The following is a 72,089-nucleotide window of genomic DNA, read 5'->3' on the forward strand; positions in this document are numbered from 1 at the left end:
AGGAAGACCGAGAAACCATACAAGCAATACCCGACTGGGTTTCGAAATATCTAACCTCACGAACCGATTGGCCAAGACCTGAATATCAACTACAAGAGGTCTATCCCCAACTGGAATGTATGCTAAACTCCCCATACTCACTACCTTTCGGCTCAAAGCATCGACCACCACATTGGCCTTCCCCCCATGATACCATATGGTGATATCATAATCCTTTAAGCAACTCCAGCCATCTCCGCTGCCTCAAATTAAGATCCTTTTGCTTGAACAAATGTTGAAGACTGCGATGATCAGTGAACCCCTCACAAGATATGCCATACAGATAATGCCTCCAAATCTTCAATGCGTGAACTATGGCAGCCAACTCCAAATCATGAACGGGGTAGTTCTTCTCATGGGGCTTCAACTGATGAAAAACATAAGTAATAACTCTACCCTCCTACATCAACACACACCCAATCCCAACTCTCGAAGCATCACAATACACAGTATGTGAACCTGAAGCTGATGGCAAAACTAACACTGGAGCTATGGTCAAGGCTGTCTTGAGCTTCTGAAAGCTCTCCTCACATTTGCTCGACCACACAAATGAAGCACCCTTCTGAGTCAAATTGGTAAAGGGCAATGCGATAGATGAGAATACCTGAACAAACCGGCAATAATAGTCTGCCAAACCAAGAAAGTTGCGAATCTCTGTGGCCGAGGACGGTCTGGGCCAACTCTGAACCGCCTCTATCTTCTTCGGATCAACCTGAATACCCTCGCTGGACACCACGTGCCCCAAGAAAGCCACTGAACTGAGCCAAAACTCACACTTGGAGAATTTTGCATAAAGCTTCTCCTCCCTCAATCTCTGCAACACAACTCTCAAATGCTCTGCGTGCTCCTCCTGACTACGCGAATACACTAGAATATCATCAATGAAGACTATGACAAACGAGTCAATATAAGGCCGTAACACGCTGTTCATCAAATGTATGAACGTTGATGGGGAATTGGTTAGCCCAAAAGACATCACCAAGAACTCATAATGACCATATCGGATCCTGAAAGCCGTCTTAAGAATATCTGAATCCTTGATCTTCAAATGGTGATAACCTGAACGGAGATCAATCTTGGAGAACACCCTCGCTCCTTGAAGCTGGTCGAATAAGTCATCAATGCGAGGCAAAGGATACTTGTTCTTAATTGTTACATTGTTCAACTTCCTATAATCAATGCACATCCTCATTCTGCCATCCTTATTCTTCACAAATAGAACCGGCGCACCCCAAGGTGACACACTAGGCCGAATGAACCCCTTATCCAAGAGTTCCTGAAGCTACTCCTTTAACTCCTTCAACTCTGTTGGTTCCATACGATACGGCGGAATAGAAATGGGCTGAGTGCCCGGCACCAAGTCAATACCAAAATCAATATCCCTATCTAGTGGCATGCCCGACAGGTCTACAGGAAACACATCTAAAAATCCCTTACAACTGGAACAGAATCAATACTGGGAGTCTCAACTCCGACATCCCTCAAAATGGCTAGATATGAAAGACAACCCTTCCCAACCATATGATGGGTCTTAAAGAAAGAGATCACTCTACTAGGAACATAATCAGTCACACCTCGCCTCTCAATCCGTGGCACACCCGGCATAGCCAATGTGACTGTCTTAGCATGTCAGTCCAGAATAGCACAACACGGAGATAACCAACCCATTCCCAAAATGACATCGAAATCCACCATGCTCAATAATAACTGATCTACTCGGGTCTCCAGACCCCCAATAGTCACCACACAAGACAGGTACATACGTCTACAACAACAGTATCACCCACCGGGGTAGATACATGAATAAGTAAAGCAAGAAACTCTCGGGGCGTACCCAAATAACAAGCATAGTATGATGACACATAAGAAAAGGTGGAACCGGGATCAAATAATACAGAGGCATCTCTATGGAAGACTGAAACAATATCTGTAATGACAGCATCTGAAGCAATGGCATCGGGTCTGCCTGGGAGTGCATAGAAACGGGCCTGACCGCCCCCTGATCGACCTCCCCCTCTGGGGTGACCCCTGGCTGATTGAACCCCACCCCTAGCTGGTTGATCAGATGGTGGTGAAGAAATGCGCTGAAGCTGATGACTGACCTCTCTACTAAGATGAACTAGCAAAACAACGAGGACACTGCCTCCATATGTGACCCATCTCGCCACACTCATAACAACTCACAAGTGCTGGAAAAGGGGACTGAAAGGAGCCCCTCGCATCGGAGTGACTAGCAGATGCACTCGGCATAGAAGAGCCCTGAACTGATGGAGAACTAAGTGATGACTGGCCCTGCTGAGAACTGTGATGACCATGACCCGAAGATGCCCCACGATAACCTGGGCGAGCAGGTTGAGCATGCCTAAATGGACCGCCTCTACCTTGCTAAAACTGACCCCTCGAAGGAGCACCACTATAACTGCTAGATCCTCGAGGCCTCTTGGCCTCCCTCTCCTCTCACTCCTGGCGACGAACAGACTCAATCTCACGGGCAATATCCACAACCTCCTCGAAAGTAGCACCAAATACCCTCTATCTGGTCATGAGAATACGAAGTTGATAAGTAAGACTATCAACAAACCTCCTGATCCTCTCTAGATCTGTCGGAACCAACCATATGGCATGACGAGCCAACTCAGAGAACCTCAACTCATACTGCGACACGGTCATCTCCCCGTGATGTAACCACTCAAACTGCCTACGCAACTCCTTTCTGTGAGACTGTGGTACATACTTCTCCAGAAAGAGAACGGAGAACTGCTTCCAGGTAAGAGGTGTTGCACTAACAGGCCTACGCCTCTCAAAATCCTCCCACCAAGTGAAAGCAGCTCCTGAAAATTGATAGGTGGTAAAAGCGACCCCGCTGGTCTCCAGAATACCCGTTGTACGAAGCATCCTCTAACACTTGTCCAAAAAACCCTGGGCATCCTCACCCTCTGTACCGCTGAAGGTCGGAGGCTGCATTCTACCTAACCTCTCCAACCTACACTGCCCATCCTCCGGCACGATAGGAACTACATAGTCCTGAGCAGCTGCAACCGGTTGGGATGGATGCGCCCCTGGCGTCTGAAGTCCCTGCACGACCTGCTCAGGTGTGCAAGCGGCGAGAGTCTGATTGCCTTCCCCTGCCTGAGAAGTAGTTGCGGCTGTAGTAACTGAAACTGCCTGAGTCAGGCCAGTGTAAACTGATAAGATCTGAGCCAAGGCCTCTTGAAGACCCAGAATCATAATGGGCACAGCTGGTTCCTGAGCTGGCGCTATTGGAGCATCCATAGCTGGAACCTGGTCCTAAACTGGGGCAGCTGGTGGATCTGCAGGTGCTGCCCTAGCCGCCCTACCTCTACCACAACCACGACCGCGTCCTCAGCCTCTGGTGGCCGCAGCTGGTGGCACTGGTGGTCGTCCACCCTATCCAGTAGCGCGCGTCCTCACCATCTGTGAGAGAATAGAATAACAAAAGTGTAGTATTCGGATCAATAAGTTCGCACGACAAGAATTTCAAGAATGTGAAGTTTTTCCTAAAGGTTCTGCAGCCTCTCGAGGATAAATACAGACGTCTTCGTATTGATCTGCGAGACTCTACTAAACCTGCTCATGACTCGTGAGACCTATGTAACCTAGGCTCTAATACCAACTTGTCACGACCCTAAAACCGGACCCGGTCGTGATGGCGCCTCTCGTGAAGACAAGGCCATCCAACACTTCCCATTTTCCAATTTTTAACAATTAAGCATTAGGAATAGTCTAAACATAATAAAATAAATCAGAAATAATAGATGATAACATAAATATGCCGAAGAACACCCATACATAGCCCTAACCGGGGTGTCACTAGTCATGAGCATTTATAAGTCATAATACAAATCCACTAAGTCTATAAACTAGTATAACTGTCTGAAATGAGATAGAACTGATAAAGGAGTAGAGACACGGGGCTGCGGACGCCAACAGCTACCTTGTGAACTCCGAATGTCCGCCTGAATCTGGAGGAATCAGCACTCGGGAGCAGAACCAGCTACGCCTGAATCTGCACACAGGGTGCAGGGAGTAAAGTGAGTACTCCAACTCAGTGAGTAACAAATGTAAATAACGACTGAAAGTAAGAAAACACATAAGGCACAAAGCATTCTATAATAAAGCAGTAAAACCAATTAAAACAGTAAATCAGTGAAAGATAGGTAGAATTCTTTAACTCAAATATAGTTTCATGAAAAAGCCTTTTTAAATGTTTAAGCAGGTAATTGACAGTCAAATTATGAAAAGTAAACACATAAAGGCTCTCCCCTCGGGCACAGTATCAACAAATCCGCTCCTCGAGCAACATCTCAGAACAGTACTAGCCCCTCGAGCAATCACATAGAACACTACCAGCCCCTAGAGCTTAATCTCATATCACAATGGGTACCCGCACTCACTGGGGGTGTGCAGACTCCTGTAGGGGCCCCTTACGGCCCAGGCGCAATATCAAGTCATCTCGTGGCATCAAAACTAGACTCTTGGCCTTATATCAATCAAGCCACCTCGTGGCGTACATATCTCAGGGCCTAGGCCCAAATATGTCACTAGGCATGAAGGGTTCAAATAGTTGGCACTAGGCCCAAATATGGCATTCAGCCCAAATAATGATGGTAGCAAATAAATTTCAATCAAACACGCGATAAAATCATCAATCGGGACGGACCAAGTCACAATCCCAAATAGTGCATGACCTCACGCTCGTCATCAAGCATGTGCCTCACCTCAATATAGCACTACGATGTGCAAATCCGGGGTTTCAAACCCTCAGAACATCATTTACAATCATTACTTACCTCGAACCGGCTAAATCTCTAGCTCGCGACACCTTTGCCCCTCGAATCGGCCTCCACTCGCATCGAATCTAACCAAAATCAAAACAAGGGCATCAAAATATGCTAAGGGAACGAATCCCAAGCGAAAACAATCAATAAATGACACAAATCCCGAAATTACCAAAACCCGACCCTCGGGCCCACGTCTTGAAATTCAGAAATTTTTATACCATTAGATTCCTTATCTTCCCACGAGTTCATACATATCAAAATTTCTCAAATCCGACCCCAAATGGTCCATCAAATCCTCAATCATAGGTCTCCAATACTAAACCCCAGGTTCAAAAATCCCTCCGTTCTCATTCTCTCTAGGAAGAAGGGTGAATAGTAATTCCGTCACTATTCATGCGCCTCAACTCCGACATCCGGTGGTGGATCTTCGCAAAGTTGGTGTCAAAAGAAGCATCTAGTCTTTGCGCACAAACCCCATTTGTTTTCATCCTCAAATCCATAGCCATTTGTAAGAGATCTTGAATATTAGTTCGCGGTTACTGTAGCAGGCAACTCTTTTTCCAGATTTTTCAATATTTTATCGTTAATTTTTGCTCTTCACGTCAATGATATGGTCACGTCTTGAGCAGCCATGGATGTTGTCGTCTCTCCTCAGCTCCAAGCTATGGGAGAGCCATATAAAATCATCCCTCCAATCCTTAATAACTCCATAAACAACAAACCCAATTCATATGCAGCAAGTTTGATCCATAAACAAACAACTGGACAAGTTACAAAAACAATCTTGAAGCCAAACGAAGTAGTTCATGGAATCCCAACGTTACAGTTTACAATGGAGGAATGGGAAGACTTTGCAAGGGAGGAAGGTTTACATCAAGCCATTGTAGTGAAGGTTTCACCTAATGCTCCACAATTGCAAGAATTGCATACAATCCTTCCAAAATAGTTTGGCGTCAAAGGCCACTATTTGATCGGACTTTTTGCGCAAAGACAGATTCTCGTTCGTCTGGATCAATATGAAGACTTTGTAATTTGTCTTGCAAGGTCAGTTAGTTATTTTTTTAACAAAGGAAAAGAACATCAGGTTAGAGTGTTTCCATGGACGATTGGATACAATCCAAAAGAAGAGACATCTATGGCAGCGGTATGGATTTCGTTTCAAAGTTTACCCCCTGAGTTGTTTGCTAGGCGTGCCTTAATGTCTATTACAGCAGCTGTTGGAAAGCCTATTGCTATTGATAAGGCTACTCAACTTAGATCTAGACCTAGTACAGCCAGGGTCAAGGTGATTCTGAATATTTTGGACAAACATCCAGAACAAATAAGGCTCAAATATGTTGGTGGAGGAACTGGAAAGATTGTGGAACAGCTTCAACAAGTTACGTATGATAATTTACCTTTGTATTGTAACCAATGCATCAAGAACATGATGAATATACATGTCGCATCCTTTTAGGAAAAAAACCAGTAACACATGATGAACAGGTGGAGGATGAAATGGATGCAACAGGTGTGATGGAGAAGCTACAGGGTGATGCACGGGACTATTTAAATTCAAAAAGAGCTAGCCAACTGTTGATTGAAGGACCTAGAAAAATACAATTTTTGGGCAGCAAAATAATTTGAAGGCCACTGTGAATGATGGTAGTAAAGAGGTGGTTGTGAACAAGACAATTGAGGACATACAGGTCCAACAAGTGCAATATCAAGCTGGGAAAAAGGTTGAGGGTATAGTTGTGAACCAGTTGATTTTGCATCCCAATGGAGGACAACAAAGTGTTAATGTTAATGAAAAGGCTAATGGCTATTTGGTTTTGGCTAATGCTGGACAAAAGGGGGATGGTAAAGGAATTCATGCTGGTAAACAAGGGATAGCAGTAGGTGATGCATCATCTCCTATGAAAGCCAAACCTCCAGCTGACATCCCTACTGCAATAGTTTTTGAACGAATGAATGCAGCAACAGCTGGTGCTTTGAAGGCTGCTAGTTATTCAGCTGTTACTTTATCTGGACAGAATCGTCAAGGGGCAGGAGATGTTGAAAAAGATGTAAAAGTTCCTAATACTATAGGGTCAAATATGGAGATTGATGTTGCACTGAATACAACAGTGGATAGAGCTGCATTTACCTTTGTTAATATAGATACTGTAGCACCTGTGGAACGTGTAGAAAAATCTCCAAATCCTAAGAAGGTGGATCAGGACGCTGATACACTAAATGCAGCTGGAAAATCTGAAGAGCAGGGATTCACTACTGATGCTCGAAATATGGATGATGCAAGGGTTAATGCAATAGAAAGATCTGGGCAGATTCTGCAGATTACTGATGATAATGCATTAGCTTCAGCTTTTCTGAACAATGCAACAGTAGCAGGTACACAATTTAGTTCATCTGCTAATGTTGAATCAGCTGCACAAGCAGCTTGTTTAGATACTGCTTCTGTTGTGGGATCAGGTGTTAAAGCAAAGTATCGACATGGGCAACAATCACAGAATATGGGTTGGTCAGTTGTGCATCGATCACCTAGCAAGAAGGAGGCTTCAGATATTAAAATACTGGAAAGGGCAGCAGAAACTTTCAAGTGTTCTAACTCTTTTGATGCTTTTCTCAATGTCCATGAGCAAGGTGAGAAGGAAGCTAGGAATATATTGTAACTGGTGCAGGGTGACACAGGTTTAAATGATCGACTTGGGATTGCAACAGATAAAAATCACATTGTTGAGGCAAGTCAAGTACATGATGATCCTACAACAACAATGCACATTTCCAATACCGAGCTAGCTAAAATGGTAGAGAATGCCCAAGTAGCTATGATGATGAACACAACTCCAAAAAATGGGCAACCACAACCTTTACGCAGTAACACGCAGCAGCAAAATTCCAAGAACATAGGTGATCGTCTCACTATTTCGAAGGACATTTTTCGTGTTGATAAGCAAAAGGCAGAGGCACACGGTTCAAATGCACCTACAATGCATTTTTCCAACCCTCAAGCAGAACAAATCATCAAAGATGCTCAGAATGAAATGATGAAAAATTCTACTGTTGTGAAACAACCTGTGGTCACTTTGAATACCTCCATATATGATATCCCTTCTCAATCTGCGGAGTCGTTTGGTGAATTAGAAGGTGAATCTAGGCAGTTTATGTTGTCAACGGGGAATAACAACGAGGTTATACAAACAAATGTGAGGCTTAAGTCTATTACATCCAAACTGTGGCATGATCAACGAGACGAAGATGAAGAGGAGGACTGGGGCGATGGTTTTGCAGGATACTCAGCTGAAGAAGGTGACGAGGAGGTGGATCAGGAGAGTGCAGGTGAGGAGCTTGACTCTCTAGTTAAGTCAAAGTCTCATGGGAAAATTGCAGCAGTCCCCACGAGCAAATTAAACCTCCATGCTCCTGCATTTGTTCCCAGAATGTCTCCTAGTGCTGCAATTCAAAATGCCCCAGCTGGAATTTTGCCTCAACATGTAGCAACTTCTTCCAAGCAGCTTACTATAGGTTCTAAGAGTTGTTCCCCAAATACAAGTCCAAGTCAAGCTGCAACAGCAGGTACAAGGCAGACTGTTAAAGCTGCACATCCTACAGTTGAACGGGCAAAAACTGGGCAGCAGCAACTGGTCACCACTAAACCAGTTATTTCAGAGGAGGAGAGATATCTTTTGGAAGCTATGGTAAGTTCCATACCTGTAAATCCTATTACATCTAGCACGGGTCCTGTAGGTAGGAATAACAACAAATTACAACACATTGGACAACAACAAAGTAAGGCAATGGTGGCAACTGGAGAATCTGCCTTGGTGTCACTAGATATGATTCAAAATGAACCACAACCTGTGAATTTAGGGAGAGAGTTTTTTGAACAAGGAGAAGAAGATGCAATGTTACAACAGTGTAGAGAAGAGGCGGCAAGAAAAGGGGATTTATCACCAATGCATAGTGGAAAAATTTGCAAATCTCATACAAGGAAGAATAGTTGGGATGACAAGGTTAGTGATTTTTTAAATGTTAGGCGACCTCCAATGAGAGTTGCCAAACAAAATAAGGCTGCCCCAACTACATCAACAAAGTCCAATCGTTCAAAAAAGAAATCATGAATTTTGAATACATCTTGAAGAATTGGGATTGTGATGAAAAAGAGTTACAAATTGAAGAAATTACAAGTTCGGACAAGAAGGGACAACATTTTAATTCCTTCATCATTTTATTCTACCATTATGTTAGTATACTCATTTGTAATATCATCACAGAGTATGTTATAAACTCTGTGATGATCATTAAATATTTGGTTCTTTCCAGTTCTTTCTTTTTACATGCTTGTTAGTAAGCGAGGCTTTTTATTTGCCTCAATAGGATTAGTAAGGTAAGGTTTAGCCCGATTTGTGTTGCCTTGGTCCTATGCCTTTGGAAAATATCCACACGGTTATGAGATTATATGCCCTCGTGAGACGTTGCCGACAGCTACACCATGAATCCTCTACATGAGGCTATCATCATAAGACAGTGTGAGGCGCAGAGGAGTGATTATATAGCCAAGGCATATGGGTAACAAAACCGGTGCTATTGTCCCCCTTATTTGTACTTTTCCTATTTGTTGTATTTTTCTGTTCTTTTATTAATAAAAAACTTAGCCCTAGGCGCTTGCCTAGCGGATTGCCAAAAAAAAACCCAGGTTCCCCAAATTTCACCCTTAATTTCCTTAATTTCTAAATCTAATCCATGAAATAATAGCATATGAATGAGTTTCAAGTCCAAATTCCTTACCTCAACGAAGTTCCCTTGAAATCCCTCTTTCATATCGCCCAAAAAGCTCCAAGCCGAAGTCCAAAAATGGTGAAATAACCCAAAATTCACGAAAGACTCTTTTTAATTCTTCTGCCCAGTTGTTCTGCATCTGTGGCACCATTGCCGCTTCTGGAGTACCGCATATGCAGTCTATCCTCCGCTTCTGCGGAAATCACTTAACGGACCAATTCCGCATCTGCGGTCCACGCTCCGCACCTGCGACTCCGCAGGTACGTCAAAATGCCGCATCTGCGGTTCCTAACTCTTCCTCCCAAATCCACTTTTCCGGCTCCCCCTTCCGCACGTACGGTGCCACACCTGCGGTCCCCAAACCGCAAGTGCGAAAACACCAGAAGCAGCAAATTTCAGCAGCTGCAATAACATCTCAACTCCTTCGTCAACCATCCGAAATCACCCTGAGGCCCCCGGGACCTCAACCAAAAGCACAAACATGTCCTAATACCTTATTCGAACTTGCTCCAATCATCAAAATAACTCAAACAACATCAAATCACCCAAACACCTCGGAATCAAGCCAAACTTTCTAAAATCTTCCAAATTACGCTTCCGATCACAAACCCAACCAAACCACATCCGAATGACCTGAATTTTTGCACACACATCTCAAATGATACAACAGAACTACTGCAACTCTCAGAATTCCATTCTGACCCCTATATCAAAATCTCGCCTACCAACCGGAAATTGCCAAAATATCAACTTCGTCAATTCAAGCCTAAATCTACTCCAAACCTCCAAAACCCATTCCGATCACGCTCCTAAGTCATAAATTACCTCCCGAAGCTAACCAAACCATCGGAACTTACATCCAAGCCCTCTAACACATAGGTCAACATCCGATTGACTTTTCTAACTTAAACTTCCTTAAAGAGACTAAGTGTCTCAAATCTTACCAAAAATCATTCTGGATTCGATCCGACCGACCCGATACCACAAAACACGAATAACGAAGCATGAAGAAGCAGAAATGGGAAAAACGGAGCGGTAACTCATGAGACGATTGGTCGGGTCATCACACCTTGCCAATTATGATCATTAGCAGTAAAGTTGTTTAGCAAAAGTTGTATTTCACTATATGGTCTCGCCATGCAGCTACCTCCACAAGTTGAATCAAGATTCATCATTGAAGTCTCATCTAATCCATCAACAAAAGTATGGCCCAATACCTCATCAGTCTGACAATGATGTGAACAGTCTCGGAGTAGTTTCTTGTATCTTTCCCAAGCTTGGCGAAGAGTCTCACCATCCCATTGTTGAAACCCAAGAATCTGGTTCCGCAAAGACTTTGTCTTTTTATTGGGGAAAAACTTGATTAAGAATTTCTTTGCTAAATCATCCCAAGTATGGATTGAATTAGCAGGCTCCTTTTGCAACCATTCTTTAGCTTCCCCTCAACAATGAAAAAGGAAACAAGGTCAGTCTGACATAGTCCTTGGAAACATTTGGATAGTTGTAAGTATCCGTGATTTCCAAAAAATTCTGAATGTGCCTCTGCGGGTCTTCATGAGATAGACTTACATATTGCCTAGTGGACTGAATCAGTTGTACCATGTACTGTTTAAGCTCAAAGTGACCAGTGATATCAGGCTTCACAATAGCCTGAGTCATATTAGCAAGATTTGGCCTTGCAGCTTCTATCACCGGACGCCCTCCATTACCTGCCATCGTTGTTGGCTGTGGTTGAACTAAAATGTCCAACTCTCTTTCTGTTTTGTATCTAACTTCCAACTCCTTCCTCGCTCTATGAAGTGTTCTTTCAATTTCAGGATCAAGAGGGAAGAGATTGCTTGTGCTTCTACTCCTCCGCATTCAAGAGAAGAGCATGCGTGACACAAACAAAGTGAACTAAAAATTGATGCTTAAACAAATAGCTAATAAAAGCTTAACTCAGTCAAGTAGCTAATTTCTAATTCCCCGGCAACGGCGTCAAAAACTTGTTGCGACCAAAACACTCACGCAAGTGTGCGCGATCGTCAAGTAATATAGTAATAAGTAAAGTTTTGTTCCCATGAGGAATTATGATCAACTTATCGACTGATGCAAACTCAAACAATTATCAATTCAAGCTCATTCATCACAAAATACATAAATAATCAACTTACAATTTAAATAGTAATAAAACAATAATACAACGCAAAGTTTACTACACTACTTATACAATTTTCTTTTAACAATTAATAAAAGAGATATTCTATAGTCATGGGCTTGCTAGAGATCATGCTACGCTTTTAGCTTAAGAATGATTTATTGAATTATCTGGGTTATTGATTATAGGGCTAATAATACCCATAAGAATCTGACGAATTCTTATGCGCCTATTTAAGTTAAATTAATACCTATATTTCTATGGCATTAATATTAACTCAAATGCATTTACAATTCCTATTTTTCAACCAAACAAGGCAATTAAGTATATTTCTATCTTAATCGTTAATCTTTCACCGGATGCCGAGGATTAAGATCTTGTTCTATTAGATTCTATATGCAATCAAGAATTTCCTTTTTCAAGTTTAACTCAAGATTCATAAATAGTATTTCACTGTTAGCTACGCAGTAAAATAATTAACAGCATAATCAAATAAACAACCCATAACGATAAATTCAAGATCATTAATTTAAGCTTCAAACAATATAATCATCTAACACTCATGATCCCAGAATGTTTGGGTTTTTAGCCACTCATATTCATACAAACATCAACAATATAACTCTTAAACATCAAATAAATAGATACTAGAAGAAAGTTTAGAAAATCTCTTTTAATCCTTGCTCCAAAGTGTTGTTCCTCTTGATTTTGATACTTGAAGATGAATCTCCTCTTCTTCTTCTCTCTAAAATCAGGTTTGATCCGTCAATAATGGCTACTTTACCCATTTTAATCGTGTAAGAATGGATTTTGATAATTATGCCCTTTTAAGACAGAAATAGAATAGTTCTGTAATTTTTACACGTCCGCGGCGCCCTGTGCGACGCGTATATGGATTGGTCAGAGGCAGAATACAATTTAGCGGAGCAGAAAATTTTTTTTGCTGGAAATGCACTGTCGCGGCGCGACAGTGTAATTTTCTGCGCTGCTTTGTTTTTTCTTTTGTTTTTCTCTTCGGGCTTGCTATGCGACCCCCGAACACGATCCCGACATGACTTATTTAGCTTTTAATTAGACTTTAAAGCCCCAAATTAATCAAATTCATCCCAAATTTAATTCTTAAGTCGGAATCTCTTCCTGCAAGGCATAAAGCATGAATTTAGTATAATTCATTAATATTTAAGCTCAAACCTTTGTAAAAATACAATAATTAAAGTGTTGTTACAACGACTAAAATACGAGTTTTTAGCATATGATCAGGAACCAGTAACCTTCTCTGAAGCCATAAAAGACGGTCGTTGGAGGGCGGCAATGACACAGGAAATACAAGCATTAAAAAAAATAAGGGCAAATACCTTAAATCACCCCTAAACTTGGCTAAGATTATTAGTATCCTCCCCGAACTATGTCCGGTCTTAATTATCCCCCTCAACTTGGCCTTTTGAGAGCCATTACCTCCCTAGACGCTAATGTGGCAAAAAGTATTGGTGCACTCACCTACCACGTGGATTTTTCTGTCTATATGACATTTTTTGAAAAATAAAATAGTTTTTTACCTTTTTAAGAATATTACTTTTTAGATAATTTTTTTCGAATACAATTTATAATAAAATTTGGATATAACTACATTATTTAGGCTAAATATTTTTATTTGGCCAAAAATAATAAAGTTTTAGTTAATCTTTTTTTGAATTTGACCTGAAAATAAAGATTTATACAATTGAAATAAATAGTCAAGGCATCTAAAAACTTATAAAAAATACATAGTTTGAAATTAATTATTTTAGCTCTAAATTACGGTGCTCTAAAAAAAATTAAAACAGATGTTACCTAAAAAAGTAAAAATAAATAGTCATTGCATCAAAAGAAGAAATAAAAAGAGTGTACAATTGTAAGAAATTACAAGTGCAATTGTACGCTCTTTTCATTTCTTCTTTTGATGCAATGACTATTTATTTCAACTATGTATTTTTTATAACTTTTTAGATGTCTTGTCTATTTATTTCAATTGTATAAATCTTTATTTTCAGGTCAAATTCAAAAAAAGATTAACTAAAACTTTATTATTTTTGGCCAAATAAAAATATTTAGCTTAAATAATGTAGTTATATCTAAGTTTTATTATAAAAAATTTTCGAAAAAAATTATCTAAAAAAGTAATATTCTTAAAAAGGTAAAAAAAATATTTTATTTTTCAAAAAATGCCACATAGACAGAAAAACCCACGTGGCAGGCGAGTGCACCCACACTTTTTGCCACATTGGCGTCTAGGGCCCTCAAAAGGCCAAATTGAGGGAGGTAATTAAGACCGGGCATAGTTCGGGGAGGATGCCAATAATCTGAACCAAGTTTAGGGGTGGTTTTTTTAGGGGTGGTTCAAGGTATTTTGCCAAAAAATAAGACATGGGTGTTAATTGATTTGCCTTTCGGGAAAAAAGCTCTGGGTTGCAGGTGGGTCTACAAGGTAAAATACAACTCCGACGGTACAGTAAAATGCTATAAAGCCCATCTGGTCATATTCGGAAATCATCATATAGAAGGAATCAATTACCAAAAAAAGAAGAAGGAATCGATTACACATATACATTTGCGCAGGTGGCCAAGATGGTGACCATGCGGGTTTTCTTAGCAGTGGCAGCAGCGAAGAACTGGAAATTGCATCAAATGGACATGCATAATGCTTTCTTACACGGGAACCTTCGAGAATATATATATATATATATATATATTGCTTCCTGGATTTTAGGTTATGAGTCCGTCAAAGGTTTGTCGACTTCGAAAATCACTTTATATTCAATTATACATGGTTAGACACATATTATACATATATTATATAGTTATTGGCTATTTTTAGTTTTTAATATTTGGATGAACGATTAAGTCTTCTATGTTACAATAAAGTTCTCTGTTGGCCTAAGTTCCAACACATACAAGGCCAAACTAATAATCTCTCACACGGTGAGTAACTTCTACCCTAAAATAATATATTTTGACCCAGTGTTGGGTGGTTTCTCCGATTTCATTCTATTTGAGCTATATATCTTAATTCTAAGTCCTTAACTTTGGCGGAAAAGACTAATAGGTCTCAAATCTAACACAGATCTTTTCTAGTACATGTTATTTCAACTAGGATTTGAATCCTAATTTCCTACTTGGATGTATATGCATCAATATAGATGTTTTCTATATGCTCCACCTTAGCAGCCTCAAGTTGGAAGATGCAGAACCACATTCTTCAAACCTCAAGTAATCCTATCTGAGCTCTGTTTAGACAACATGAAAATAGGACAAAGTATGGCCTTTGGTAAAAACTTATCCGACCAGGTGTCTATATCGGAGCAAGAAATTACTTAACCATGATTAAGTGATAAATGTGTATATAAACGGCATATATCTTACATTTATTGATTTGGTATAAACATTGAATAGAAATAAAAATTTACCTGTGATGTTTTAGGAATCAAAATGTTGGGGTTAAAAAAAACAGAACAAATTCATCTTTTTTCCCCCTTTAAATCCAAAAGTTCAGACACCAAAAAGTATTAGAAGAGATAACCAACTTCCCGATATTTCAAATTAAACATACATGATTGAGATGGAACTTGTACATTACGCTTGAAAGAATCCTCATAATTAGCTATGTGGCATAAACTCCAAATAGTTAAGGTGAAATACATGAACGCTGTTAATTTGGCAACGATTTATATTTAGCTGCCTCAACGGCGGCTTGTACTTAACAGATACTTCAACCTTACTCAATTCCTTTCTTATTTTATCTTTTTAAAAAAAAACCTCCCTCCCAATATCTTCTTTCCCTCTTTTTTGTTCTGTTTCAGAACACAGTGATATGGTGGTTTCTGAAAATGATATAAAAATAAGAAAAATATGTGATGGTGGCCAAACTTTTCTGTGATGGTGTGTTGAGTTGAGAAGAAGAGGACTAAGAGGTGTTGGCCACCGCAAACGAGAAGAAGGTTAGGGAGGAGGTGGTAGCTGAATTCGTTATGGTGGCTGATTTCTTTGTGGCGGCGGCAGTTTTGGGGGGGTTAATGGCGGTAGGGTGATATTTGAAATGTTTTTTTTAATGGGGTTCTTGAATTTCTCACGCACCTAAGAGAAGAACCAGTTTGTTTGACATGTCAGCTTTTTGTGTTTAATAGGCACACATTAAGTGAGATTGGAGTATCTAATAGGTACAAGCCTCAGGTGAGGTGGCTCGGTGAAAATTGTTGCAGGATCGTTTATGTATTTCGCCAATAGTTAATGTTCAAAATTTGAACCTTCATTGAGACAGTGTATACATACATACATACCTCTAATAAGCTGAACAGAATGAAATAGGATTTCAATTTTACAGAATAAGTTACAGTTGTTACCGTGAATAGCAAAAGAAAAGTTGGTAATCAGCATCTGTAAGATGACATTTTTATTAGTGATGCTACTAAGAATATTACAATAGGATTGCTGCTTCTGTGCTCTTTTTTCCAGTCAGCTTCTCCTTTATGGCTTCCCAGAATGTGGGTATTGCAACCTCATCTGGAACTTCCTTAAATGATGGAAGGTAATTTACATCAACGATGACATGGTCACCAGTGCCTTCCTGGATCTGAAATTTCATTGAAAAGTTATATCACGAAGTGTGCTGCTCGAGCAATATTCTCTTTAGACTATCACTCCCTTCCGTTTTAGTTATTTGGGGTAAAATCCTCAGCTTGGACCAAGGATTAGGAGCTGAGATTTTGGAACTTCTAGTTCAGAGTGAAACAATTTCATCCCTACATCCCAAAGACTAATATGCAACTACAAAACTAATCATGAAAGGGGAAACATAGGCAGAGAAGAGGGCCTGCTGATAGAGTTAAGTCTGTTTCTAGTATTTATTTATTTGTTTATTTTAACACTACATTGCTGATTGAAAAGCACAAAGGCCCTCTCTTCACTGTGGACAAAACGCAGAATGACAACACTACAGAAGGGAGAGTCGAGGAAGAATTCATTTGTTATGGAGAGATCTTTCTCTATCTAGAGGTTGTTACTACTAAGAGCTTTGGCAAAACGATAGGGATAAATTATACGCATTATGTGCTTATCCACAATCACAGGGTCAACCTGGCTTATTTGACATCTTGCCAATGCAGCTCTGGCAAGATCATTGGACAATTCAGTCTTACCACAAGTAAAAGCATTTTAGAGGGATGTTTTATAGAGCATAAATTTAAGCAATGAATTTTATCATTAACAGCTACCGATGGAGGATCTTTTATATATTTATCTTCTTAGAAAATAAATGAAAAAAAAATAATCAACTAGAATATAGGTTGTAAGGGGTGAGGAATATGAAAGTACTCACCACAACATCAAAGCCAAAGATGGTAAGGTCAAGCACCCTTCTCAACCAATTTGCAGCATCAGTGACTAGCTCCTGATCAATTCGATTATTATCGTCATGTTGGCTTTTTTGCTGATTGTCTTTGTCAACAGGTAGAGATTTTAAGCTGCAAAAATAGGTCTTCTTAAGGCATAGAAAGGGCTTATTACTATAGCAGACTGGGGAATTTAAGGTGGTAAAATACCTATCAAAAAGTAATGGCTTCAGCTCCTTTTCTTCAGCTAACTTTATCAAGATATCTGCATTAGGTGTAGACTTCTTAATTGCGAAGAAAATCTTCTTCCCTACAACGTAAAACTTGAACATAGTGGATGAATGATCCACATATTCCTGCAGTTACACTTGAGTTCATATTTAACTCGAAGGAGAAAGCTAACATTAGCAGGAAATAATTCATCTAGATGACAAATATGGAGATCCTTTCAACAATCAACAAAGATGCAAACCAAAATGGACATGCAAATTAACTGTCCTTTGCACAACATTATGTGCTTCTGAAACACTCTCGCTAATCTAATCAGTATCTGATACAATCAAGCTGCCTACCCATTGCCATTTGCATATAATGAAAGTGTCCTACATATCAATGAGAAAATATGCAATACCTTTCACAAACGCACTAATGTAGAATGTTCAAGTTAAACCAGTTCTACCATTCAAGTTGCTGATTAAAAGATAATGAGATATAGCCCTTTGCTTACCTGCACAATAGCTGGAAGAGGGACATTGAGGTCTTTGTAGCTGTCTGCCTTAAAGACAATAGCCTGTCCATTAAGAATTCAAGATAAGACTGCCATAATAGACAAATCACTTATCAAATAAAAAGTTGCAAAATCAGTCGACAATTCACATGACAAATGAAAAAGAAAGGAAGATATATAAAGGCAAAGCTTAGAGCTGAAGCATAGACAGTCCATACAAGATTAAAATTTTCTATAACATCAAACAGAGGAATGCATAATGCCAAATTAAACCTTCTACAGAGTAAGACGTTTAAAATATAAATGTAGAGAAGAAAGAGGGGAGACCAAGAATATTATTCATGCTGGATTGAGAACTCAGCATTACCATGCTGTGAGCATCAGCAACTCCACAAGCAACTTGGGGTTTTACAATGTTTGGAAGTGACAGTTTTGCATCGGCTATCCTGTCTTCCAATTTGGGCTCACGAAAATCGAGAACCTGCACAAAGAAGCACATGTTACATCAAATATCTACCAAGTAGAGAAAAGTAATTTTCACATACCCACAGTTTTATATGATAAATGATGAGATGAGTAGTGGACTACTATGAGCTTGTGTTCCAGCATTTCCTTTTATGTTTGGGTTCAAAGTTTGGTTTTAGAGCATTAGATCATGAGGCAAAAGGAGCTTCACATTAACAACTGCATAAGAAGATCCTAATCTTGAAGCTATATAGGGATATAGATAAAATCTTGAAATTTTTGTGTGTAATTAGATTTTTCAACTTTAAATTTAACCTACCCGAGCTAAGCAGTGATAAGAACAGAACAAAATGACTAACTTTATAGAAAAACAGTAAAAGGCAAACTCTTGAATGCAGTGTTCCAAACCTAATGATGACAGAAAAGAACGTTGTCCCCTTAAACTGTGCAGACAGCACAAACAACCCAAGATAACATATAGATGAATTATATTTCTTAGATTGCACCAAAATGCATCAGGGTAAATTTCAACTAGAAAGAAATTGGTCATAATGAAGAAACAACAAAAACCTGAAAACGATGCATAAACAACTACATACCATATAGTTGAATATCAAACAAATGAGAGCCATGGGATGATAAAACCCGTGGCATACAATTCAATTAAAATGATTCTTCGTAGAATAACGTTTCCTTCCTATTGTACTGGTTTTATTGTCAGGTAAGGCCCTATGATAACCATATCAACTACTGCATTGTCTGGTCAAATTCCATTGTAAAAGCAATTTTATCCCAACAAAGCAAGATCGATTTAGATTGGGCTTTCTTTTACAAGCCAAAAAGCTGACTGATCTTTCTCACATAAAGTGGGAAAAGCCTTAAACTGACTCCTGGACTAACCACACTGATCCACTAATGTTATCTCCATTTAAAGACTCCATCACCTCAGATTCCAGAAACTCTATATCACTTGATCCCACTCAAAACACATTGTTATAATAAGATCTGATAATTTTAAATTATGACCCCTGGTCTGTGGTCATATACTTTGTGGGAATTGAGACCCCAAAATAAGGCCTTGCTTAACATAGCTTCTGGAAAGTGGGCTGCTGAATGAAGAAAATAAGAAACAGATGAAGCAATTATGAAAGATCAATAAGGAAAAGATTAGGGATTGAAGTCTCAAAGATTTCACAGGTTTTTCTAAAGATAATATAAGCATAACATGTGTTACATTTAGCAAAAAGGACCTTTAGAAAATGGGGACCCCTGATTTTACTGCAGCTTTTGGTGTTAAGATTTTCCAAACCACCTAGAATCTGCTGTATTTTCAACCTATCAAGAACAGGATAAATGTTGCTGAATGGGTCAATCACACAACAGTCAGGATGGCATCTGATGTACCTGAGCAGAAAATAATTGCAGGAGTTTTAGTGAAATTTAAACCAACTCTCTGGCATGAAACTCAAACAGAGTTTCTAAAAAGTTCACAAACTTACATCCAATTTACAGAAATTATTTCAACCATCATCACCAGTTCAAGCTGAAAAAATGTGGTGCAATGCATGTTTCAGATATAGAGACAGATGCCATAAACAATCAGACAAAAAAAGAACATGCAAAAATATTAAAGATGTCATTTGGCTGCTTCGGAAGAAAGTTATTTCCATCAAGAAAGTACAAGGATCTACGAACAGCATCCACATTTTGTTATCAACAAATGAATCAATATCAAAGAGGCTATGAGAGAATGAATGAAAGCATTAAATTTTTTTGATTGCTCCAGGTCATCATGACCCTTGCAGAGCAGTTCTAAGGTAAAGTGAGAAAAAAATTTCAACTGAAAGGGCATATAGCTCTCTGATCTAAACATGGACTAGGGGCACATAGTTAGAGCTAGCTAAAACTTTCTTAGCGTCTGCTTCTTCTTATTAATAATATTTATCTTTAGGCTTTTTAGTTCTAGCTCAAACAATAGGGTTTCTTTGCACTCATAGCAGTCCTCTGTAGGCTCCATTGATTTCCTTGAACAACTTAAAGCTTCGACATGTTGATTAAAGATGAGCTTAGTTGGGTAGACTTCCAATGTCTGGTATATAACTATGAAATTTATCTCGTTCAGTTGTCAAAACAGATGATGCTAAGGCGATTCACAGAAAGAAATGACAAAAATCATCGAGATTCTAATCAGGTAGTTGCAACAGAAATTTTAAGGTGATTAAAGGAGAGATACTAAGGAATGTTCACCCTTTTTTGTATTCTGCAGTAAATTATTAACCGATAATAAGTTAATAGCAGGAAGTCACCTTTGTAACTGTTCCATGCCCTCTGTATAAGCAACTTTGTTTTCAAAATCTGAAGAGCTGCTCATTTCAACAGCAATGATGTCATCGGTTGATTTATGTAGAACGCCGTCAACTTCTTTTAACTGCCATGATATAGGGAGCTCGTAGTTAAGGGCCACAAAAGTTAACCCGTTTGGTGTAGGATTTAAGGGGAATGCACCTCTCTGCAAAGCATAAAGAACATGTCAATTTCCAAGTATAACATAGGGTGAAAAAGCTTCACATTAGGATCCTTCCTTAGTCAAGTACAAAGCACTAGTAATATTCCATCATTTACACCAGCTTAAAAATCCTACTTTAAATATTTGAAGCCGGGTCATGGAGAAGACATATACAAGGCATCGATTATTTGAGAAGATGCGAGAAGTTTGGACGGTGACGACCATTTATGTGTAATAAGTAAATTCTTAACTCATTTTGCCACCAGAACTGACCTTGGCAAAATCTTCTTCACGAGAAGGCTTCATCAAGTAACCAACTGTCTTGACTTCCTTGCCCATTGCCTGCTTCTTCCAACAGCATAAAATAAAGAAACCGTTAGAACATTAATCATCACTCTGTCAAACAATTCCTAAAGGATACAAGTCCTTTTCTCCTGTATTTATCTATGACTTACGAGTTTAGTATGGTTTAGATGAAATTAAAATGGCTCTAGAGTGCCTGCCAGTGAACAAATAAATAAAAGGAAATCTGTTCCCCGAATATGTTTCTTATGCATCAGTAATGGCATTTTAATAAGCTGCAATTTCCCAATAAAGATTCTTGGTTACTTGAAACCTTTAGAAGAAGAATATTCACTCTGTCAAAATTCAAGATTAGTATTACTCTATCAGTAAGTAAAAATTTCTCTCTCTACTTTCAAGCTCTCAGGCACACTCCCCGAGGAGCCTGGGAACAAGGAATCTTAGGTTTCCATGAACACCATTAGAAAGCCCTCAAAATTCCGACCACTCCACTGAAATTTTTCCGACGAAGAAGCTGCCACGCAACGCCACGCGCGGCACTTTCCGGTGACCTAGTCGCCACACGCCGGGCGCGTGAGCCCTTTTCCGGCAGCTTTTCAAAAAAAAAATTTTGGACAGCTTCCTCTACTGATAATTCCGACCAGATCTGTACAATTTTTTCAGATTTCTGACGACTTTTATTTTTTCCGGGGAGCGGGGAACCTCTGTTTAGTCCAGATTTCAGTTTCTTTTACCTCAACAGCTCAACTGTGATAACCATCAAACACTCCTTATAATTTCCATAACCTGAGCAGCTGGGTAGTACAATATGGGAGACAACCGGATTTATTTCAACGCAGGATTCAAATCTTTTGACATCACCAGATGGAATTCCAACAAAGATGTATGGTTCGAATGGGTGAAGAGAAGCCGCAGCATGATGAGACGTTCATCCATGGGCAGAAAGGCAATGGAATGGATTTGTTTTGTACTTAAAGAAGCGTCGACAGATCAAATGAATTTAGTGAAGCGATGGAAGTACAAGGAACATATGACAGAACATTTCTGTACCAGGAAATTCAACGTTCATGGAAGATATATGAGCATTCTGTCACTGAAGGGAGAAGGGAGGTCTGTTATTATAATTCCAGAGTTAGCTTTGAATGCAGGTTGGAAAGACATAGCAGTTAAGATAGAAAGATTCACACATCAGATCCCCAAAATGAATCCCACAGTCCCACCTAGAATCACTGTGGACAATTATCCTTATGTCAAAGCAATCAAGGAGAGTAAATGGCAATCCAATACCCTTCGTGAGGCAAAGGTCGGCATAAACAATGGAGATATCTCTGTTGTGGAACCGACAGGTAGCGAGGATTCTGGTTTACTAAAAAGATGCATTGTCGGGTTTTTTGGGAAAGAAATCAACGAGAGACCCACTTTAGCAGACATAAGGCGATGGGCTAGTGCTTCATGGAACAAAGCATATGGAGTAAACATGTATGAAATGACAGGCAACATATTTCTATTTGAATTTCCAAACAGATTCATGGCAGAGCAGATTTTGCAAGGAGACTGGAGATGGAAAAAGTTCAAGCTTCACAATTCCAAACTCACAAATTGCGGAAACATGCTGGATTAGAGCCATGGGGATTCCTTTACATCTATGGTCACAAAAGATCTTCAAAGAAATAGGAGATCTCTGTGGGGGATGGATAGCTACTGAAGAAGAAACTGATCTCAAAAATCATCTTAAGTGGGCAAGAATTAAAATTGTTGGTGATGGCAGAAAGATTCCCAATGAGGTTGGGATTGAAAGAGACGGTATCAAATTTTTCATCCCAATCTGGGCCGAAAGAAAGGCAAGATTTGAGCTGGGGTTGCCCAGTAAGCTTAGAAGTTTTGGCCAGAGTTGTTCACACGCTCGAAACGCAAACCAAGGTGGAGATTGAAAATGTTGGTTTATGTTTAGTTAACAATGGCATGCTGAAAATGTTGGTTTATGTTTAGTCAACAATGGCATGCCAATTGGAAGAGTTGGTGGAAAGAGTTGGTGTGGATGCTAGGAGGAAGCTTCCTCCTTTGATGTCACCCATGACATCAAGAGGAGGTAGTTTGATGTCAGCAATGACATCAAGAGGAGGTCTTTACCTCTATAAATAGATGCACTCCTTCACTTGTAGAAATCATCCCAAAATAATACAATACATTGTAGTGAGTAGAGAGTTAAGAGAGAAATTCTCTTAAGTGTAATTGGGAAATCTCCCCTTCCTTTGTTAATATTAAAAGGACAATTGTTCTCTGGTGGACGTAGGATTATTTTGATCCGAACCACGTTAAATCTTGTGTTCTTTCTTTTACGTTTCCGCTAACAATTGGTATCAGAGCGACAGGATCCTTTAACGATCCAAGGAGAAAGAACAAGCAAATATGAGTTCCATGAAGTTTGAAATTGATAGATTCAATGGACGCAACAACTTCAATATCTGGAAGATCCAGATGATGGCGTTACTGCGGAGGGAAGGTTCAATCCATGCTATTGACAGAAAGTATCCTACGGATATATCAGCTCCCGACAAGGAGAAGATTGAAGGGGATGCATTGAGTGCAATCCAACTATCCCTTGCACCTAACGTGCTTTGTGAAGTGAGTACGGGTACCGAAGAGACGGCCAAACAGTTGTGGGAAAAGCTAGAAGGGCTATACCAAGACCGATCAGTGACAACAAGAATGTTGTTACAACGGCGTCTTCACACATTTAAGATGGGGCCAGGTACTTCGTTACAAGATCATTTAGATGCGTTTAATAAACTTGTCATGGACTTACAGATTGCAGGAATTAAAAGGGAGGAGGAGACGCTTGCATGTGCTTTGCTATTTTCATTGACTTCAGGATATCGTGATATTGAGAATTCAATGATGTATAGCAAGGAGCCTATCAAGCTTGAGCAAGTGCGGCAGGCACTTAACTCTAGTGATGTGCGGAGGCACATTGAAGGAGATAGAGATGACCAGGCAAGTGGCCTCTTTGTAAGAGGCCGGACTAGCCAACAGGGAAAGACCAAATCAAAGCACAGATCAAAGTCTCGTGTGAACAAGAAGAATACAGAGTGTTGGGGTTGTGGCAAGAAGGGGCACTTTGAACGAGATTGCCCAATGTCAAAGTCCAAGGAAAAGGCGAGTGCATCTACAGTTGAACAGGTACATAATTTTGATAATGATTATGTACTAACAACATCGTGTAATAATAATAGTAGTTATGAAAACAAATGGGTGTTAGACTCTGCTTGTACTCTGCATATGACGTTCCGAAAAGACTGGTTTAGCAGCTACGAGAAAAGTGGAGGAACCGTAGTAATGGGCAATAATGCAACTTGTGCAATAGTTGGCATTGGCTCAGTTCGGGTTCGCTGCCATGATGGAATCGTGAGGACTATTACACAAGTCCGTCATGTTCCTGATCTGAAGAAGAATTTGATCTCCTTGGGTACTCTGGATGAACAAGGCTACAGGTACATGAGCGAAGCAGGAACTATGAAGGTGACTAAAGGTTCTTTAGTCATGCTGAAAGGCAAGCTGGAGAATGGCCTTTACACATTGGCCGGAAGCACCATTGTTGGCTCTGCAAATGCATCTACAGTGCAGTTATCTAATGATGACAAGGCAAGACTATGGCACATGAGACTGGGTCATATGAGCGCACGTGGACTGGAGATGTTGAGCAATCGTAAACTTTTGGAAGGTGAGAAGATCAGCACGCTTGACTTCTGTGAGCACTGCGTTCTAGGGAAGCAGAAGAAGGTCAGCTTCAGCACTGGCAAACACAAGACAAGAGGAGTGCTAGACTACATCCATTCAGATTTATGGGGTCCTTCTAAACTTCCATCGAAGGGCGGAAAGAGGTATCTTCTCATTTTTATTGATGATTTCTCACGAAAGGTTTGGGTGTATTTTTTGAAGGCAAAAAGTGATGCTTTTGAAGCATTTAAAGAGTGGAAGATTTTGATTGAAAATCAAATGGAGCGGAAAATCAAGTATCTTCGCACAGACAATGGCTTGGAGTTTTGCAATGAAGAGTATAATGAATTCTGCAAGGTTCATGGGATCTCAAGACATAGGACTGTCAGGCATACCCCACAGCAGAATGGAGTTGCCGAGAGAATGAACAGAACTCTTCTTGAAAAGGCTCGTTGTATGCTCCTACAAGCCAAAATGTCCAAAGTATTTTGGGCTGAAGCAGTTCACACTGCTGCTCATATTGTCAATCGATCTCCAGCATCGGCAATTGACTTTAAGACTCCGAATGAGGTATGGTCAGGTGAACCCTCTAACTATTCATACTTACGAGTATTTGGGTGTCCAGCTTATTATCACGTTAATGAAGGAAAGCTTGAACCAAGGGCTAAGAAGGCCATATTCGTAGGGTATGTGGATGGAGTAAAAGGGTACAAACTTTGGTGTTTGTCTTTACTCAAATTTATAGTTAGTAGAGATGTCACCTTCGATGAATCCTCTATACTTGATCCCCGTAAAGTTTCCGTGGAGTTTTCAGGAAACAAGAACAACGAGCAGGTGGAGCTTCCGGTGGAGCTTGCCAAGGAAAAGGATCAAGAGACTCAGGTTAAAGATGAGTCAGAAGATGTAGGCGTTGAAGAACTTGCTGTCAATGAACCATACACAATTGCGAAGGGGAGGGAGAAGAGGCAGACACGAGAACCGGAACGCCTTATAAATCAAGCAAACTTGATTGCATATGCGTTCGTAGCTGCACAAGAAGAGATTAAAGATCTGGAGCCCTCCTCGTATATTGAAGCAACTTCTTGCAAGGATGCCGCACAATGGCGGTTAGCCATGACTGAAGAGATGGAGTCTCTTCACAAGAATCAGACATGGGTCTTAGTGAAAAGACAAAAGGGGAAGAGGACAGTTGGATGCAAGTGGGTCTACCGAAAGAAAGAGGGAATTTCTGAAGTGGAAGATGTTAGGTTCAAGGCGAGATTGGTTGCAAAAGGTTTCAGCCAAAAGGAGGGAATTGACTACAATGAGATTTTCTCTCCGGTCGTGAAGCATAGCTCAATTCGCGTGCTACTAGCATTGGTTGCACAATTTGACTTGGAGCTTCAACAGCTTGATGTCAAAACTGCTTTCTTACACGGTGATCTAGAAGAGACAATCTATATGGATCAACCTGAAGGTTTCCTAGCTGAGGGAAAAGAAGATCACGTATGCCAACTAAAGAAGTCTTTGTATGGTTTGAAGCAATCCCCTAGACAGTGGTACAAGAGGTTTGATGCATTCATGACTACACATGAATTCTCAAGGAGTGCATTTGATAGTTGTGTGTATCACAAGAAGATGTCTGGTAACTCAATGATTTATTTACTGTTGTATGTTGATGATATGCTTATTGCTGCTAACAACATTACAGAGATAAATGCTTTGAAGAAACTATTGAGTAAGGAATTTGACATGAAGGATTTAGGAGCTGCAAAGAAAATCCTTGGTATGGAGATTTCAAGAGAAGACGATGTTGTACATCTTTCTCAGAAGAGGTATATTGAAAGGGTTCTCGAGAGATTCAATATGCAAACGTGCAAGCCTGTAAGTACACCATTAGCTCCTCATTTTAAACTTTCAGAGTCACAAATGCCTCAGTCCGAGGATGAGGTGGAGCATATGTCAAAGATTCCTTATGCCAGTGCAGTTGGTAGTATTATGTATGCTATGGTATGCACACGTCCAGATATTGCTCAATCTGTAAGTGTGGTAAGTAGATACATGTCCAACCCAGGAAAGAGGCATTGGGAAGCTGTCAAGTGGATATTGAGATATTTCAAAGGAGCTTCTGGTGTTGGTCTTACCTTTCGAAAAAGTGGTACAGGTATTTCAATTCTCGGTTATGTGGATTCTGACTATGCAGGAGATCTTGACAGAAGAAGGTCCACAACTGGATACATCTTTACCCTCGTTGGCAGTGCCGTCAGTTGGAAGTCGACTTTGCAGTCGATTGTCGCTTTGTCTACGACAGAAGCAGAATACATGGCAGCAGCGGAGGCGGTAAAGGAAGCTATCTGGTTGAAAAGTTTAGTAGCGGAATTGAGTTTGGTTCAGCTGGAATCAACTCTTAGATGTGATAGTCAGAGTGCTATTCATCTAATGAAAAATCAGAGATTTCATGAGCGCACTAAACACATTGATGTCAGATTTCATTTTATTCGAGATGTTATTGATGAGGGAACTATCAAGGTCGTGAAGGTTATCACAGATGATAATGCTGCAGACATGTTGACCAAGATAGTCCCGCTCGCTAAGTTTGCACACTGCAAGGACTTGGCGGGGGTGTGCATCAACTGATGCAACTCCGAAGAGAACAGTTGCTAGGTGGAGGTGGTATGTTCAACAATGGTTTGATTCTTCTTGTTTCTTACAACGGGGTTGCCCAGTAAGCTTAGAAGTTTTGGCCAGAGTTGTTCACACGCTCGAAACGCAAACCAAGGTGGAGATTGAAAATGTTGGTTTATGTTTAGTTAACAATGGCATGCTGAAAATGTTGGTTTATGTTTAGTCAACAATGGCATGCCAATTGGAAGAGTTGGTGGAAAGAGTTGGTGTGGATGCTAGGAGGAAGCTTCCTCCTTTGATGTCACCCATGACATCAAGAGGAGGTAGTTTGATGTCAGCAATGACATCAAGAGGAGGTCTTTACCTCTATAAATAGATGCACTCCTTCACTTGTAGAAATCATCCCAAAATAATACAATACATTGTAGTGAGTAGAGAGTTAAGAGAGAAATTCTCTTAAGTGTAATTGGGAAATCTCCCCTTCCTTTGTTAATATTAAAAGGACAATTGTTCTCTGGTGGACGTAGGATTATTTTGATCCGAACCACGTTAAATCTTGTGTTCTTTCTTTTACGTTTCCGCTAACAACACTGATAAAGGAAAGGCAAGTGTTCAACTTACACATGGTTCGAGTTCGATAAATCGGAGCAGTAAAGTGACAAACAACGAGCTGAAATCCTATGACTCCGATTTGGCTGCACAAGTCATTTTTAATGATCTCTCGTGTGAGTTTTCTGATGATATTAGGCTGAAGCCTTATATTGAGGAAATGGGAGGACCTTCGTACTTGGAGGCAAAAGAGTCCAGTCCAAGGGATCCAATCTCCAATGCAAACCTTGAAAGTATGCCAAAGGCAACACTTAACAGTTGCAGTCAGCCAAAAGAGATAGCAAGACTGGAACAGAAGGCAGGGGAGCAGATCATAAACACAAAAATGGGGGAAGATCAAGCTGGAAGTGCTTTGGAACAACTAAAACACTTTAGCTCTATCCAAGATTGGGAAATCGAGGAGGTGACTCCTATAGCAGTTCAGCAACACAACCCATTAATGGATAAAGACATGAATGCAACACTATGGGTCCATCAAAATATGATCAAATTGGGGAAAATGTTTAGAGTAGATTTTCAAGGCCATGAAAAAGAAGCATTGGAGTTGTTAATGCAAATTGACAGTTGCAGACAGGTTAGAAGGGTGGAGACAGAGTTGGAGGTGAAGAAACAAAGGTTCAAAGGATTATTGGAATTAAAAGGATTAACTTCGTTTGATGTCAAATTCAAGAGTGACGGGAAAAGGAGTAGGGGAAGAGATCTATCAATCATTTCAATATGAAGATCAAAGTAATTTCCTGGAATGTAAGGGGATTAAACGACAAGAAGAAAAGGGAAATCATAAAAAGTCAAGTGCAGAACTGGAGGACAGACATATGCATGCAAGAGACAAAAGTGGAGGGGGATATCAAGGAAATAGTCAATCAAATATGGGGTGGTAGATGGGTGAAGTATGCAAGTTTAGAAGCTAGCGACACGAGAGGGGGGATTTTGTTATTATGGGATTGCAGAGTATGGAATGGGGAGGTGTTACAGACTGGTGCATACACTTTGACTTGCAAGTTCGAGGCTCTTTTACAGAATTTTCAATGTCACATAACAGGAGTGTATGCCCCAAATTGTAGAATGGAAAGGAAAATAGTATGGAGAGAAATTGGTGCAGTGAGAGGATTGATGGAATGTCCTTGGGCGGTTTGTGGTGATTTTAACGTTACAAGGTACCCTTCTGAACGGGAATGTTCAAGGAGGTCCAGAGCGATGGTGGAATTCTCGGATTTTATAGAAGATATGGAGTTGATAGATCTTCGACTTGAAGGAGGTTGCTATACTTGGTTCAAAAGGGACAATCATACAACCGCTTCAAGAATTGATAGATTTCTCATTTTAGAAGAATGGGATGAAAGCTTCAGAAACATCAAGCAAACTATCCAACAAAGGCTGATTTCTGACCACACCTGTGGCTCTATACTGTGGTGCTTGGGAACAAGCTAAATCATACTTTAAGTTTGAAAATTGGTGGCTGAATGTGGAAGGTTTTGATGACAGAATTAGAGACTGGTGGACATCTTTTGAATTCTCAGGAAGACCAGATTACATTTTAGCTTGCAAGTTAAAAGCTCTCAAGGGCAAGCTAAAAGAATGGAGCAGAAGTTGTGAAGGTAATTTGGGATTGAAAAAATCAAAATTGTTGAGTCAACTCGCAGGTTTTGAGGCAACACAACAACTAAGAGCGCTGACAGAGGAGGAATCAGTGAGGAAAGCAGTTACTCTAATGGAGATTGAGGAACAACTCAAGAATGAAGAAAGTGCATGGAGACAGAAATCAAGAGCTCTGTGGCTCAAAGAAGGGGACAGGAATACAAAATTTTTCCATCGTACTGCCAATGCACACAAGAGAAACAACAACATTGATCAACTATCGATTCGGCATGAAGTAGTCAAGGATCCAACCAGAATAGAGAACGAGATTATTGAATTCTACAAGGGGTTATACACAGAACCTGAAGAGTGGAGACCAATGGTCAATTTCGAAAATAGCCCAAGAATTTCTGAATCAGAGAGGGAGTCTTTACAGAGTACCTTTGAGGAACAAGAAGTTTTGAGCTGTCTGAAGATGTGTGCAAGTGACAAGGCCCCAGGTCCGGATGGATACACAATGGGTTTTTTCATAAAGTGTTGGGACATTTTGAAAGAAGACATCATGGAGGCCTTCAACAACTTCCATTCTCAGGAGATGTTTGAGAAAAGCTTCAATGCAACATATATAGCTTTGATTCCAAAGAAGACAGGTGCGAAAGAATTGAGAAATTTCAGACCGATCAGTCTGATAGGGAGCTTCTACAAACTGCTCTCAAAAGTCTTGACTGAAAGACTTAAGAGGGTGGTAGGGAAAATTGTCGATGCTCAACAAATGGCTTTCATCAAAGGAAGACAAATAATAGATGCAGTGTTGATTGCCAACGAAGCTGTGGATTCAAGAATAAAAAAAAAAAGAACCTGGAATCTTATGCAAATTAGATATTGAGAAGGCCTATGATCATGTAAATTGGAGCTTCCTACTCAGAATGCTAGAACTAATGGGTTTTGGGCAGAAATGGAATAGATGGATGAAATTTTGCATATCTACTGTAACATTCTCCATTCTCATAAATGGATCTCCTAAAGGTTTTTTCCATTCACACAGAGGTCTAAGACAAGGTGATCCTTTATCTCCCTTTCTATTCATTATAGCCATGGAAGGATTGAACAACATGATCAAAACGGCTAAAGTCAGTGGATGGGTTAAAGGATTTGAGGTAAACAGGAGTGGGGCAAACAATCTAGAGATCACACATCTCCAATATGCTGATGATACTCTAGTCTTTTGTGACGCTGAAAAGGAACAACTTAGATTCCTAATGATCATTTTGGTCTTATTTGAGGGAGTCTCAGGATTACACATCAACTGGAGAAAGAGCAATATTTTCCCAATTAATGAAGTTAACAACATGGAGCAACTGACACAGATATTGGGAGGAGAAGTTGGGTCCCTACCAACTGTTTACCTTGGGATGCCTCTTGGTGCAAGATCCAAATCAAAAGAGATCTGGAATTCAGTCATAGAAAAGTGTGAGAAGAAGTTGTCAAAATGGAAATCGCAATACCTATCATTGGGGGGCAGGCTAGTTCTAATCAACTTAGTATTAGACTCACTTCCTACTTATATAATGTCTTTGTTCCCAATTCCAGCCGGCATTTTACAGAGATTGGATAAACCACGAAGATCATTCCTTTGGCAAAGTAATAAGGAGAAAAAAGTCTTCCATTTAGTTAAATGGAAGACACTCACAATGGCTAAAAAACAAGGTGGTTTAGGAATAAGGAATTTGAAGAATCAAAGCAAGGCTCTTAGAATGAAATGGTTATGGAAGTACTCTCAAGAACCCCAATCTTTATGGGGCAAAGTGATCAAAGCTAAGTATGGTGAGGAAAATAACTGGGTGTCAAAAAAAGTCAGAACATCATATGGAGTAAGTGTGTGGAAATCCATCAGAGAACTTTGGCCTATAATGAAGAACCACTCCTCCATAAGAGTGAACAACGGAAGGAACACATCATTCTGGAATGATAACTGGTTAGGACACGGAAGCTTAAAGGAAAGATACCCCGATATGTTTGGTTTAGCACAAAACCAGCATAGGACAGTAGCTGGTATGAGGAGTCATCAAGGATGGGAAATCGCTCTCAGAAGACAGTTGAATGACTGGGAGATAACAAGATTAGCTGACCTTTACAAAGAGCTAGAAGCATTTAAAGGATTACAGGAAGGGTTTGATTCACTTTGGTGTCAGATACACAACAGAGGGGTTTACCGGGTGAAGGATGCATATAAGATTTTGAATCATAATCATCAACAGGTAGACTCATGGCCTTGGAAACATATATGGAAAACAAAGATTTCATACAAGGTAGCATGCTTCACTTGGCTACTAGCAAAGGAGGCGGTATTAACCCAGGATAATCTCATAAAAAGGGGAATTTCTCTGTGTTCAAGATGTTTTTTATGTGGGGAAAATGCTGAAACTGTCACCCATTTATTTCTACATTGCAAGATTACAGACCAACTATGGAAAATCTTTATTAGTCTTAGGGGTATTTCATGGTCAATGCCATACAGGGTTAAAGATGTTCTTTATAGCTGGGAAGAAGCTGGAGCTGAAGCAACTAGTAGAGATAGATGGAGGACTGTCCCGGCTTGTAACTAGTGGACAGTTTGGAGGGAAAGGAATGCTAGATGTTTTGAAGATAGAAGTAATCCAGTGCAGAAGATCAAACTCAATTGTATTCTTCTTTTTTGTTTTTGGTGTAAACAGATTTACACAGAAGATACATTGACAATCATAGACGTACTAGGATCTTGCTAGGTCTCAAATCAGAACATCTACTAATCCTCTTCATGTAAATTTGGTTTTCAGTGCAACCTATGTACTGATGTTTTTAATATATACAATAGTTACCAATTAAAAAAAAAATATTCACTCTGTCAAACAATTCCTAAGGGATACAAATTTATTTCTCCAGTATTTAACTGTAATTTAAGAGTTCAGTATGGTTTAGATGGAATTAAAATGGCTCTAGCGTGCCTGCCCGTGAATAAATAAATAAAAAGAATCTGTTCACGAAATATGTTTCTTATGCATCAGTAACAGCATTTTAATCGGCTGCGATTTCCCACTAAAGATTATTTTTTTATGCTTGCTTTGGATAGGATTCATCCAGCTGCAGCAGAATCTATGTTAACAACTTTTAGAAATCAAACTCTTCCACATATCTGGACATAGCCTCTTCCTCCAATTTGCATTCTTTCTACTCTAGACTAACCATATACGAGGATCATACCAGGAATCAAAAGCCTCAGCAAAATCTGAAGCCATCTTAAAAAAGCCCCTCAAGAATTGATTGGATGCCATAATGATCAGCAGTTAAGCCAATCATGAGCAACTAATTCATATGGAATTTAAGAGAACTGCAAAAGTAATGAATGGTGGTGATTTTTAGCAAATCTTGTGTTTATCCAAAGACATGCACCACCATTCCATAAATGCATCAAAAATTGGAGGGTCGTGGTCATCATGTACCCATGCGAATGAACCTACCAGCTCACCATAAACACTAAATAATCACCATAGCCCAACCATCCAACCCAAAAAGATTAAAAGAAAAAACTAAAACTGACACTAAAGTAATCAGCAACAAAATACATTGATCAAGTTAGACGTCCTTTCCAGTCCAATAAACCACTGCATAACCCTCATTGACCACAGTGAAAAGGAGAGAGAGGTAAGAAATTCATGCACTATAGCTGCAGATATTGGGAAAAAGTGGAGATAGAAAGTAAAAGGATGGCCTGTTCGTCATGGTGGCAGAATCTGGCTCATATGTACACATAGTAGCACCAACTTTCTGAAAACAATGGTGGATCAAATGGTCTAGCAAATGACATAGTAGTATACTCCATGCTGAGAGCCAAGAGGGAAATACAACAGAGATTTGGCAACAAGGTGCAGCCTTTCAGAGAAAAGTAACTGTAGCTAGTACGATCTCCAAGAGGGAGGGTGAAGGACCGACATCATCATATCGCCATATGAGTGAGGATTATAGAGAAATATTATGGGGAAGGGGGTGGGGGTGTTTAGTAACGACATCATTTAAAGCAACAACAACAACAACAACAAACCCAGTTTGATCCCAACAAGTGGAGTCTGGGGAGGGTAGTTTGTACGCAGACCTTACCCCAACCTAATGCAGGTAGAGAGGTTGTTTCCAATAGACCCTCGGCGACATCATTTAAAGCATGAATTGGATATAACATAAGTTTGACTTTTTGTAAGCATACTTGGAGTAGTAACGACACCCTCAGTCATGTCCTTCCGACAATCTTTAGCAAATTGAGCTAGAAAGCTATTGCAATCACTCTGGTACATCGGACACAAAACAGTGGAACTTCTTTTGTTTTTATAATCGCGGTGTCTGGGCTAGCTTGCGCGCACCTCGACTAATTCTACGGGATACCTGCTACCTCCCACTAGCAACAGGTACCAGGTAACTCTGTCTAACAAGGCTTGAATAGATGGGAAGATATCACATAGTGCTTTTGCCTCCGCTGGGATTTGGACCCGAGACCTCATGGTTCTTAACTCATTTCATTGACCACTAGGCCACATCCTTGGGTGATAGACAGTGGAACTTTTCGAATTTAAGATTCTAGAGAAACTTATAGGATAGGGAGAGTTACAAATGTCATGGAACTACTATACAAGCAAAGCATTACATGCAGACCAGGATGCCTAGAAATGAAATGGGAGGGGAAGCGAAATTAGTTTGATGAGGTCCTTCTTCCACCAACTATTAAGGACAAAAGATACAATGTTTCCACACCCATCCATGTAGATTCCCAGCACCGAAGAAGGGAAAATCTTTCACTTGGCCAATAACAAGGGTTCTGCAAGGGCAACCATCTATACAACCCCCACCCCCCACCCCCCAAAAAAAAAAATCACTTAAAGGATGCTGGTTAATTACGAAAGAAATTCTTTCTTAATCTAGGGAGTTCCTTTTCGTTAAGCGCATTGAACCAGGAGTGGACATTATCATCATCTGCAGAAAAATCCAGATCCTCTTTCATCATTAGCTAAAGTGGAATAGTATGACTGGCTTTCCAGAAAATAAGACGAAACCCGCTTTATCGATATGATAAACATGTGCTCAAAAAGACCTCCTAAACCCCCCGCCAAGCGATCGAGTTTAGTCTGATTTTGCTGTAGAAGTAGCTCCTACTCCAGACCGACTTCAAGCAAAGAAAGGATTGGGCAATTCCGCAGGTTCTTACGCTTACCTTATTATTAAGGGGAAAGGGCTTTTTTATAGATGTTGAGGGGGCATTCTTACATCTGAATACGAGGAAAAGAAAGATAACATATCTTAGCTGGTGATACATGGGGTGTTACATTGTAAACGCTCGGGAGAAGACATCGACCACTAGTTGTTAAACTACCAGGTTTCTAGTCATTTATGGTGGATGGTACTGAATCTGTTCGGAATACAGTAGGCAATGTCGGTTATAACCAAGGATGTGATGTTCATGTAGGTTTTTTAGAAGAAGGAAAGAAGACATAGATGTAACCCCTTTCACCATCATGTCAGTACTTCGGAAGTGAAAACTAAAAAATTAAAAGTGTGAAAATTGATATTTCTACAAATGAGGAACTGTCTTTTGTTTCTTGTCAATTTTTGGTACAACATGAGCTTCATGTTAGTATAGATGATCCAGGGTTAGTTGTATAGAACCAAACATCCGTGATACAACATGAGGTTCAAATTAGTATAGATGATTAGGGGTTATTTGTATAGAACCATACATCCACACCTCCATGTAGGCTCTGTACTTTCGTATGCCACTTGTATAGCGGGATTCTCCTGCTACATTAATAAAATTATTACTTTACTAATAAAAGTAAAAAAGTTCCTGTTGAAAGCTAGAGGATGCCATGGAAGCTGGGCCTGGAGAAAATTTCATGATACAAACTAACAGTACCTTCAGCAAGGAATGAATGCCCAAATGTTTCAGAGAAGCCATTATGGTGAAGTGATTATGCAGTTTCCCAGCAAATCTTTGTTTAAGCAGTTTAAGGATGCCAAATGCAAATGAGTACACAGTATTTCTTCTCACCTTCTTATTCAAACTGCAGATAGTCAGAGGCAATTCTTCAAGTTTGTTAATGAAAATCTTCCCTGGATTTTCAGTTCCAGGACTATATTCAACATCTGACATGAATGTAGAAATTTTAAGATTCAGAAGAAGATAACAATTTTACCACTTGAGAGAAGTCAACAAATTTCCTCAATATGGCATTGCAACAGAAATTCACAAGCTAGAATGAAAGAGTTCCCTAGAGAATGAGAAGGAAAATCCCTTAATATGCTTGAAACTAATTGTCTGAAGGGAAGATAGTTGTGAGCTTATACCTGACGGTTTTCCCGGAGATCCTGCAAAAATAGGTCAGGTGATGAGATGTTTGCAAGCACAGTACGTGAAAGAATGAGAACAAACTTTCCACCCACAGTTACTACAGATATCAAACCTTCTGTCAATAATTATCATACCCACTCACCTCAATCAAAAAAATCATGCATATGTTGGTAAAGATTAAAGAATTTAGTTCGGTAACGTAAGGGATTTTAACTTCTTTGAGATAAGTGCAGCCTTTGAGAGTTTTGGAACCTTTTCATGGAGAACAAATTTGAAATCCAATCTGAGCTTCAAAAGGAACATTTTAAGTGCTAGGGTTTGGAGGGAAATACATTTGAAAGTAGGTTGCTTAAAAGCTAAAAACTATCAATCATTTAGTAACAATTATAGGAAACATCTTAAACTTTTTTCTCAGAAAACTTCATGTAATTTCTTCTTAATTCTCTTTTCCTTTTTCTTTAAGTTATCAGTGCGTAGGTGGCTTATCAAAAAGAAAAAAGCACAAACTTTTCATTGCATTGGAACTCACGAAGAACGGTGAACAGCCAGTCAGAACTTATCAATGGGGAAATCTCCTCGTCCATGTAACTGGAAACTACATGCATATAACTTCCAGAATGGTCGCCCCATGCTAGTGAAACCTCACTTACAAAGTTGTCTATGGCTGTTGACTGGAAGACAAAACAATTGTAGGAATATAATCTTGCTTTTTCTTGGAGCAGGCGCACCTATAACAAACAGTTGCAACTGTTTGAGTTTCAATATCTCTGAAAAACAGTGCACATCATTACACTAGTGCCACTTTATAAGGTGAACAAAATTGGGATTTGAGAAGTTAAAGAAAATATAGCAAGGACCAAATTTTGGAGTAAAATGTAGAAATAGAAAGAAAAGGATATAAAAGCTATTGATGAGGACATTTCAAACCGCTTCGATAGGCAGGGAAAGTATGAGACAGTAGGCGCAAAGTGCAAACATTTCTTTGCACAAAGCCATCTCAGTTAAAGAATATTGCACCAAAAAATACAAAAGAAAGCAATACAAAAACAAAAAGGCCATCACCTTATAAGCAGAAAGATCAGGTTCATAAGATATACCCTGCATAAATTGAAATATATAACATTTCAGTCATATAATCAAACAATTCCTTCACTACCACAAATAATTAAAGGGAGAAAAACAACTCTCACAACCCACAAATCTAATTATTTCAGCAATGCAACATTTTTCCATAAAAGAATCAACTTTACCCAATTCAGAATAACACAAAAAAACCAATATGACATAATTAGATAGAACAGTAATTAGTATCAAGCTATTGTAAAGAAAGCACTCAGAAGGCATACAACCACAAAGAAGACAAATGAAAGTCTCCTTTTGGGCATGTAACTTCTGAGTTCTGACAACTCTCACCCTCCACCCTCCACCCTCACCCTCACCCTCATCCCCACCTACCCACAAAAGAATCAACTTTACTCAATTCAGAATAACACAAAAGAACCAATATGACATAATTAGATAGAACAGTAATTAGTATCAAGCTATTGTAAAGAAAGCACTCAGAAGGCATACAACCACAAAGAAAACAAATGAAAGTCTCCTTTTGGGCATGTAACTTCTGAGTTCTGACAACTCTCACCCTCCACCCTCACCCTCACCCTCACCCTCACCCTCATCCCCACCTACCCACAAAAGAATCAACTTTACCCAATTCAGAATAACACAAAAGAACCAATATGAGAACAGTAATTAGTATCAAGCTATTGTAAAGAAAGCACTCAGAAGGCATACAACCACAAAGAAGACAAATGAAAGTCTCCTTTTGGGCATGTAACTTCTGAGTTCTGACAACTTATGTCTATGTGAGTTACAAACCTAGATAAGGAATGAGGGGTGGAAGAGACAACCCGATAAAGCAAAATGAATACATATGATTCATATAGTATTTGAGATTGAGACTTAGAGTGTGTTTGGTGTGGACGAGTCCAATTTTCCCATGTTTGGTTGTAATGTTTTGGAAAATATTTTCCTTAAGAATACATTTTCCTCTAATTTCTAATTTCTCAAAAATGACAAGAAACTCTCTCATGCCATATCCATCTGTTGGTTCCCACCCTCCTACTGCCACTGCCACCTTGCTCAACCCACCGCGTCCCACTCTCACTCTCCACCCTCACCCTCATCCCCACCTACCCACACCCTACCCCCATACCCACCCCCACTCCAACCTCCAAAAGTTAGTTAATTTGTCACCAGAAAATTATTTTCTGCTTACTTCCTTAGTACCAAACACACCCTTAGTTGATTAATTGATCGATTGAATGATTGCATGTGATCGCACCAATCAAAAAATGTAGTCCAACTATAATAACTGAGCTGAATAGAGCAAAATGCATACAGAAAATTCATAACACACCTAAATTTGTTATTACAAAATGATTAATCATGATTTGTGACTTCGGGCCAATCAAGAATGAATTTTGGGAATTCCACAATATATTGCAAGAATTTAAAAGAGAACAATAAATGCAAAAAAAAATTATATAGAGGAGTGTTTACATACAGTGAGGATTTTGGAGTAACGAAGCTGGCGAAGAATATAATCAGCTCCAGGCCCAAGAGAGACACTTCCATTTTCATCATCATTTTTATCGGCTGCCAACAGAACTGAAGCGTCCAGCACTATACCTTTCACCCCACACATTCTTCTCTTTCTCTCTCTCTCACACACACACACACACTGTGTTTCTCTTCTGTTTTCTGCAAAGTTTGCTTTTGCATAGAACTGCGTGAGTTTAGCGTTCATCCAGCATAAAAGTGGAACTTTTCGGAGTTTTCTGTAAGTTGCAAATGTTTGGCTAGGTCCCTAACTCTTTTTATCATGTCTATTACATCCTCGGCTTTTTGTTCGTTTTAAAATGATCCCTACTCATTGTACAAAGGAGGCGCTTTTAATAAATTAGTTAGCGATGCAAGTGTATCTCGTGTCAGTCAATATAAAAAATTTTAAGCAACATAAATATTAGTATAATCAAAAATTTGAAGCTTCAAAAGTGCAAGGTCAATTAGCAAGATGTGTGACCAAGTTAAATCTCATCATAGTTGATCCATTTGACACTGTCCAAAGAACAATAGGCAAAAAGAAATTTAAAACTCCTCCATCATGCATTACAGTTCAAGTTGTTGTTTGCTATAAAATTTACAGTCTTAAAATATCTGTTTATTGTCAAACAAATATGCTATGCAAATCCAAAATTTGATTTCATTTTCACATAAACTTTTTCAAATCGGTTCCCCTGCCAGTGAGAATTCTCACTAAGAAAATGGTAAACTTCTCATGTCAACTATTATAGGCATCCTATACTATATATCGGGTGAAAAGGACAAAAAAATTATTTATAATAAAATTGAGCCCGAGAACAAACCAAAACTATAAAAGCTATATAAATTTATATAGATCTTTTACCCCTCAAACAGAATCTTCGCTCCTAAATCCAACTCTATTGATGTTAAATTAGCATACATTATGTAGCAAAATCCTCGTTTTCATGACTGCCGTCATATAAGCCGGAGCAACATATGTGCAATCAATTTTTTCTTAGATATTATAGACCTTTAGCTTTTTCTAGTAGCTCCTAATTGAATTACATAAATGATATATCAACATAATGTCTCTTTATTTGCTCTAACGTTTAGGTTATTTGAAGTTTATGTGTAATTATTCTATTATGCATATTTTTAGAAGAAAATGAAAATAGCAAGAAGTGAAAGAAATTCAATTGTCTTTCCGTAAACCTATCAATTTTAGTTTATCGGAAACTTTCTTTTTGAATCAGTATTCACAATACTGCTTCTTTTAACAATAACATATTAATTTTAAAAGTTCGGATTGATTAATACAGCTTTTAAACAATATTGGCAATTCCCTATAGCTTTTATGCTAAGTCCACCAAAATTTAGACTCAAAAATATCAGTTTGATCAGTTTGTACTCCTAGCATAGAGGGAGGACATTTGCTGAAATTTATGAAGTCTATAATTGAAACAAAGATAGTTCCTTGAAAGGATAGAATCAAATAGCTATTTGAAATAAGAAGCAAATAAAACTATGATTCTCACTATAAATTCACATAAGAAAAATATCAAATGTTTTAGCATCGATAATTGCACAACACATCTGCCATGAGAAACACCTACCAACCCAAAAATCGATGAACTGAATTATAGATATTTGACATAAACTACAACCTGCATGACTCAACAAAAATTGTAGGGCATTCATTACACAATGGTATGATATAACATAAATACTAAGTACTATCTAGATAAACATAATATACAACTGTATGAAAATCTCTAGGTTATGAAATATATAGATAAGCCAAAGAACGAATAATCTCAAGGTTTTTATTTGTATGAAAATGATGCAATTATAACATACCTAATGAATAAAAAGACACACTGCAAAGATATATTGTTAAATCGCCACTTTCCTCAACATAACTCCCCTTTTGAGATATTTATATTTTTATCCACCATTAAATAGCAATTAAGCGTGACACACAGAAAAACTTTTCAGTGTGTAATGGATCTAACCTATAATTTCTATTGAATTCGTTACGACTTATCGAATTCTTTTCTTCAAGTTTCAAGAGTAACAAATAGAAGTTCTTATTTCTAATTTAACTTTTTTTAATCTTTATTTTAATGTATAATTACAGCTTTGTACAAAGATGTTATAGGAATACATAGCTCTTTATTGAAGGGCATAAATGTCGTTCACCTTTATTTGGATATTTGAGTCTTTTAACATCACACTAAGAACTTCACATTTATAATATAATATATATATATATATGACTAGTCTTACGGTACGTGTTTTTGCGCCCCTGTCACTCCCACTTTTTCAATAAATAAGCCTGGGCCCCCCTCTATGATAAGGAAGTAAAAGAAATAATTTCAATTTTACGACAAATCCGGTCCAGACCTCTCTGAATCCCAAGAAGAGAATTTACGGTCAACGCTACCTCAAAGAGCATGACCCCGTTGACGAATAGAATATCTAAACTGCGGCCTGTTGCCATATTAATGAATATAATTTTTTTAAAATTATTTAAATATAACTAAATAATGTATATTTAACGTGCAATTGTCGTGCCATTACAAAAGTATTTCTAGAATTTAATGTTGTCTTTAAGATTATAATGATGGTAGTACCGAAAATTTATATATAATATAGAATAATTTAATGTATTATTTAATATTTTTGTACATAAATTCTATATATAGAAGGTGTATTTGATTTAAAGGGTAAAGGAAAAACTATTGTATCCCTATATAATCAAATTAATATAATGTTCCGCAAAATGATAACCGCAACAATAAGACAATATTACTTCGAAATGGGACACCATTTATACATTCTTTCGAGCTTGTATTTTAATCATTTTGACTCTTAATTTTATAGTATAAGTGGCTATGCAAAATTTATGATTTCTTTTACCATACTGCCATTCGTTTAAAAATAAATTTGTATATCTTGAGAGTTGTGTTAACTTAAAAATGATTTTACCCGTATGATGAATTTAGAAAACCTGAATCAGATTCTTTGGCTAATTAGTTAATTTAAGTTCTTAATAGTTTATTCTTAATACTAAAAAAGTTAAGTTATTTTGTTGATTCAAGTTCTTAATTAAGGGCGATCATAAAACCCGAAAACCAAATCAAACCAAATCGAGCAAAAAGATCGATACTTTTTTTTTGTTTGGTTTGATTTTGATTTTGAATTTTAAAAATCGATCAAATTTGGTTTGGTTTTGGTTTTAATTAAATAACCGAAAAAAATCAAACCAAACCAACTATAGAAGTAGCTATTTAAAATTTATTATTATACCTATATATGTAATTTTTTAATATAAAGTTTCAAAAATTGTATGGTACATGTTAATCGTTTGTACTTTTAGTCTAGTACTTTGCTATTATGATAATCTAATTCTTTACTTTTCTTTTGCTAAGCGAATCTATTTTATTTTACAAAAAATTGAATCCTTAAATTATTCATCACTGTTTGATTCAATTGTTATCAATATATCTTGGTAAAATAGCAATTGGGTTGATAGTGTTATGTTGAGAACATAGTCACCCGAATATGTGTTTGTCTCATATTTAAGAAAAAATTGATAAATAATTGAAAAAACCATAAAAACCGACATAAACCGAATTGATAAAAAAACTGACTTAATTAGTTTGCTTTGATTTAAATATTTAAAAAACCGACCTACTTAGTTTGGTTTTTTTATAGAAAAAAACCGATCCAAACCGAATCATGAACACCCCCATTTTTAATATTAGTCCATCAAATTTTTTAAATATTTAAGCATAATTACAATTTTGTCCAATAAAAAATTTTATTTTCAAAGGGTAAAATATTAAGCAACATTTCAGTTTCGAATCGTTTAGTAGGATAGTTAACCTTTGCCAATCATCTCTCTTGTTGTTAAATATTTTTTCTGTTATCTATTGTAAGTGTTAGAATCTATTTTTTAAAATATTATATAAAAAATTAATAAATGTAACGACCTGGGCTCACACTGTGCATATATTGTCCATTTTGGTCCCACCCCCACGATTTTGTTCTCCCCCAATTCCACTAGGGAAAAGGCCTATGCACATGTAAGTCTCAGTCTTACTAATATAGCCTAGGACTCTCCCTCTCCTTTCCGTTGTGGGATTCCTGTGAGCTATAGTCCCACTGCACTCACCCCACCAATAAGGAACAACGTCGTCGTTGTGGGTACCCACCCATCATACTGGTCGAGAGTCGGCTCTGATACGAACTGTAACGACCTAGGCCCACATTGTGCATATATTATCCGTTTTGGGTCCCACCCGCACGGTTTTATTCTCCCCCAATCCCATTGGGGAAAAGGCCTATGCACATGTAAGTCCCAGTCTTGCTAATATAGTCCAGGACTCTCCCTCTCCTTTCCAATGTGGGATTCCTGTGAGCTACTGTCTTACTACACCAATGTAACGACCCGACTGGTCGTTTTATTTTCTAGAACCATGTTCCCCTAAATAAGACTCTCCATACTTGCTTTAACTGATTTATGACTTGTGGGGATAGTTGTTTGGGTTGAAATTGGAACACTTGGTTCCTTAAGGTTGGCCTAAAAGGCCAAGTTTGACTTCGATCAACATTTGAGTAAACGACCTCAGAATTGGGATTTGATGACTCCAATAGGTTCGTATGATAATTTCGGACTTGGGCGTATGTTCGGATCGGGTTTTGGATGACCTTGGAGCGTTTTAGCGCATAATAGTAAAAGTTGGTTCTTGGAAGCTTTAGAAGTTCTATAAATTTGGTTTGGAACGCGTTTTGGTGATATCGAGGTCCAAATGGAATTTTGAATCGGAAATAGTTTTGTAATGTCATTTAAGACTTGCATGCAAAATTTGGTGTCAATCCGAGTAGTATAAGCATTGAAAGTAAATTGAAGAACTTGAAGTTCTTAAATTTGATTCATTGGTTTTGGGTGACAATTCTTAGTTTTTGATGTTATTTTGGTGTTTCGATCGCGCGAGCAAGTTTGTATAATGTTGTTAGACTTGTGTAAGTATTTAGTGTGGAGCCCCGAGGGCGCGTGTGAGTTTCGAACGTGTGTTAGGAGTGAAAACACTCCAATTTTCTGGTATTTCTGGGCAGTTGTTGCATGTCTCGCAAATGCGAGAATTTTTTCACATTTGCGAGGAAGTCTTCGCAATTGCGAATAAGCCTGAGCTGGGCAGTCGTTGCATTTGCCACATTTGTTCGGATTTGCGAACACAACAGGGACCGCAATTGCGACCCAACGTCGCATTTGCGGCCCTTGCAGAGTGAGCCCAGGTTCGCATTTACGATGCTTTTGTCGCAATTGCAACCTTCGCATTTGCGAACCAGGGGTTGCAAATGCGACATCTGAGGCATGTGCACAACATTTAAAAATGGGACTTAGACCATTTATTTCATTTCACCTCTACACTTAGGCGATTTTCAGAGCTTTTGGAAGGGGGGTTTCACCTAGCACTTTGAGGTAAGTTATTTCTACTTAATGTGAGTTTAATACTTGATTTTTGGGTAGATTAACACACAAAGATTAGTGAAAATCATGGGATTAGAATAAAACGTAGGGTTTTGATAAAAATAAGATTTAACAACGAAATTCGTTATGGAATAAAGTAAAACTCACATATTCTTGATCCTTAGGTTATGGGTAACAACTTTCTTCAAACGTTTCCAGAATTCGGGCATGTGGGCCCGGGGGTAAATTTTAGGAATCTTGTCTTTGGGGTTGGATAATCACTTCAATAGCTGGAATATGGACTTGTAAGCCTATAATGATTGATTTTTACACTATTTGAATAGTTTCGGATTGTGCGGCTCCGGTTTGAGAATTTGAACGCATTCTTGAGTTGGAAGTAGGCTCGAAATCAGTCAAGTCTCTTTTCTAACCTTGTAAAGGGGAAATTTCCCCATAGGTGAACTTAATTAATATGTGATTAATTGTGGGGGCTATGTACACACGAAGTGACGAGAGTCAGTACATAACTACTATTTACGTTATTGTCCGGGTAGTTCTAGGTCTATACCATGCTTTGTGGACACTACTATTTGATTATATGTGTAAATTTTAAGAAAGTAATTAAGTTGAAGAAAATCTAAGGATTTAAAGGTTTCAAGAGAATTGTCTTCATTTTTGAGAAAAATCAAAGAAGTGTTGTGTCTTAAATGATAAAAATTATGTTTGACCAAGTCGCACAGATGATTCGCGAGCGGGGTTATGCTTTTACCGTGTCGCATGTATGATTCGCGAGCGGGGTAAATAGATGCATCTATGGTTCATGCCGTTCGACCCTCGACAGTGTATATTTTACTTTTATGTTGGATCGAACCGAACGTCCTCGGTGGTATTTGTGTGTGATAATAGAACCGGAACCCTTATAATTCATATGACTTATTGCTGGAATGGTCACTAATTTAAATGAGGAAAGTGCCTAGTTTTATTAATTGGATGAAAGGATTTCAATAATTATTCTTGTTTGAGCTTGTTGTTATCTACATACACTGTGAATTAAATATATTGAACTTTACATTATTATATTTGTTGGCCCTAGTAAGTATCGGAGTCGACTCCTCGTCACTACTTCTACGAGGTTAGGCAAGATACTTACTAGGTACATATTCTTATATACTCATGCTATACTTCTGTACTTGATTGTACAGGCTTTGAGGTAGGTGCATCTGGCCATTAGTCCGGCACATAGAGTGGACTCCTCAGCTCGAGACTTTTCGGTGAGCTGCCCTTTTGAGCCGACTTGCAGCAGTTGGAGTCTCTCATTTGTCTCTATGTTCCCGTCTATTCCTTTTTCGGACAGTAGGATAGTATGATTTTGTATATTCTACTAGATTTCCCACAGACTTGTAACACCAGGTCTTGATACACACATTAGTAGAATTATGATGTTTTGGCTTGTCTTCATGATTGTGAGTCACATTTATTTTTTTCATTTAAAAATGCTTAAGTCCTTAAAACTATAAATTTCTTAAATCTATAATGGAAGTTATCACGTGTCAACTACATAAATGAGGATTTGCTATTTGATTAGTGTTGGCTTGCCTAACAACGGTATTGGGCGTCATCACGGCCTAATATGGAATTTGGGTCATGACAACATGGTATCAGAGCATTAGGTTCACGTAGGTCTCACAAGTTATGGGCAAACCTGGTAGAGCCTTGTGGATCAGTACGGAGACGTCTGTACTTATCCTCGAGAGGCTATAGGGTGTTTGGAAACTACTCTTTATTCATTTTCTATTGTGCAGTTGATGATGTACTAAATTTCCTTATTCTATTCTCTCATAGATGGTGAGGATGCGTACGGAGAATGTTCCAAACCCGGGAGAAGCTGCTACTCCCATTGCTAGAGGCCGAGGCAGAGGCTGGGGGAGGGCACTGACCCGAGGTAGGGGACGAGGGCGTCCCAGAGCTGCCCCAGTTGCACCATCTGTAGACTAGGGGGATCCCATTATCGAGAAGCAGGGCGAGGTGCCCGCAGCAGAGCCTGCCCTGGCAGATTTCATGATAACACCGGGCTTCCAGGAGGTCATGGGCCATATGCTGCGGTTCATGGACTTGATAACTCAGTCTGGCTTATTTCCAGCAAACCCATCCACATCTCAGGCAGGAGGGGGAGCACATGCCCCTACTGCTCAGGCTCCTGGGCACGTAGTTGCCGTATATCAGACTTCGGGTACATTACCTGTGGGCAGTGCCCAACCAGTTGCAGTAGTGGCACCTGAGCCCAGACCAGGTGCGGACGGTGATTCACAGAAGTTAATGGATAAATGGACTAGGCTACACCCTCCTATCTTCGGAGGTGAGTGTCATGAGGATGCCCAAGATTTTATTGACAGGTGCAGGGATAGACTGCACACCATGAGGATATTGGAGTCCCATGGAATGGATTTCACCGCCTTCCAATTAGAGGGCAGGGCCCGTAAATGGTGGCAGTCTTACCTTCTTATCGGACCAGCAAGTTCTCCTCCCATGACTTGGGATCCATTTATGTGGCTTCTATTAGATAAGTATATTCCACCCTCTCAGAGGGAAGAGTTGCGATATTAGCTTGAGCAGCTCGAGCAGGGTCAGATGTTTGTGACCGACTATGAGGCGAGATTCTCTGAGTTGTCTCGCCATGCACTCATGATACTTCCTATAGACGCAAAGAGAGTTTAGAGATTTGTTGCGGGGTTACACCCCGGTATTTGAGCTAGCATGGCCCGAAAGGTTGAGATGGGGATTGAGTATCAGCTAATGGTAGAGATTGCACGGAGGATTAAAGGTTACCGTCAGAGGAGCAGAGAGCAGTTGCAGTAGGACAAGAGGGCCCGATTCTCTGGAGAGTTTAGAGGTACCCCAGCTAGGGGCAGAGGTCAGTTTGGGAGAGGTTATTCATCACCACTACCACTTCCTCGAGGTGCTCCAGTGAGGCCTTATTTCAGTGCGATACCGGAGAGTTCTTACTGCCCACCAGCTATTCCGGGTTCCTCCGGCAGGTATTCTGGACATCAAGGTTCTTCTAGTGGATATTCTAGCCATTAGGGTAAGGCTTCAGGACATTAGTCTATGGCACCGCGGGGTTGTTACGAATGTGGAGATCCGGGTCACATAAAGAGGACCTACCCCAGGCTTCGGGGCAAGGCAGTACAACAGGGTCATCAGCCTATGATTGCAGCACCAGCCGTCCGGCCGCCTAGAGGTGGGGGATAGGTTGGTAGGGGCCGTCCTAGAGGTAGATACTAGGTAGGGGGAGTTCAGCCAGCTACTGTTCAGCCAACCGGCGTTCCATCTAGATTCTATGCTTTTTCAGCTAGACCAAATGCAATGGCCTCAGATACTGTGATCACATGTATTATTTCTATATGTGATAGGGATGCTTCGGTATTGTTCGATCCAGGGTCTACATATTTATATGTGTCATCTCTGTTTGCTCATTTCCTGGATATCCCTCGTGAGTCTTTGGGTACTCCTGTTTATATGTCCACTCCTATGGGCGATTTTGTGGTCGTGGAGCGGATCTACCGGTCTTGTGTGGTTATATTCTGTGGTTTCGAGACTAGAGCAGACCTTCTATTACTTGATATGATCGACTTTAAGGTCATCCTAGGCATGGATTGGTTATCTCCATATCATGCCATTCTTGATTGTCATGCCAAGACTGTTACTTTAGCGATGCTAGAGTTTTCAAGATTGGAGTGGAATGGTTCCTTCATTAGTTCATCTAGTCGGGTTATCTCTTTTCTGAAGTCTCGACATCTGGTCGAGAAGGGTTGTTTTGCATAGTCTGGGAGTTCTCTAATGTGTTTCCTTTTGACCTTCCAGGCATGCCGCCAAATTGTGACATTAATTTCTACATTGATTTGGCTCCAGGTACCCAGCCTATATCTATCCCACCGCACCATATGGCTCTGAAGGAGTTGAAGGAGTAGCTTGAGGAGTTGTTAGCAAAGGGGTTCGTGAGACCCAGTGTATCACCTTAGGGTGCACCAGTGTTATTTGTGAAGAAGAAGGATGGAACCATATGGATGTGCATTGATTACCGCCAGTTGCACAAGGTCACCATCAAGAACAATTACCCATTGTCGCGCATTGACAATTTGTTCGACCAGTTGTAGGGTGCTAGGGTGTTTTCTAAGATCAACCTGAGATCAGGGTATCATCAGCTGGAGATTTGGGACTCAGATGTCCCGAAGTCTGCCTTCCATACTAGATATGGCTGAGTTCCTAGTGATGTCTTTTGGCTTGACTAATGCCCCAGCGCCGTTTATGGACTTGATGGACAAGGTGTCCCGGCCTTATATTGATTCATTTGTTATTTTCTTTATTGACGACATCTTGATCTACTCACATAGCTTGGGGGCGCACGAGCAGCATTTGAGAGTAGTGCTTCAGACACTACGAGAGTAGAAGTTATGTGCCAAGTTCTCCAAGTGTGAGTTTTGTCTTGCGTCAGTAGTATTCTTGGACATATTGTATCAGGAGAGGGTATTAAGGTGGATCCCAAGAAGATTGAGGCAGTTCAGAGCTGGCCACTTCCTACTTCCGTGACTGAGATTAGGAACTTCATGGGGTTAGCATGTTACTACCACCCGTTTATGCAGAGCTTTTCATCCATTGCATCACCTTTGACTAGATTGACCCAGAAGGGTGCTCCTTTCTGTTGGTTCGATGATTATGAGGCGAGCTTTCAGAAGCTCAAGACAGCTTTTACTACGGTATCGATTCTAGTGTTTCCTTCTGGTTCGAGGATGTATATGGTATATTGTGACACTTCGCGTGTTGGCTTAGGTTGTGTATTGATGCAGGAGGGGCGAGTTATTGCATATGCTTCACGTCAGCTAAAGATTCATGAGAAAAATTACCTCGTACACGACCTAAAGTTAGCAGCGATTGTTCATGCTCTTAAGATATTGAGGCATTATCTATATGGGATATCATGTGAGGTTTACACTGATCATCACAGCTTACAACATTTGTTTAAGCAGAGGGATCTTAATTTGAGGCAGCGCAGATGGCTTGAGTTACTGAAGGATTATGACATTACCATTCTTTATCATCTGGGCAAGGCAAATGTGGTCGCGGATTACTTAAGCAAGAAATCAGAGAGTATGGGTAGTTTGGCATTCATTTCAGTAGAGGAGAGACCTTTAGCTTTGGACATTCAGTCATTGGCTAACAGACTTGTGAGGTTAGATATTTCAAAGCCCAGCCGGGTCCTTGCATGTATTGTTTCTCAGTCTTCATTATTGGGGCAGATCAAAGCTCGGCAGTTCGATGATTCACATTTGGCATTTCTTAGAGAGACAATGCTATAGGGTAGTACCAAGGAGGTTTCTATTGGCGAGGATGGTGTTCGGCGACTCCAGGGTCGCCTATATGTTCCTAATGTCGATGGTTTGAGGCAGAGGATTCTAGATGAGGCGCACAACTCACGGTATTCGATTCATCTAGGTGCTACGAAGATGTACCGTGACCTGAGGCAGCGTTATTGGTGGCGGCAGATGAAGAAAGATATAGTTAAGTATGTGGTTAGGTGTTTGAAATTCCAGCAGGTTAAGTACGAGAACCAGAGGACAGGTGGCCTACTTCAGCAGATGCCTATACCTGAGTGGAAGTGGGAGCGCATTACTATGGACTTCGTAGTTCAGTTGCCGTGGACATTGCGGAAGTATGATGCAGTTTGGGTCATTGTTGATAGGTTGACCAAGTCGGCACACTTCATTCCGGTTATGACTACTTATACTTCAGAGAGTTTGGCTCGGATCTACATTCGGGAGATAGTTCGGTTGCACAGTATGCCTATTTCCATCATATCAGATAGAGGTCCTCAGTTCACTTCCGAATTCTGGAGAGCCGTATAGAGTGAATTGGGGACCCGTGTAGAGCTCAGCACAACAATTCACCCGCAGACCGACGGGTAGTTGGAGCGGACAGTTCAAATTCTGAAGGACATGATCAGGACATGTGTGATTGACTTTGGAGGGCAATGGGATCAGTTCTTGCCTTTGGCCGAGTTTGCTTACAACAACAGTTATTAGTCCAACATCTAAATAGCTCCATTTGAGGCTTTGTATGGTCGGTCATTCTCCTATCGGGTGGTTTGAGCCTGGTGAGGCTAAGTTGTATGGTACAAATTTGGTGAAAGATGCCTTGGAAAAGGTAAAGTTAATTTAGGAAAGGCTTCACATAACTCAGTCCAGACAGAAGAGTTATATGGATCAGAAGGCATGTGATGTATTATTCATGGTCAGCGAGAGGGTTCTCTTGAAAGTCTCGCCGATAAAGGGTATTATGAGATTCGGGAAGAAGGGCAAGTTGAGCCCAATGTTTATAGACCCATTTAAGGTGTTGAGGCGAGTTGGTAAGGTTGCTTATGAACTTGCTTTACCCCCCAGCTTATCGGGAGTTCATCTAGTTTTTTACGTGTCTATGATTCGGAGGTATCACGCTGACTTGTTTCATGTGTTAGACTTCAATACTATTCAGCTAGATGAGAGCTTGGGCTATGAGGATGAGCTAGTTGCCATTGTTGATAGACAAGATCTCCAGTTGAGATCCAAGAGGATTTCTGCAGTAAAGGTCCAATGGAGGGGCCAACCAGTCGAGGAGGCGACCTGGGAATCCGAGGACATGCGGAGCAAATATCCACACTTGTTTAACACTTCAGGTATGAATCTAAACCCGTTCGAAGAACGTTTGTTTAAGAGGTGGAGAATATAACAACCTGACTGATCGTTTTTCTTTTTAGAACCTCGTTGCCCTAAATAAGACTTCTTGTATGTGGTTTAACTGATTTATGACTTGCGGGGATGGTTGGTTCGGGATTTGGAAGAGTTTGGGTTGAAATTGGAACATTTGGTTCCTTAAGGTTGGCCTAAAAGGCCAAGTTTGACTTCGGTCAACATTTTTAGTAAACGACCTCGGAATTAGGATTTGATGGTTCCAATAGGTTCATATGATGATTTCGGACTTGGGCGTATGTCCGGATTGGATTTTGGATGACCCGAGCGCATTTTAGCGCATAATAGTAAAAGTTGGTTCTTGAAGGCTTTAAAAGTTCTATAAATTTGATTTGGAACACATTTTGGTGATATTGAGGTCCAAACGGAATTCCGAGATCGGGAATAGTTCCGTTATGTCATTTAAGACTTGCCCGCAAAATTTGGTGTCAATCCGAGTAGTATAAGCGCTGAAAGTAAATTGAAGAACTTGAAGTTCTTAAATTTGATTCATTGGTTTTGGGTGGTGATTCTTAGTTTTTGATGTTATTTCGGTGTTCCGATCGCGCGAGCAAGTTTGTATGATGTTGTTAGACTTGTGTGAGTATTTGGTGTGGAGCCTCAAGGGAGCCGGTGAGTTTCGAACGTGTGTTGGGAGTAAATACACTCCAGTTTTAAGGTATTTCTGGGCAGCTGTTACAGGTCTCGCAAATGCGAGGATTTGTTCGCATTTACGAGGAAGGCTTCGCAATTGCGAAGATGCCTGAGTTGGGCAGTCGTCGCATTTGTGACATTTTGTTCGCATTTGTGAACACAGCAGGGACACCCAACTATCACATTTGTGACCCTTGCAGAGGGAGCACAGGTTCGCATTTGCGATGCTTTTGTCGCAATTGCAACCTTCGCATTTGCGAACCAGAGGTCGCAAATGCAACATCTGAGGCATGTGCACAACTTTTAAAAATGGGACTTAGGCCATTTATTTCATTTGACCTCTACACTTTAGGCGATTTTCAGAGCTTTTTGGAAGGGGGCTTTCACCTAGCACTTTAAGGTAAGTTATTTCTACTTAATGTGAGTTTAATACTTGATTTTTCGGTAGATTAACACACAAAGATTAGTAAAAATTATGGGATTAGATTAAAACCCAGGGTTTTGATAAAAACAAGATTTAACCACGAAATTCGTTATGGAATGAAGTAAAACTCACACATTCTTGATCCTTAGGTTATGGGTAACAACTTTCTTCAAAAGTTTCCGAAATCCGGGCATGTGTGCTTGGGGGTGAATTTTAGGAATCTTGTCTTTGGAGTTGGATAATCACTTCAATAGCTTGAATATGGACTTATAAGCCTATAATGATTGGTTTTTACACTATTTGAATAGTTTCAGATTGTGCGGCTCAGGTTTGAGAATTTGAACGCGTTCTTGAGTTAGAAGTAGGCTCGAAACGAGGTCAGTCTCTTTTCTAACCTTGTAAGGGGGGAAATTTCCCCATAGGTGAACTTAATTAATATGTGATTAATTATGGGGGTTACATACGCACGAAGTGATGAGAGTCCGTGCATAGCTACTATTTTAAGAGAATTGTCTTCATTTTTGAGAAACAATCAAAGAAGTGTTGTGAATTAAATGATGAAAATTATGTTTGACCGCGTCGCATGGATAATTCGCGAGCGGGGTTATGCTTTTACCACGTCGCATGTATGATTCGCGAGCGGGGTAAATAGATGCATCTATGATTCGCGTCGTTCGACCCTGGGCAGTACACATTTTACTTTTATGTTGGATCAGGCCGAACGTCCTCGATGGTATTTGTGTGTGATAATAGAACCGGAACCCTTATAATTCGTATGACTTATTGCTGGAATGGTCACCAATTTAAATGAGGAAAGTGCCTAGTTTTATTAATTGGATGAAAGGATTTCAATAATTATTATTGTTTGAGCTTGTTGTTATCTACATACACTATGAATTAAATATATTGAACTTCACATTATTATATTTGCTGGCCCTAGTAAGTGTCGGAGTCGACCCCTCGTCACTATTTATGCGAGGTTAGGCGTGATACTTACTGGGTACATATTCTTATGTACTTATGCTACACTTCTGTACTTGATTGTACAGGCTTTGAGGAAGGTGCATCTGGCCATCAGTCCGGCACATAGACTGGACTCCTCAGCTCGATATATTCCGGTGAGCTGCCCTTTTGAGCCGACCTGCAACAGCTGGAGTCTCGCTTTTGTCTTTATGTTCTTGTCTATTCCTTTTCCAGACAGTAGGATAGTATGGTTTTGTATATTCTACTAGATTGCCTACACATTTGTGACACCAGGTCTTAACACACACATTAGTGATGTTTTGGCTTGTCTTCATGATTTAGATTCGCATTTATTTCTTTCATTTAAATATGCTTAAGTCCTTAAAACTATAAATTTCTTAAATCTATAATGGAATTTATCACATGTCAACTACATAAATAAGGATTTGCTATTTGATTAGTATTGGCTTGCCTAACAACGGTGTTGGGTGCCATCATGGCCTAAGATGGAATTTGGGTCGTGATAATAAAGATATATTATTTTAGCAAGAAAGAGTTAAAATATAATATGAAAATGTATTACAGTTCCATATAACCCAAACTTAATTACAAGTTTAAAATTCAATAATCTTAACAAACATGATGACAATTAATGAATGCACATACAAAATCGATTTTTGGATAAAATTAATATATCTGATAGTCAAAAGAATATAAAATAACTAACTTTTTTTGCTTTCCTCCAAGATTGCATGATTTTTTGTCTGAAGAGAAGAATGGCTAATCACAAGGAGAAGAAGTTTCCGTGGTTCAATTCGATGTTGCTTTCCCTATATGATCAGATGAAGAGAATACAAATATTAGTAGGCCATCTGATTCTTGTATTTTCAAGTTCTTGGATGGAAGAACAATTTCATGCTATTCGAGTTATGGTTACCAGGAGCGTTACAGCGAATTGCCTTATAGTTGTATAATTTTTGTTTAAAATAATTTAAATATAACTAAATAATGTATATTTAACGTGCAATTTCCGTGTTCATTCAAAAGTACTTCTAGAATTTAATGTTGCCTTTAAGATTATAATGATGGTAGTACCAAAAATTTATTTCTAATATAGTATTATTGTCACGACCCATTTCCATAATAGGTCATGATGGCGCCCAACACCATTGCTGGGCAAGCCAACGCCGAAGTACCAAGTAAGTTCTCATTTTACTTTTACCAAAATAATTGCAGTAATTTCTTAAGTCAAAGTTAAAACAAGAAATAACCAGTAATATACCAAAATAATTATACAAGTTCCCAAAAGAATAGTCTACTAACGTGTGTGCCAAGACCTAGTATCACAAGTAGTGGGCAACTAGTGGAATATACAAAAGAATAAATCTATCCTACTGTCCGAGATAGAATAGACAGCAAAAGTAAAGAACGACTCCATCAAGCTGCTGAACGACACAGGAAGGGAGCAGCTCATCGTGGAAGTCTCGGACTATGAATCAGGGGCACGCACCAGACTGATAGCAAGATGTACCTGTCTTAGATCTTGTACAATTAAGTACAGAAGTGTAGTATGAGTACATAAACAATATGTACCCAGTAAGTATCTCGTCTAATCTCGAAGAAGTATGAGAGGTCGACTTGATAATTACTAGGGTCAAATAATATAATAAAGTGTTATGCTAAGCATGAGAGTCACAAATAATCCACAGTTTGCAACAAGAGGTAACAAGTCATGTTCTTAACAATATTGCAGCTAGCCATTTACATTTCAAACACTTAGCATAACAAGTCATGGACAAGATTTCACATAAATATCATGCGCACATTATGCCGAGGTCGACGGCCCGATCCAGCAGAAAATAAACTGTGCACTGCCACAGGGTCGAATGGCGCAAACCATAAATGCATCTATTTCCACCGAGGCGATCGGCCCGATCCACAAATATCAATTAATATCAGGAAACACATGAAGGCGCATTTATGTTCAAATAAATGCATACAAGGGTTTAACAAGTATATACGTTCACTTATATTCCTTTCCAAGTCTCTAGCATATCCTAAGTGATCACATTAGCAAGAAAATATAGGCATTCACAAATATAGCATGATACGGGTCCTAGACTACCCGGACAATTAACATAATAGTAGCTACGCACGGACTCTCGTCACCTAGTGCATACGTAGCCCCCACATTTAATAGCAAATTATTCAATTATTACACATATGGGGACAATTCCCTCTTACAAGGTTAGAAAGGAGACTTACCTCGCTCCAAAGTGTACTTCCAAAACCAAGAACGAGTCCAAACCCTCAATTCGGAGCCGAACGATCCAAAACTAGTTAAATGAGGTAGGAACTAGTCAATATAAGCTCACATGATCATATTCTAGCTATTTAAGCAATTTTCCAACCCTTAATACAAGTTCCCTAAAATCCGACCCCGGGCCCACGTGCCTAGATTCCAAAAATTTTCGAAGGAAGTTGTTCTCTATAACCTAGGGATCAATAATATATACTTTCTAATTCATTTCATAACAAATTTCGTGGTTAAATCTAACTTTGTCAAAACCCTAGGTTTTGCTCTAACCCTATGATTTTACCTTAATTCTAGTGTTTAATCTATCTAAGACACAAGTATTAAACTAGGAATAGGTGGGATAAACTTACCTCAAGATGCTAGGTGGAAGTCTTCTCTCAAAAGCTCCCAAAATCTCCCAATGGAGGAGTAAAACTGGTAAAAATGACTTAGAACCCGTATTAAATGAAGCTCACTGCTTCACTGATTTTCGCATCTGCGGTTAGGGGACCGCATCTGCGGTCCCGCTTCTGTGAGAAAGAGACCGCATCTGAAGAATTGACTAAGCGGCCTGGGACCACTTCTGCGGATCCGCTTCTGCGGCTTGGGAGCTGCTTCTGCGGTTTCTGGCCTGGCCTACCTTGGCTGCATCTACGAGAGGGCGACCGTTTCTGCGGTCTCGCACCTGCGGCCGTTCAACTGCAGGTGCGGTTATGACAGATACCAGATGCTTCAGCCCTTTTCAACTTTTCCAACATCACTCGAGCCTCAAACGATTGACGCTCGAGGCTCCCGGGCCCCGCCCGAGCATACCGACAAGTCTGAAATCATGCAACGAACCCGCTCGCACCTTCGGAACACCTGAAACAATGCTAAAGCTATGAATCACCCCTAAAACCAATTGAATCAAACTTATGAACTTCAAGTTCTTGAATTCACTTCTAACGTGCCGAAGCATGCTTATACTACTCGGATTGACACTAAATTTGGTGGGCGAGTCTTAAATGTTATATTGGACCTGTACTGGGCTTCAGAATCAACATACGAGCCAAATACCAATGTGATCAATCATTAATTAGTTTCTTTAAATCCTTTGAATTTCAGTTTAACAATTTCTAATAAAAATTCATTACTCGGGCTAGGGACCTCGGAATTTGATTCCGGGCATAGGCCCAGATCCCATATTTTCCTACGGACCCTCCAGGATTGTCAAAACATGAATTCGGGTCCGTTTGCTCAAAATGTTGACCAAAGTCAAACTTAGCCTTTTAAGAAAATCTTAAGGGATCAAATGAGCATATTTTAACCCAATCTCTTCCAAATCCCGAACCAATTATCCCCGCAGGTCGTAAGTTAGTTAAAGCAAGCGGGGGAAGTTTTATTTAAGGGAATGGGGTTCTAAAAAGCAAAATGACCAGTCAGGTCATTACATTCTCCACCTCTTAAACAAACATTCATCCTCGAACGGACATAGAAAAGTACATGAGCTGCTGAATAGATGTGGATATCTGCTCCACATGTCCTCATCGGACTCCCAAGTCACCTCCTTGACTGGTTGGCCCCTCCACTGGACCCTCACCGTAGAAATCCTCTTGGACCTCAATTGGCAATCCTGTCTATCAATAATGGCAACTGGCTCCTCCTCATAACCCAAACTCTCATCCAGCTGAATAGTACTGAAGTCTAACACATGGGACAAGTCGGAATGATACTTCCGAAGCATTGATACATGAAAAATCAGATGAACTCCCGATAAGCTGGGGGATAAAGCAAGCTCGTAAGCAACCTCCCCAACTCATCTCAATACCTCAAAGGGGACAATAAACCTCGGGCTCAACTTGCCCTTCTTCCTGAACCTCATAATGCCTTTCATTGGCGAGACATTCAAGAGAACCCTCTTTCCAAACATGAATGATACATCACGCGCCTTCTGATCTGTGTAGCTCTTCTGTCTGGACTAAGCTGTGCGAAACCTCTCCTAAATCAACTTTACCTTGTCCAAGGCATCTTACACCAAGTCTATAATGTATAACTTAGCCTAACCAAGCTTAAACCACCCGATAGGAGAACAATACCGTCGACCATATAAAGCCTCGAATGGAGCCATCTCTATGCTGGACTGATGGATGTTGTTGTACGCAAACTCTGCCAAGGGCAAGAATTGATCCCACTGTCCTCCAAAGTCAATTCACATATGCTCTGAGCATGTCTCCAAAATCTGAACTATCCACTCGGACTGCCCGTCGGTCTGAGGATGGAATGTTGTGTTAAGCTCTACACAGGTCCCCAACTCACTCTAAGCAACTCTCTAGAAATGGGAAGTGAACTGAGGGCCTCCATCTGATATGATGGAAATAGGCACACCGTGCAATCGGACTATCTCTCGAATGTAAATATGAGCATACCTCTCTGCTGTATAAGTAGTCGCCACTAGAATAAAGTGGGCCAACTTGGTCAACCTGTCAACAATGACCCACATTTGATCAAACTTCCGCAAAGTCCGGGGCAACCCAACCACGAAGTCCATAGTAATGCGCTCCCACTTCCACTCTAGTATAGGCATCTGCTAAAGTAGGCCACTCGGCCTCTAGTATTCATACTTGACCTGCTGGCAATTCAAACACCTCGCCACGTACTCCACTATGTCTTTCTTCATCCTCCGCCACCAATAATGCTGCCTCAAGTCACGATACATCTTCGTAGCACCCAGATGAATGGAATACCGCAAATTGTGTGCCTCCTCTAGAATCCTCTCTCTCAGGCCATCAACATTAGGAACACATAGGCGACCCTGGAGTTGCAAAGCACTATCCTCGCCGATAGAAACCTCCTTGGCATTACCCTGTAGCACCGTCTCTCTGAGAACCATCAAATGTGGATCATCGAACTATCGGGCCTTGATCTGCCCCAATAATGAAGACTGAGCAACAACACACACAAGAACTCGGCTATGCTCTGAAATATCCAACCTCATAAGTCTATTAGCCAAGGACTGAATATCCCAAGCTAGTGGCCTCTCCTATGCTAGAATGAATGCCAAGCTACCCATACTCTTTGCCTTCCTGCTTAAGGCGTCTGTGACTACATTTGCCTTGCCCAGATGATAAAGAATGGTGATGTCATAGTCCTTCAGTAACTCAAGCCACCTGCGCTACCTCAAATTAAGATCCTTCTGCTTGAACAAATGTTGTAAGCTGCGATGATTAGTATAAACCTCACATGACACCCCATACAAATAATGCCTCCATATCTTAAGAGCATGAACAATCGCGGCCAACTCCAAATCGTGCACATGATAATTCTTCTCATGGATCTTAAGCTAGCACGAAGCATATGCAATAACTCACCCCTCATGCATCAATATATATCCCAATCCAACTCGCGAAGCATTGCAATATACCGTATACATCCCCGAACCCAAAGACAACACAAGAATTGGTGCTGTAGCCAAAGCTGTCTTGAGCTTCTGAAAGCTCTCCTCACAATCATCGGATCAAGGGAAAGGAGCATCCTTCTAGGTCAATCTAGTCAGAGGTGATGCAATAGATGAAAAGCCCTGCACGAATCGTCTGTAATAGCCTGCTAATCCCAGGAACTCTTGATCTCGGTCACAGAAGTAGGATGTGGCCAAATTTGAACTGCCTCAATCTTCTTGGGATCCACATTAGTACCCTCTCCTGACACAACATGCCCCAAGAATGCCACTGACTCTAGCCAAAACTCACACTTGGAGAACTTAGCATATAGTTTCTGCTCTCGCAATGTCTGAAGCACTACTCTCAAATGCTGCTCGTGCTCCCCCAAGCTACGCGAGTATATCAAGATGTCGTAATAAAGACGATAACAAAGGAATCAATATAAGGTCTGAACACCCTGTTCATCAAGTCCATAAATGTTGTTGGGGCATTAGTCAAGCTAAAGGACATCACCAAAAACTCATAATGGCCATATCTAGTCCGGAATGCAGTCTTCGGAACATCTGAGTCCCGAATCTTCAACTGATGGTACCCTGATCTCAAGTCGATCTTAGAGAACACCCTAGCACCCTGCAACTAGTCAAACAAATCATCGATACGAGGCAACGAATACTTGTTCTTGATGGCGACTTTGTTCAACTAGCAGTAATCAATGCACATCCGCATAGTCCCATCCTTCTTCTTCACAAATAACACTGGTGCACCCCAAGGTGATACACTGGGTCTAACAAACCCCTTTTATAACAACTTCTCAAGCTGCTCCTTCAAGTCTTTAGGAGCCATACAGTACAGTGGAATAGATATAGGCTGGGTTACTAGATCCAAATCAATACAGAAATCAATATCGCGATCTGGTGGCATACTAGGAAGATTAGAAGGAAACACATCGGAGAACTCCCAAACTACTGGAACTGAATCAATCGTCGGAAACTCTGTAGTGGTGTCCCAAACATAATCTTGATAAGCCAAACACCCCTTCTCGACCATATGCCGAGCCTTCAGGAAAGAGATAACCCGACTAGATGTATCAACTATGGAACCCCTCCACTCCAACCTCGGCAACCCTGGCGTCGCTAATGAAATAGTCTTGACATGGTAATCTAGGATGGTGTGATATGGAGATAATTAATCCATGCCCAGGATGACCTCAAAATCGATCATATCAAGCAACATGAGATCCGCTCTAGTCTCGAAACCGCAGAATGTGACCATACAGGACCGATAGACCTGATCCACAACTAGAGAATCGCCCACAGGAGTGGATATGAGCACGTGAATTTGCCTCATACGAATTACTCCAAAAGAATTCCCAAAATTAGGTCTTTTCTTTAATTATGTGTTATTTTTAGGAATTATTATGCTATTTTCCTGATTGTTTGCATATGTTTGTGTACATGTTTAATGCATTAAAAATACAAAAATATAGTATCTGCATTTAGGATTTAATTTTACATTTTTAGATTAATTAAGTGAATTGTTGTTTTACAAAAATTTAAAAAAAAATAACGTATTTTGCATTTTTAGTGTTTAATGTCGAAATTTTGTGATTTTCTTTTTGATTTGGTAAATAATATTTGGGATAATTATTATTTAGAGTTAATTAGTATTTTTGATAGGATGATTTGGTTTTATAATTTAGGATTTTAGTTTTAATTTTTTGAAAAAAAAAAGGAAGAAAAGAAAAGGAAAAGAATTAAAGAGAAAGAAATCAGAATTGGACCAAATTTAATTTAAGAAGCCCAAACAATTACCCAGCCAAACCTGCCCGATCCAGCCCAAACCCATGTAAAAATCTGGTCCTTCCCAGGACATATCAAACGACGTCGTTTGGTATAGTTTGATCAGGACCGTCGATCTCACTTGATCGAACGGCCCCTAACCTCGCCCATGACCCAAGTCAGACCCGCCCTTGAACCAGTCCAGCCCACTTAACTAAAATGACCCCGTTTCAATCAACGATACAATCCGAGCCGTTGGATTTCAATCATCCAACGGCCTTAATTAAATCATTGATTTAATATACCCAAAATCAGAACCCCCCCATTCGTCTCTCACCTCTCTTCAGAGACGACCCTGTCTCACCGCCTCATTCCACCCGCCAGAAATCGTCCACGGTGGCAGACGGTGGCCAATCACCCCCAAAAATACACCATAGACTCCTCTCACCCTCCCCTTTCCAAACCCCTACTTCATTTCTTTCGAATATCCTTGGAGCTCTTCGAATATCGATTCGAAGGGATGAACCCTAGCGACGTCCTAATATTCTCCGGTGGCGGTGCCAATTCCAATCAATCCTAAATTAATACCAGGGAATCCCCATGCCCCCGTCCTCCATAATCTCCAAGTATTTTCCCTCAGATCCTTTCTAAACCCCTCGAATCTTAATTCCCAAATCCGGGTTCCAAGAGCCAAACCTAAAACTCGAGGTTGATTATGATGGTTCCAGTTTTAGAGCTGATTTTGTCACAAAATAATGTTATTCACTTGTTTTGACAAAGAACAAGTGACTAACATTATTTGGCGATGAAATCGAAAAGTCAGGTACCAAGTTTATTTCCAGCTTAGTCGGTGAGTTTCCCGGTATCATTTCTTTTTATTTTAATGCCTATTCCACCTCTGCCTCTTCTTCTTCTCTTCTTTGTCTTTGAACAATTTAATTAAGTTTTGAATTAGGTTTAAAATTGTGAATTGTCCATTTGTTTTCTTTAGTTCATATTCATGTATGTCGTTAATCAATCTAATAGCTGATTTTGATTTTTCAATCCAGTTGAAGGTATTAGTCTTTTGTTTACTGTTTATTATAATTGTGATAATTTAAAACATAGGAAGCTTCTCAATAGTGGTAGGGTAGAAATTGCATTACTGAATTAATTAAAAGCACTAAACTAGTGGATAATTAAGAAATGAAAAGTTGAATTGATAGTGGTGAATGCACTAAGTTGAACAATTATTTATAGACACGAAGAGACATACTGAAAAAGACTCTGAATACGGAAGAGAACACGGAGAGAGTTAAGAAGATAGAGTTTAAGAAAGCTGAAAAAGGGCTGAGTCTAAGAAACATTGAAATTTATTATCCTTTGTGTGGGAATTAGCCCAGTTTCCTTGTTAGTTCCATTGCGTGAAAGTTACAAAGGATTTCTGGCGTTAGTTGTTTTTTTGAGTAATAGTTGGCTTTCAAGTTTTGTTTGGTCGCTGGGTTATTGAATCAAATTTGTTGATGCTGTTTCTCCTTCTTAACCTCAGATTTTCTTTGCTTATTTGCTGTATCAAGTACATTCTTGAATCCTTGGAGTGGGAATATGAATGTTGAATGAAAATTGATGCTCCAATATTTAAACTTCAGCCTCGTATCAAAGTCTGATTCTAGTAGTTTATCATGACTTAATGTTTATCACCTAGTTTATTTTCAGCTTTAATTGAACTTGTTATAGTTTTAATGGATATGATGTAATGTTTGTAATCCTAACTCTGGATATTCAGCATATCTCAGTGGCTTCACATGTATTTGAATGATTTCTTATTCACTATTAAGGGTCTAATGTCATGAACTTATTACTGTTTGATTCATTAGATTCATATGTTGAAACTTGTGTCATAATTAGCTTTGATGTGCATATATGATGCCTATTCATATGGAATCAGTGATCCTGCTCAAAGTGATGTCTATTTAAGGGTTACTGAAGGCTTTTGTCATTGAGTATTGGCTGTAGTTGTAGATTTGGCCATTGGTTGGCCAAATCAGCAAGTATTAAGCCCAATAGTAGGTCTGTTGTTGATGTGGTGTTAGTAATTCATAACTCTATTGCTGTGCATTAAAGTTGGGTGGATAGACTATATTCACTTTGGCAAGTATTTATTAGCACATCAGTTTCATGAAAATTATAATGGAAGTAGTTGATGTCTGTCTCTTTGAAGTTTGGATTTGAGTTATTTTGGATTTTAAGGTCACTCCTCTACTGATTAGCTACTGTTCCCTTTACATGATTTGTTTCTCTTTAGTTTTGGCTATGTCATTCAAGGTTGCCTGGTTTGGTAGTAATCTCATGTTAGAGCTAACGGTAAAGAGGCTAATGTAAAAAAAGAAATAAAGATGTGTTCTGTTGAAGATATTGTGAGATATCTTCCTTGCCATGAACATTGTGTATTGTAGGAGTGTTTGAAATGAATCTTTTACTTTATAGTTTCAAGGAGTGCTTTCAAAAGAGAATTCAGAGTCATGGTGTGGGATTTTTCGTTTCAGATTTCTTAAAACACTGTCAATTATTTGTTTAAATATTTTTGGATTAGATTAATGAATGAAATTAGGCTTAGACGTTTGTTCTACTAGTAAGTCCAAATGTTTATATACTTGGTTCTCATGACTTTGAAGAGTGTTTGTGTACATGTTTTGGTGTTGGTCTAGAAAACAACATTTGATTCTAATTTAAAACAATGAGCATGACTATAATTCGGTGCTGGATTTGGCAATTGGGCCTTTAACATTGACCCAGTGTTTTCCTCGAGTCCAAGACGCGCCACAGGTTTCAATTAAGCCTTTGCCTTTTGTTTTCCAATATGCAAAATAACAAAATGTGATTTGTGCCTATTTTGATTGGGTTCCACATAACCAAATGTTATTCCATTTTATTGATTCTTAAAGACTAAGCCGTTTGCCCGCCTAGATGGAATTCAAATAACTTTAAGCCTTTAGTTAGTTAATTAGACTCCTTTAATTATTTGAGGTGCGCCGTATTAAATAGTAAAATTAATCATGACCCTCATTTAATTAATCTTGCTCATCCTTAGAAATCGAAGCGTTCCATTTAGCGAATTTTCATGACCCTCGCAAAGTTGCAAACGCGTAGTTGCTTTAGGCGCGTTATTTTAATAATATTACCTTTCTAAACTCGGGTGTGCATTTAATGTGACCCAAATCCAAATCTTAATAACGTTGAATAAAAATGTGTTTCAGATTGCGGGTGCATTTCATGTGGCGCAGTCCAAAGACATGTTTTAGACGATGCCAAATCATCTTTAAAATAAATAAAAGCGATTTTTAAAGTTAAAATGCACATAGGTTCAAAAAATGTATTAAAATCAAATAATAAGACAATAATAATAGTTGAGCGACCGTGCTAAAACTACGGAACCCGGGAATGCCTAACACCTTTTTTCGGGTTAATAGAATTCCTTACCCGAATTTCTGTATTCGCGGACTGTCAAACAGAGTCAATCTTTCCTTGATTCGGGATTTGAACCGGTGACTTGGGACACCATTAAACTATCCCAAGTGGCGACTCTGAATTTTAATTGAAATAAATCCCGTTTCAATTGTCCTTTAATTGGAAAAACTCCCTTATACCCTTCCGGGTGTAGGAAAAAGGAGGTATGACAATTCTGGCGACTCTGCTGGGGACAAAACCCAGAACTTCTGGTTCAAGGTTCAGAATTCGATCTTGGAATAACTGTTATAGTTGGCTTTTATTTATTATCTGATTTTTACGTATTTGAACCTAATGTGCTAAATGCTGCTTTTTACCACTTTGATATTGCTTGAATTGTATATAAAATTTTTACGAAACCCTCTTCTCTCTGAGTCTTCTAAATCATCTGGGAAGTGTTCACTTCGTGTGACTTCTTTTCTGTTAGAGTCATATCCCAATTTTAGAACGAGGTTCAGGCAAGTTGCAAAACCGGTGAAGCTTCTGTATTCCCGGTACGCTACCCCCCTCTCGGCTCGAGCTGTCCACTCGGGTAAGCCGGGTCTAGAACAATAAACCCAGGGTTTTAAACCTATAATAACAAAGCCTCATGTTGGATCCCTAGTAGGAACGCTTGTTTGCATCACGTGCATTTGACTTTGGGAACTCAACACAGGGGTTGGGTCCGTTTAGGACATGTGTACCCAAATTAAAAAGACCGTACTAATGCATATTTTACGTGCTACTTGTGCATTTATTTGCTTTGGGTTCGCATGCTGACCGACTTTTGAATGATGAGAAAAAAGTTGGAAAAGAAAATAGCGGTATAAGGGTTGAGTGAGTTAGTCACCTGTTTTGAAAAAAACCGATGTCCAAATAGTACTGAAACTCCGCCGAATTTTTTTTTGAGAAGAATGAAATGAAAAAAAAAGAGTTTTGTTTTCAAAAATAGTTTTATTTGCCCGAACTACGCTAGTTTGATTCTCACCGAATGTGGGATATGTAGGCAACCTTCATCGGGTCCAACTTTCCCTTTTTGCAAGAATAGCCCAAAAACAACAATATTTTGATTCTGTCACAAATAAGTCGGGTGATGCCATTCTTGTTTAAAATAAGCCGAATGTCCCCAAAAGGGCGCCGGAAGGCTATTTTTGCAAGAACAGCCACCTTGGGTCATTTTTAATGGTTAGCAGGCACAGCCTTAAAATCTTCTTCCCTTGAAGTGTTTAAAGGCCATATTTGCGAAGCCGAGTTTGTTTTTGAAATGAAAATTTTTCGAAAAAATAGTGTTACTTTTTCTTTTTTGGGTCAAAATAATCACCTTAATAAATGTGCAGGATGAGCACAAACGAAATTGAACCCTTCACAGTCCTTAATGAGATCCCTTTAAATTTCCATATGTGGTGGAATGATATAGGAAAAGGCAGTAGAGAAACAGTGGTAAAAGTTCTGGGAGGCCTTGTCGGACTATTGAATGTCAAGCCAAGGTTGGACATAATTGAAGCTTTAATACCTTTTTGGTACCCGACTCGCAATGTATTTCGCTTTTCTAACTTTGAGCTTACACCTACATTGGAGGAAGTTGCAGGTTATGCAGGCCTTAACGGAAACCTTAGAAGTCAATACCCATTGGCACCAAGACCGGTATCCCCCCACAGATTTCTGGATTTGCTGGGTATTAGTCGGGATATTCAAGATGGAAACTTATCTGAAGGGTATTGCACGCTCCAGTTCTTGTATCATCGGTATGGTAACCCACGAGGTTTTGAAGAACCGAATACTGGTCTAACCCATGCCAAAAATAAAGACAAATGGGAGGCAAGGCGAGGTTTAGCTTTTATGGTAGCCTTCTTGGGTGTTGTGGTTTGTCCGTGAAAAGATGGTAATGTAGAGATAGATCTTGTGAGAATGATCGATGTTGCAATCAAGAAAGCTAACATCACTGTGGTTCCTCTAATCTTATCTGAAATCTACCGATCCTTGACTATCTATAGGGAAGGGGAAAAGTTCTTCCAAGGCTGCAATCTGTTGTTACAATTATGGATGCAAGAACATCTCTACCACCAGGTTGGGGTATATGAATTACGGTTTGACCGGTTTGAGCTACATTGAAGAATTCGGAAGCCGGGTGGCAGGTATTGAATTCCCCGAAGGAACTAAAGCTTGGATTACATATTTGAGATCCTTGACTACTGATTAAATTGGGTGGGTATTCGGATGGCTTCCTGTCACCGAAGCAGTGTACACGTCAGCTGAAGTATGTTGTATCCTCTTAATGGGCATCCGGAGCATCTAGCCTTATGCTCCCTTCAGGGTTTTGCGCCAATTAGAAGATTTCAAATTGTCCCCAATGATGAAGATTTGAGTAAATATGCCATTGAACTGGGCCCAAAAGCCGCATTTCCAGAAGGGAAAATTCGCCAGATATGGAATGAATGTAGGTTTCTTGAACCTAAGACCATGGTGCGAGATTTAGTTAGAGGTGAAATGGACCCTAAGTACATTGCCTGGTTCGGCAAAAGATTCTAGATCCCCGAGAGGCCCGCAAAAAGACCCTATGTCCAACAATTCACCGATGGGGCACAGGTGCAATGGGACTGGTTGACCAAAGAAAACGAGTACAGGGCCAAAATAAGCCAGTTGGAAAGGCGAGTCATGGAGCTTCAGTTTGAAAATGGTGTTCAAGCCGCTGCAGACAAGGGAGAAAAGAAAAAACTAGTTCAGGAAAATGAGGCCCTCAAAACTCAGATCCAGAAGATAAAAATAACTGCCAGAAACCCGGAAAGAAGCCGGACTGATAAAAGACTCATAAGCGGTCTGAAAAAGAAAACCCTCGAGTGTCAAGAAGACCTGGAAAAATCTGAAGCTAGTCTAGCGAAAATCCGGGCAAAATGGACAAAAAAGGCAGAAGAGCGGGCACAGTTTATGCAACAAATGAAGAGGAACTATGAAGGGACCATCACTATCCTAAGAAGAAAGATAGCCACTCTCGAGAATGAGGCAGTCAAGCAGGCTAAAGATTTCAAAGCTGATAGGGAGCACTGTTATGATCTGATGGCTCAAATGGAGGAAGGAATGCAGCAGTTGCAAAATCAACACCTTCATGACTCTCAAATGTTAGGAGCCCAAAATCATCAGATAGGGTGGTTGCTTCAGAAAAAAAGCAGAATTAGAGAAAGGACCAGAAACATCACTGACTATATTATCATGAAGTGCCAAGCGTGCAAGGACATGACTCATACCACCTTTTTCGCTGCAGTGATGACTTTCGTCCGCCAAGTTATGAGTGATTTGGAGCGACTGCAAGGGGATCTCACATTTAGGCCCGCGGCGAGACCGAATGCTGTCCCGCGGGTGCTAGGAGCATTAATGTATTCTTGATTTTACTTGAGTCTGTACCTTTTAGTCGAAGTCCGTAAGTCAGTTAGTAAGTCTGTATTGTCATTATGTTGTTTTCCTTTTGAGTCTTTTAGTTTTGAATCGTTCAAAGAATTTCCTTTTTATGAGAAGAATTGAAAATCCCAAAATATTTTGCTATTTATTTTTACACTTTATTGCCAGAACTACGCTCGGTCTGATTCATGCGGGGTCATGGTACGTAGGCAATCTACATAGGATTCGACCACAACCAAAAGAAAAAGAATAAAATGGAAAGAAAAAAGGGGAATAAAGGATAGGCGTGAGTAACAATAAAAGGGAAAGGTCATAAATAGGAAAAGCCGGGATGACACAAGCAACCGAGCAAATGCATGATAGAAAGGACTAATTGCTTAGGTGCATTGCATTCCTATGTGCGGTTGCCTATTTGTTAAGCTCTAATCACCAACAAGTTTTGTTGTTGTTTCCAGAATTCAAGCAGTTAGTTCACCACCCATACCAAACCAGATCCAAAGGTGAAATAATCATGTCTATCCCAGATGTAGACACCAGTGTCATCGATCCTTCAAGAGAGGGAGAAGAGTTGGACGTTAATGTCATGAAAGAAGAGATGTACAAATTGAAACAACAAATGGCCGAAATGTATCTGGCCTAGGCTAAAGGACAACCACCACCAGCTTACCGGGCTAATCCTACCTTCACCCCACCACCGGCTAAGTCTCAGGATCATCCTACCACCGACTGTCCCCGAGTTTTCCCCATTTACCAACACTACCGGGGCACCACTTCTCATACACCACAATCTCCACCCCCGAAACCAATTCCATACCCTCCTCCACCAGTAACTCCTGTTTTTGTAGCACCTCCACCAGCTACACTCCACAAATCTCCTAGCGAGCCTATGTTCTAGGCCCAGGACAACCAACACTACCCCTCGGAGCCCACTTTCAAAGCTCCAGAAACCCATTCCTATACTCCTCGCTTTGACCTCCCGATAGAAGCTGATAAACCAGTCAAAAATCCCGAACAGGAGGAGATGTTCAGGAAAGTTAAAAACTTAGAACAATCATTCAGAGATATGTAGGGATTGGGAGGGCAAGTAAGCGTGGCCTACAAGGACCTATGTCTGTTCCAGAATGTGCAATTGCCGGCAGGTTTCAAGATGCCCAAGTTCGATCTATACAATGGGTACGGTGATCCGGTAACCCACTTGAGGGGTTTTTTGCTGCAAGATTAGGGGAGCGAGAGGAAAGGATGAATTGTTAATGGCTTACTTCAGTCAGAGTTTGAGTGGATCAGCATTGGAATGGTATACCCGCCAAGACCATGGAAGATAGTACACATGGGATGATCTGGCGCAAGCATTTGCTTGTCAGTTCCAATACAATCTTGAGATCATTCCAGATCGACTGTCCTTGACTAAACTAGAGAAAAAGCACAACAAAAGTTTCAGGGAATATGGTTTCCAATGGAGGGAGCAAGCAGCAAGAGTAGACCCCCCAATGAAGGAAAGTGAGATGGTGGATTACTTCCTACAGGCTTTAGAACCTACCTACTATGGCCATCTGGTCTCAGCTGTGGGGAAGTTATTCAACGAAGTGGTGAAGATGGGAGGCATGGTAGAAGAAGGCCTCAAGTCAAATAAAATTATGAGCTATTCGGCCATCAAAGCAACTAATCAGGCTATTCAGGGCGACATAGGAGCGATTGGGAAAAAGAAGAGAGAGGACGCGACAATGATTGATTCAGGAACTTGGTCCGGATCTAGAGGCTCACCTTACCACTACAATCAACCTCGATCCCACCAACAAACTTACCACCACAATCCACCCCAACACTACTATCCCCCACCAGAACCTCATTTTTCCGTCCATCATGCACAAGCATACAACCAACCTCCTGCCTACACGCAATGGCGTGCTCCCGTTCCAGAAAATACTTACCCACATCCATGAGCCTACCAAAACACTCTCGGACCAAGTTTCCGGCCTAGTCAAGCATTCAAGGGTTAAAGGTTGCAGAAAAAGAAAACCTTTACTCCGTTGGGAGAATCATATACTAATATGTTCCACAAGCTAAGATAGCTAGATAGCTGAGGCCGATACAGTCCAAACTGCCAAATCCTCCTCCAAAGAATCTTGACTATACTGTCCGCTGTGAGTGTTGTTCTGGTACTCCGGGTCATGATACAGAGAAGTGATGGCACTTGAAAAGTGCGATACAAGAGCTCATTGATACCAATAGAATTGAAGTTCAAGCTCCTGAGGCACCCGATATCAACAGGAATCCGATGCTAGCCCATTAGGAGGCAAATATAATTGAAATAGTGCATGAGGAGGGGGAACCCAAGAAGCCATCACAGACTATCATGATGATTCGGTCCAGTGGAGTCAAGACAATTTAATAATCAGTAGGTGAGGAGTCGGTGCTCAAGTCGAGCAAAAAGAGTGTTGGGCCATTTGTGGCAATTGAGAAGGGATCTTCAAGCAAGGTTGCAACCAAGCAGGAAGGGGTGAAGGTGATTGTACCAGGAGCTACCAGCAAACCTGTCATAATCGTGGAAGGTGCCCGCACAGATAGGGTTATTATCAAGCCAGTAACCCAGTTGCCAATAATCAACAACAAGGCTATTCCATGGGATTACGAACGGGTAATAGTGATGTACAAAGGGAAGGAGGTCAAAGAAGAAGTATGTGAAGCCCAGGGTTTGACTCGCTCGGGAAGGTGTTTTACTCCTGAGGAGTTAAGAAGAACAAAAGATAATCCGACACTGGTAAAAAAGGCCATAACCAAGGGAGAAACAGAAGAATTCTTGAGGAAGATGAAGCTACAAGACTACTCTATCGTGGAACAATTAAGAAAGACGCCTGCTCAAATTTTGCTATTATCATTACTAATCCACTCGGATGAGCACCGTCAAGCTTTAATGAAAATCTTGAATAAAGCGCATGTTCCCGATAAGATCTCCATGAATCATTTGGAGAAAATAGCCAACAAAATCTTCAAAGCAAATAGAGTTACTTTCTCTGATGATGAGTTGCCCGTGGAGGGTACTGAGCATAATAGGGCCCTTTATTTGATGGTAAAGTGCGAAGATTCTATGGTTACCAGAGTTCTAGTCGATAATGGGTCTAGTGCGAACATTTGCCCTCTCTCTACGTTGAACAAGCTGAAAGTGGATAATGATAGAATTCACAAGAATAGCATTTGTGTTCGGGGGTTCGACGGCGGGGGCAAAGATTCAGTAGGTGATATAATTCTGTAACTGACAATAGGGCTCGTGGAGTTCACTATGGAATTCCAAGTGTTGGACGTGGCAGTTTCTTATAATCTTTTGCTGGGGCAACCCTGGATTCATGCCGCCAAGGCAGTGCCGTCTACTTTGCATCAGATGGTTAAATTTGAATGGGACAGACAATAAATTGTGGTGCACGTGAGGATAATATGTGTGACCAAAGTGATGCCATCATACCTTTCATCGAAGTTGAAGACAACAAAGGGCCATGGGTATATCAGGTCTTTGACGCAGTATCAGTTGAAAAGATCCCATAAGGGAAAAGCATTCCAGTTCCTAAAGTAATAGCCGCGTCAGTCATGGTGGCTTCTGAGATGTTGAAGAATGGCTTCATACCTGGCAAAGGTTTGAGTGCTTCGTTACAGGGCATCGTATAGCCAGTATCTCTGCCCAAAACCTGGATACCTTTGGTCTGGGGTTTAAGCCCACAACTGCAGATGTAATAAGAGCCAAAAAGTTGAGGGAAAAGGCGTGGTTCCTTCCAAAGCCCATCCCGCAGCTATCTAGATCATTTATTAGGCCTAGCGCCAAGAAGCACCCAACAACAACGGTTCCCAGTTCATTGATTGATGTTGATGGAGATTTGGATAAGGGGTTCGAGAGGTTGTTCAGTGATGTTAACATGGTGGAAACTGGAGAAGGATCAAGTCAAGCGGATGTGCAATTCATTGGGCCAAGTGCAAAGATCAGTAATTGGGAAGCTACTCCTCTTCCTACTCGGAAGGAGCTTTGGTAGTGGGCTTTGATTTTTCTTTCAGTGTATTTGGGTTATTCCAGGGTTGTAATCCAGATTATTATCTTTCAGTCTGTTTGAGTGTGCAAACCTTTTTATCTTTTATCATTCAATGAAATGCAATTTCCCTTTCTTCATCATCCCTGATGGTTTTCCTTTTTGTTTTTCTTTTCTTTTCTATACAGTTCTTTTTACGCTGGTTATAATGACATGGCATGCATGAGAAATCCTCAGCCCAGTCTTAAACATCAATCTGATTTTGAAATAGTAATTCAAGAAGTAGAGTGTGATGACGAATCAGAATATGATGAGGATGAGGCTTTTGAAGAGATTAGTAAGGAATTAAATCACTTTGAAGGAAAACCCAAACCCAACCTGAATAATACAGAAGCCATCAATTTAGGGGATGCAGATAATTTCAGAGAGACTAAAATAAGCGTCCACCTTGAACCAAAGATCAGGGAAGAGATAATCAAAGCACTGATTGAATACAAAGATATTTTTGCATGGTCATACGACGACATGCTAGGTTTGAGCACTGATTTGGTGGTCCACAAGTTACCTACTGACCCGTCATTCCCTCCCGTCAAGCAAAAATTGAGAAAGTTCAAAACTGATATGAGTGTGAAGATTAAGGAAGAAATCACTAAGCAGTTGGACGCAAAGGTTATTCGGGTCACACGATATCCCGTTTGGTTAGCTAATGTTGTGCCAGTACCAAAGAAGGACGGCAAGATTAGAGTATGAGTTGATTACCGCAATCTCAACAAAGCAAGTCCAAAGGATAATTTCCCACTACTGAACATCCACATTTTGATCGATAATTACGCCAAACGTGAGATTGGATCTTATGCAGGGTATCATTAGATTTTAATGGATGAAGAAGATG

At 39.9% G+C, this 72,089-nt stretch overlaps 2 protein-coding genes across 3 annotated transcripts; one reads left to right on the forward strand and one right to left on the reverse strand.

Moving 5' to 3' along the window:
• Positions 1 to 15,999: 15,999 nt before the first annotated feature.
• LOC104210491 (inositol 1,3,4-trisphosphate 5/6-kinase 4) lies at positions 16,000 to 38,843 on the reverse strand. 2 transcript variants are annotated; one of them, XM_009759399.2, is made up of 13 exons: positions 38,545 to 38,843; positions 37,044 to 37,079; positions 36,511 to 36,709; positions 35,978 to 35,998; positions 35,682 to 35,776; positions 21,074 to 21,148; positions 20,601 to 20,803; positions 19,545 to 19,698; positions 18,197 to 18,310; positions 17,830 to 17,892; positions 17,313 to 17,458; positions 17,090 to 17,234; positions 16,000 to 16,345 (listed from the first exon to the last, which is right to left on the reverse strand). In XM_009759399.2, exons 1-13 carry the CDS (start codon positions 38,785 to 38,787, stop codon positions 16,190 to 16,192), a joined length of 1,650 nt encoding a protein of 549 aa, XP_009757701.1. In that variant the 5' UTR covers positions 38,788 to 38,843; the 3' UTR covers positions 16,000 to 16,189. The 2 variants fall into 2 exon arrangements, with proteins under 2 accessions (XP_009757701.1, XP_009757702.1); XM_009759400.2 differs by having other exon boundaries at positions 21,074 to 21,142; positions 38,545 to 38,842.
• An 11,449-nt stretch (positions 38,844 to 50,292) lies between these two features.
• Positions 50,293 to 52,966, forward strand: LOC138882881 (uncharacterized). The gene is made up of 2 exons (XM_070163518.1): positions 50,293 to 50,746; positions 52,926 to 52,966. The coding sequence occupies exons 1-2, from the start codon at positions 50,293 to 50,295 to the stop codon at positions 52,964 to 52,966; spliced, it is 495 nt and encodes a 164-aa protein (XP_070019619.1).
• Positions 52,967 to 72,089: the final 19,123 nt, after the last annotated feature.

The sequence above is a fragment of the Nicotiana sylvestris genome, chromosome 12 (assembly GCF_000393655.2).
Source record: "Nicotiana sylvestris chromosome 12, ASM39365v2, whole genome shotgun sequence".
In the NCBI taxonomy this organism is placed as follows: Eukaryota; Viridiplantae; Streptophyta; class Magnoliopsida; order Solanales; family Solanaceae; genus Nicotiana; species Nicotiana sylvestris.

Coding starts and splice junctions, on each gene's coding strand:
- LOC138882881 (XM_070163518.1), top strand. CDS start 50,293: ATGGATCAGAAGGCATGTGATGTATTATTCATGGTCAGCGAGAGGGTT. Junction 50,747..52,925: donor ACACTTGTTTAACACTTCAG/GTATGAATCTAA, acceptor TTGATTGTACAG/GCTTTGAGGAAGGTGCATCT.
- LOC104210491 (XM_009759399.2), bottom strand. CDS start 38,787: ATGAACGCTAAACTCACGCAGTTCTATGCAAAAGCAAACTTTGCAGAA. Junction 36,710..37,043: donor CTGATCTTTCTGCTTATAAG/GTGATGGCCTTT, acceptor TGTTTGTTATAG/GTGCGCCTGCTCCAAGAAAA. Junction 17,235..17,312: donor AAGCCATTACTTTTTGATAG/GTATTTTACCAC, acceptor CTATTTTTGCAG/CTTAAAATCTCTACCTGTTG.